The following is a 72,089-nucleotide window of genomic DNA, read 5'->3' on the forward strand; positions in this document are numbered from 1 at the left end:
CTGCTCTATCACTCCCTTCTTCAGATGGACAGAAGAGAGAAAAATACAACGAAAGGCTCATAGGTCAAGATAAGGACAGGGAGAGATCACTCACCAGTTACTGTCACAGGCAAACCAAACTCAACTTGGGGAAATCAGTTTCATTTATTACCAATCAAATCAGAGTAAGGTAATGAGAAATAAAACCAAATCTTAAAAATGCCTTTCCCCCACCCCTCCCTTCCTCTCAGGTTTAACTTTACTTCCAATTTTCTCTACCTTCTCCCCCCCAACAGCAAGGGGGACAGGGAATGGGGGTTACGGTCGGTTCATCACACATTGTTATCTCTGCCGCTCCTTCCTCCCCAGGGGCTGGACTCCTCACGCTTCCCCTGCTCCACCACGGGGTCCCTCCCATGGCAGACAGTCCTCCACAAACTGCTCCGATGTGAGTCCTTCCCACGGGCTGCAGTTCTTCATTAACTTCTACAACCTGAGTCTTTCCTATGGGCTGCAGTCCTTCAGGCACAGCCTGCTCCAGCGTGGGTCCCCTGTGGGGTCACAAGTCCTGCCAGAAAACCTGCTCCAGCGTGGGCTCCTCTCTCCATGGGACCACAGCTCCTTCCAGGAGCCTGCTCCAGCACGGGATTCCCATGGGGTCACAACTTCCTTCGGGCATCCCCCTGCTCTGGTGTGGGGTCCTCTCTCCCCAGGCTGCAGGTGGAGATCTGCTCCCCCGTGGACCTCCCTGGGCTGCAGGGACACAGTCTGCCTCACCGTGGTCTTCATCACCACGGGCTGAGGGGAATCTCTGCTCCGGCGCCTGGAGCACCTCCTGCCCTCCTGCTGCACTGACCTGGGGGTCTGCTGGGCTGTTCTTCTCACATATTCTCACTCTTCTCTCCATCTGCAATTGTGCAGTTGGGTTTTTTTGCCCCCTTCTTAAATCTGTTCTCCCAGAGGCACTACCACTGTCGCTGATGGGCTCGGCCTTGGCCAGTAGCCGGTCCATCTTGGAACCAGCTGGCATTGGCTCCATCAGACACAGGGGAAGCTTCCAGCAGCTTCTCACAGAAGCCATTCCCATAATCTGTCTGCTACCAAAACCTTGCCATGCAAACCCAATACACATTGTCACTATGAACTCCTGTGAAAGTTCTGAAACCAGCAGCCATGGAGAAAGGCACTTACAATTTGTTCACTTCCATAAAAAGATTGATTACCCAGTGGTCTTTCTGCTTTCTACAGTCATCTCAGGACTAGTTTACTAACATATCCATAGGTATGCTGCAAGTTCTCCATAAGGACAGTTATAGCTTCAGATTTTACATGCAAGATTACACATTGAATCTTTATCCTTTTGCAAAGTATTTTTATACTGGATTCCAGAAGAAGCTTGTGAAAACATCATCTAATAACTTTGACACTATTGGCAAATTTCAAGAAGACTAGGCAAAAGTTCAGACATTTCAAAAAAGAACTGGCTTCTCATAAGCTTTGTGGAAACAGAAGATGGAATACGGGACAAAATCTACATTTATGCCCTAAAGGAAAGCCTGCACTCTGATTTCAGTCACATTTCGGCATATTGGAGAATCTTCACAACAGAGATGTGTAAAAAGTCTGTTTTTCAGTGTTGCTGTATTGGGTGTAGGTGTCCAGATTTTGGCAGCAGCAGGGCTGAAGGGGTTGCCTCTGTGAGGAGAGGTCAGGGGCTGCCCTATGCTGGACACAGCTGAGCCCCTTAGCCAGGGTGGTGGCACCTCTGGGAAAACATATTTAAGAAAGAGCAAAAAAACCAGTGCTGAACAGAGAGAGGCGGGAGAAACAGAAAGAGAGTAAGAAACAGCAGTGTGAACATCAAGGTGAGAAGAAGGATGAGGGAGGAGGTGCTCTAGAAGCTGGAGAAGAGATTCCCCTGCAGCCTGTGGAGAGACCATGGTGGAGCAGGTGGATATTCCCTGAGGTAACTTTACCCCATGGAGGACCATACACTGGAGAAAATGCTGTGACAGGAACTGCGGCCCATGGAGAGGACGCACAGTGGAGCAGGGGAAAAGCGTGAGGATGAAAAAGCAGCAGAGAGGAGTCTTTATGAACTGACCCCAACTCCCCATTCCCTAATCACCCTGAGACACTTGGGGGAGGAGTAAGTAGAGGAGTGGAGAACAAAGGAGTGAAGTTGAGCCTGGGAAAAAAGAGGTGGGGTGGGGAGAAGGTGATTTAGGGTTTGCCTTTGATTCTTACCATCTTACTCTATTTTTAATTGGCACTAAGTTAAATTAATTTTCTTCAAGTCAAGTCTCTTTTGCCCGTGATGGCAGCTGGTAAGCAATCTCCCTGTCTTTATCTTGACTCACAAGCTGTTCCTGTGGAGGAAGAGTGAGAGAGCAGCTGGGTGGGTGTGTAGCAGCAGGCCAAGGTCAACCTGTGACGGTAGTTGGTAACCGATCTTACTGTTCTTACCTTGACTGACAACTTTTCTTGTTCTCGTTCATCTTATTCCCCCTGTCTCCATTTTCCCCTCATGAGGGGAAGAGAAAGCGAGCAGAGCAATTGGGTAGGCATTTGCCTGTCAGCAAAGGTGAATCCCCTATGATTGCACTGCTGTTGGAGGAGTTCGCTGCTTACCTCATTTTGAGGCACCTTATAGTAGAATGAACTTTGGCCACAAGTACATTTTGTTCTTCCTTCAAGGAAGGGTAATGTTTAGAAATTAGATCATGCTCCTAAGGAGCAGGCAATATTACCTCAATTACAACTCTTTCCTTAACCATAATTTGACTCAAGCTGTTAGTGAATTAGTTTTCACAGATCTTATATGTAATGCATACTTTACTATACATATGTATATACACTAGATACATGTATATATATACATGGTCTTGCTTGAGTCAAGATCACTCCTGACTCTTTTTGCAGTTGATGAGGAATAATCTTGTCTGCAGGCTGTACAACACTACTGGTGCATATATATGTCCGTGTGTGCCAGTAACATTATATTTGACTAACAGACACACACGCGTGTGTGCACATATAACTAAGTGTATGTGCATATATACTTATGCATTAAAGTGTATGTTTGTGTATAGTTAAATATTCTCATAACTTAATTCTCTAATCCCCTCTGAGCTATATAATCACCTGTGTTAGTCCTTTTTTCTTTCCTTGTTTTCTATTTAGTTTGTACTACCACTGTTTTTAGTACTTTTTTTTTTTTAGAAAAAATGATAGGGAAAATATATCATGCACAGCACCTGTACTGAGCTGAACTGTCTTATTCAGTGTAAAGGCACAGCAGTTCAGCGTTTGTAAATATGTCTCACTAAACTGTTACTCCTAAAATAAAATGAACCTGCAATTCCCACAATGCTTTACAGCAGGCAGGGAAATCCTGTTTTAATGATAACTTTCTACAAGGTTCAGCTGAAAATAATGATGAGTTTCAGTAAGTCCACAGATGTTAATAATTGTTTTGTACAAAGAATTTTGCTTATGAGAATCACCTGCCCCAGTATTACAAGGTTCTAACTGGATGCAATTAAGAGCTAAGAAATGTTAGTGTTGTGGATATACTTCTCTATTTCAAAACTTATGTATTGAATTAGAATTAAAATATGTACATGTTTCTGTTCTCTTGTTAAATGGAAATTCAGTGAAGCTTTGAAACTATGACTGAAGTCAGCCTAAACCAAAAAATTTGGCAATGTATTTACAGATCCTGCACAGTTTCCATTCAAAAATTCCCCAAAACAAAGAGTAAGATATGCTTCAGGCTATACAGTCTGAACTAAAATCAGAGGTAGACAAAGATTTGCAAGACTATCATCAAAAGAGGTAAGATTGGATACACTGCTACATAATGTTGATTATTTTTTTTGGTAGTGAAAGATTAACTAACCTTATCATTTGCCAATCCTAGATTCTTTACTAAAGTCCAAGGTAAAATAATAGTAATATTAAAATAATAAAATAGCTAATAACATCATAAAAAAATAATAGTGCGATGTGTAACAAAAAAGAGAGGTGACCGGTTAAACCCAGCTGAGATCCAAAATACCAGAATTTTTCTCCTTAGGAATAGAAGAGGCAAAATGGAGATATATCATGTTTCCCTGGCAATGCTTCATGCAAGAATGACACTAAGTAAACTGTAAAACTGATGGCTCTTCTGGAACTCCATCCATTGCACTATTATCCATTTAGATCAAGGAAGGAGAAAGTCCACATGTATTCCCACTCTTTTTTAGGCTTAGAAAGCAACCATCATTCAAAGGACTTTCCAGAAGGGTATCTGATTCCATATCATTCAGAGATACAACCTGTAAACATATCTATTCAAGAAAACTTCATTCTTACTACAACAGTATAATATTCTTAGTAGGTTCCCAGCTCACCTGAGTTTCCATCCAGTCAACTGTATGCCAGTGAATTTTTTGCCAAACTCATCTTGAAAGTACACCTAATCAGAGAGCAGTAACATCGGAAAACAGTGATGAAATCTGGTTGTACTTCTCAATTATATTGACTAGATTAATTCCTCGTTATCATGCCAGATTACTCTTTCTCATCTAAATGATAGTAATTTTCCTACTAACAGGTGAGGAGGTGCTAATTTGTGCATAGAGATTAACAGAGAAAGCCACAAGTTCTTAGTTATTCACAGAACAATAAATGGCTATACAAGCATTCCAACATTGGTTTCCACAAGAATGAATTTTGGCCATATGGGAGTCATGCCAGGAGCAAGACAGATACCCAATCTGGAGAACAGAAAAGCAAAATCCTTAGCACACATTGGTTCACCCCAGAGGAAAAGTCTAGACATAGACTTACTGATTTTATTTCTATGTTTCAGTTATAAAATAGCCAACAAAAATGACTGCTGGCTATTCATTCTTTTGGGGTTTCCCCTCCCCCCCCTTTTTTTTAAAAACTTATTCTTGTGCCACACATATCATTTCATTGTCATCTTTTTTTTGACAAAATTATTCTCTTAGTCCAGAGGAAGAAAGATTTTCAATGTATATTTCCAATATGCTGAACCTATATCAGTCTGTGATATATTCTTTGGTTATGCCATGCATTAAGTCTCAAAATGTAAAATTTATTTACAGAGTAAAAATAATTTCTTTCCTCATTTGAAGAACAACTTGTTTTCTGACTATGATCAGAGTAACATCTCAGGAAGAAAATTTGCATTTAGTATTTCCTCTTGTCTGCTTTTCAAGGCTGAGGAGAATGCATCCACATTGGCATGTTTTATAGATGGTCTGTAATAAATGTCACAACAGTTATGCCCTAAAACCAAAGCCAGTCTCTGAAGTTTTTCTGCTGGATGAAGAAGAATGCTTATCTTTGGCCCCAGTATTTTTACCAGCTAATTCAGATCTTGGATGTGGATGAATTATATTTCCCTTAAAATTTTTCAATCATACTCAAGTAATAACTTTTTCTATTAAGGACTGTTTCTCCTGAGCCTCTCACAAATCTCTGGAATAAAATATGTGGAGCTTTTCATTCCCATACAATAACCACAACTTCTTCAGAAATGCTCTTGATTATGGATAACTTCAAATTAAAATGTAGCAGTAGACTGGAACTCCTCAATTACCTTTTCTACTGCAGACTTCTTTTTTCTTGTCTGTCCTATTTCTTTTCATGGTTTAGGGTTTTTTTCATCACAGCAAAAGATTAGCATAACTTCCCTTGGTTTTGTAGTTATTCCTTCAACTTTTCCCTCCCTGATTTCGTTAACCCAACATCAGACAAGACCATTTAACTCTCAGGTCCTTGATCCATTGCTCTTTGATATGAGGCAGTTCACTGAGCAAGGTAATTTTTCATACACACATAGATCCTTCCACTCATTTAGTGTCAGAATGATTTTTGACAGGGGTTCTCAGGCCGCTTGATATTAAGGGAGAAATCCAGCTGGTAATCTTTAGTATTCCTGCCAGGATCACAAATAAATTCTGTGGTTTAAAAGCTACGTATCGATTCACTTCCATAAGAGGCTACAACTTCATAGAATTTGCAGACATTTCTATCAGGTGTAGAAATATGTCCTGTGGATTAAATGGGGTCCTTGCATTTATGATTAGACCGCTTGTTTTTACTGTTATGTTAATGTGGTAAGACACGTCCTATGCATTTTTTGTCACACAGTTCTGTGAAGAGTTACAAACACCTTTAAGAGGGACTCCTGCTTGTGAGTATAAGTCCCGCTTTTTCCCCTCCTCCCCCCATGGTTCAGTAGTTCTCGGTTATAAGTGCCAAAGACTTCTTGAATAGCCCGAAAGGTGCTAGGGAATATTTGAGTGACATGTTATCTCTATCATGTGTCATGCATTCCTGCCATATCAGAAATCTACCCCTTGTCTACATGGTATTGATTTATTTCTTTTTTCTCCTTCAAGACATTGTAATCCAGGGTAGGATTTAACCTCTTAGTATTCATGGTTGTATTCCCTATACTGCACAGTTAAATTGTGCAGTTCCCCAATTTAAAAAGCACTGCATTACTCCTACCCTGATATGCTGTGTCACTTTTTACAGTTAATCTCTTGCCAATCCACTTCTCAAATTTGGCATAATTAAGCTGGCATGTATTTTCACTAAGGATGCAAAGAAAAAAAAGAGTTTCCATAGAACTTTCTGTTGAAATTTTCTGTCCTTGCAGCCTTTGTTTCACTTATTTTCCATTTTATTTGCATAAAAATACTATATACATCTTTGTATATGTTGCAAAAACCCCTCTTTGTTTTCTTCTTCTTTTTTTTTTTTTTTGAATTAACATGGAAAATGTCCACATTTCTATGTAAAGATAATTATATTTATTCACTCTATTCATTTCAAAACCGATCTTTGTTTAATTTCTCCCCCAAGGCTTTTCCCATATACAACATGAAAAAAAAAAAAAAAAAAAAGTAGAGAGCTTTGCCACAAAAAATTCAACTGCAGAAAAATCTATTATTTACTTAAAATTCATCATAATAAAAATCACACAACAAAAATCAACTTAAACTGTCCTGTTGTCAGAAGTCTAAATCATATCTTGATAGTACATTCTGTCAGAATCCTTTCATACTCAAGTAGGAAAAAAGGATCTCTTGAAATGTAAACTGTTCTCACTGACAGGAAGGAGGAAAATTTTTGGAGTGGTTTGTTTTTTTTCCCCTCTCTCTTCTCTTTCTTTTGTTGTCTCAGTAATCACAGATGCTAAGGTGAAGGAAAACAAGGAACAGTTTGCATTGTCCTTCATTTCTATAGATAAATACTTTACTGTGAATTCACACCTCTGATGTCTAGAGCTAAGACTAGAAAGCAAAACCACACATTTTGAAATTTTTCTTTTAGAATAAAATTGCACAGCTGATTAGTTTAACCAATGGTTAAATTTAACTCCACACTTGATATTAACTTGCAGATTGAAAAATGATTCGAAAATTCATGACTGCATCCTTGCAAAGCAATTACACAGTATCACAATCACTGTATTGTGATACAGTTTCAGGTGTCTTTTTGTGAAGAAGCTGGACCTCGAGTATTTAACATCAAGAAGATGTGTAAAGAGTGACTATGAACCTCATAAATTTAAAAATAAGAATAACCTTTTTTTTTTTTTAAATCATTCCCTCCATAACTACTTCAAAGGTAGATAGGTGGCACTGATCACCTAAATGCACACATACCTACACTCATACAATAAATCAACTAATTGTATACAAATTAGATCGTAGTTACAACTCATTACCAACAGCACCAAGGCTCTAGAACTTAGCATTCCTCCAGCCACACAGACTGGTACAGCTGAAACTCTGTGGCACTGCAGAGCTGAAGCCTCTGAGCAATATCGTCTGTGGGGTCAAAAGAACTGTTCAGCTGAGACTTTCAAATCCTGCTTTTAGAGAACATGAATAGCTTGCGTGTCTCCATCAAAAGTATTGACTAAATTTCCATTTACTACTGAGGGAGTCTGGGTGCTGCTCACAGAGAGGCACTTGTCTTGTAGGTGCCTGGACAGTGTTATCTGAATTGATAACATGATCCACTTAGAGAGAAGGAACTATCTTTTCCCTCAGTAGATATCTGGTGCTGCTTAAGAAGTCCTATAGTGGTCTGAGAAAACCATTTGGGTCTGGGAGATATGCTAGAGAGTCTATAGAGACTTGTGCCCTTGCGGAACATCCTCTGTCAAAACAGAGTACTGTAAGAAATCACAACTAGCTCCCAAGTCCCATGTTTAAGCAACTGAACCCCACCTGAAGTGTTCCATTTCTGGACAAAGTGCTTGGACTACTAGATTGTTGCACATGTGCTCATTTTAATTGAATTCAATGCTTCCAAAGCAATCTGTGATTTAAGTCATGCCAGCAGTTCAGGATGTCAGACAACTGTGGAACAAGCCTTGGAACTTTCTTCCCGAATCTCAAAGAGCCCCAGGACGTCAGCAGTACCTAGTCAAGTAGTCCAGTTGACTAGTCAGAGATAACAATGGGTGAAGGAATCCAAAGGGGAAAACAGTTCTACAAAGACAAAACAAAAAAGAACAGAAAGAATCAGTAGTTTTTGCATATCCTAGACACACTGAACAAAAGCTTTACTTTTACACAGAAAATAAAAGGAAGAGACTAGACCAATATGAAAAATCCTCTGTACAGAATGGATATGTTGAGCAAGGTGGAATGGACAAGGTTGCAGTAACAGGGGCAAGAGATGACAGAAAAAATACAAAAAAGATATAAAAGAGAGAAGGCAGAAAAGTAAAAGCTAAGGACAAAGTAAATAAGTAAAACCAGGTAGAAAACAGAGAAAGGTCAAAAGAAAATATAAGAATGAGGAATGAAGTGTAAGGAAAACGACAACAACAACAACAAAAACAACACGAAAATACACGAACTAACCTGAAATGGGTTTAGACACCAAATATTATGAAGTTTAGAGATGTTGCTGAAGTTATGAATAGTGTAATCATGGCAATTCTTTTTTTGTTTGTTTTCTTTTGTATCTAGAGTGCTTTTACAGATAACAAGCAAAAAGAGAATGCAAAGCTTCCTGATTGTGATGCAGTGAAAGCTGAAATCAAGACAGAAGAGATGGATATACACAATAGATTTTTTTTTTTCTATTGTCAATGATGTCTTAGGAATATACAGGACACCTATAACTTTGCAAAAGGAATGGTGAGGATTCCATCTGTGTGCTTATTGGTTTCTAAAAAGGAAACCTCATCAGATTTAGTAATTCAAGAGCCAAATGCTTGCACTGTTTACATGAAGTAAAAAAAAGATATATTGAAATACAGTATGGGAAAAATCTGTATTAAGTATTTCTGTAAAATACACAGGACATTATATTAGCTTAAATAGTGTGGCAAGAACATATAATGTCAGTCAGTTGTCACAAACACTTAGTTGATACAAAGAGAAAACCTATAGGACTTTTTACACTGCTGGCAATCACTGCACAATTTGATTTGAAGGACTGGAACAGTAACAACGTCTAAAGGAAGATAAAGGCATCATGTTATCTTCTACTGTTTGGTTTTTTTTTCATCATTACTGTGACCATGAAATTCACACTGAAAGCATAGTAGACTATTCTATGAATCACATTTAAAGTTTGCAAGTACAGGAGACTAAAAAGTGTAATATTCAAGAGTTCATGTCCATGTAAGCAAAGAAAAATAATTTTTTAAATGTTTTTTATACTGTGATCCTTGATATAAAACTGGGGACTTGGTTTCCTATCAGAGTGTGGAGACACTGATTATAAGAATTTAGAATTCTTATGATTTTGTAAAAGATTTTAGAAATTATAGATTACCATAATATTTTCAATGCACGTGTTTCAGGAAATGCATAAATACTCACTAGTTACCAGAATACCATGAAATATTTGACTTTATAATGGAAAAAACATACTACTTTGAAAAAGAACAAATATGGTTGCCTGATATATGTATGTTCATATATGTTTTTGTGTATACCTGTCTGAGAGCAGGAGAATGAGAAAGATCAGAAAGACCAGACAGGCTTTTTAACCTGTGTTCCTGTTGGGACTGAGGACATTTTTCCCAGCATATCTCAACACTCCAGCAGACATGGAGTAGGTTTACTTAAGTGAACAGTCAGTGAAGTGACTTCTGCTAAATAGTTAAACCACTGAATACTTTCTTATCTTACTTGATATTCTCTGTAAGTTGTAATACACTTCAGTATTTGTATGCTTATTCCAAAGACAAAAACCCCTTGAAAAGTTCTGTTCTTTTCCAATACTAAATGCACACACATATCATTAGAGTTTTTGGAGCTGTAAAGGTAAGCTGTGTGTTCAGGGCCTGAGTGTTTCTTTAAAATATACAATGTTGGCAAGAAGGATAAATGTATGATTGCACTGTATCAGTAAGAACCCAGTCTTCTTCATCAGTGTCTCCATTACTCAGTCGTGCTACTAAATTTTAGAAAAATGTAAGATCACTCAAGCTATTAGGACATCTGAGATATATATGATCAATCTTTGTAACAGGTGAAAAGCCATTCCAGTTGCGGTTAGCATAACTAAGCCCAGAAACAAGGCTATGTCAATGAGAGAAAGAAAGCGTACTAAAGAATTAGCAGGAAACGAACATGAGAGATGAAGAAGGAGTTATAGAAGCCAACTCTTGAATTTGGAAAATATAAACCCTCTTCCCAGAGAAAATACGGAGCAAAAAGTCAAACACAGAGAGAAAGTATGTTGAAATAGACATCTAGCAGGGTGCCACATTGTGGAGTAGTCACAGGAAACACACTATATGTCACTTTTGACATCAGAGGGACTTGATAGCTGTCCTTCCTTAGGTCTCTTTGTGCCCAGAAGATGACTAGGTGTTGAGCCTAGCATGCTCAGCAAGTAAAATGACTTCCACGTTTCTTCTAGCTTCAAGAATGCAATCAGACTAATTCAATAAAATTTAATTCTAAAAACTCTGTTGTTCATTTACCTTCAAGTTTTCAGAAGCTGAAAACAGCTTCTTAATGTAAAAAGCAAATCAAGACCAATACTGCTAACATGGAAAAAAGGAATATTAGAGTAAGAAAGTAGACTAAGTAGTCTTTTTTTTCCCACCCTTTTCTCTTTCAGAAATACCATAGAGTATTATCTTACTTCTAAAGTATACTTATGGTTTATCTTTCAACTTATTACTCAAATGTTCATATTGGACCTGATGTTGTTTCTATTGAATTTAATGGCAAAATGCCCATAGATTTCAAAGTAGGCAGAACTGGGCCTGGTATACATTATTTATATGTAAAACCAGGATAGAATGATTAGTGAAGCATTTTTCAATGTGGTTTTGCATATTTTCAAATAAGTATATTAATTATCTTGATTATTTCCACAGAGAATAATTATACATATCTCTGAAGCTCTTATCAGTGTATGTATTAGAAAGAGGGAATACATAAACAGATTACACTAACAAAATATCTTTGGGCAATTTGAGCAATTATCGTACATACTGCTGCTGGAGAACTGCCTACTTCTAGAGTTCTACACCTGCTACTTTAAACTCACTTTTGGGTCTGAACTTCCTAGAAAACATTACTTTGTCACATCCAAGCAGGATCAAGAGTTTAATCTGCACTGCAGGATTTAAAGTATTTTCCCAGGAAAATCATTAACTTTAAAAATGTATCACACAAATACTAGTTACTAGGATGTCTCTATAAATTAACAGAATGGAATATCAATCAAATGTCCAAATTGAAGAGAATAACCTGTTTCAGCTTCATAGAAAGCATTTAATCCTAATTCTGATTTCAGCCTGACTCTATCGTGCCAGAGAAGACAAATCTATAGCTATCTATTAAAGATGTCCATACTGTTTTTGCACCTCATGAAAATTCCATGAGAGTTGAATTTCAGTTTGCGATTGAAGGTGCAATTCAGTTCAGTTAAAAGCACTCAGGACTTCATAGGTCATAAGATACGTCTGTCAACCCATGTGGATTTTGTGGATACCTTATCTCATTTCAGGTGATACTCAACACCTATTTTAGGCATTTATTTGATTCAGTCCCCAGACACTTAAATGGAGCTATCTAGGTGCAGATATCCATATTTAAGTCTTATTTACATTCAGTGATCTCTAAACAATGCAGTCAGCGAAGCAAGGGCAGTCATTCAGCTGATAAGCCACAAGTTTTAAACTGATTTGCTTAAACTTAGGTATCTGGTATCATTTAGGTGCCTTATGGTGTCCTAAATTCCTGAATGAGACTGGCAGATATGATACAAGTTGCACAGGAGACATGTGCCCTTTTGATTTGGCTGACGGGAGAATCATTGGTCAACCCAAAAGGTACAAACAGGCTGTCTATGTTCAAGCAGCTGAGTGGAGCTATAGCATTGCCTGACCTGAACTGATCCTTCAGGGTAAACTGAATTTTCCCTTCACTGTGTTGACCTGACTTTATCTTCATATGTGTCTGTCCAGGTGAGCTAATCTGGAGCTGGGTCCCACCTGAGGACTTTTTCCAAGCAAGAGGAATGAATGCTTAGTGATTTTGCAACATAATATAAATTGATACACGCAGGTACCAGTCTCAGGTTAGACATCTACTACTGAGCTAGTCAACTGAGAATCCTAGAAAGAGAAATAGTAATTTCAAGAGGGTGATTCACATAATTTTAAGATAAACCTCTAAAATAGATAAAAAGAATCACCTAGTGCTAAGAATCATCTTATTTCTTGGCACTAGTTGCAAGTGTAGTCTAAGGAGATCTGTTAAGATTTATCTCGTATAACTTTTGATTTTCTATTTCACATCTTATTCTTTATTGCAGAGGTATTCCCAGACTTCTTTGCCCATCCTTGAATCTATTACATATCACATGGTAAATCTGACTTAGCAGCAAACTGCACTACTGTATTCAGCAGATATGTCTTATTTTATGAGGTGTTAATCTGTTTGTGTCACAGTAACAATAAAAAACAGTATTTAGTTTCCAAAGAGAAATATTTTTTATATATATACATGTTTATGTATTTGTGTATTTATATATGTATAAAATAAGCTATATACATATACATGCATACATGTATATATTAAAAAATACACATATGAGAAACATTTCTCTAAAAACACTTTACATGTTTAGTAAATAAAGGAGTATTAGTTCTGGATGAGTGGATGTAGTGTGCATGTGGGACTGTTCAATTTAATTCATAGCCTCAGGCATGCATATGAATACCTAGCAAAAAAGGGACATTGAATTTAGGGAACAATTTGTTTATTTTGTTTTTTTTATGGTTCTGTCATAATTTTTAAAAGCAATAGTTATATAAATTAATTCCTTCGTTCTCCCCATTTTTGCATGATACTGTAAATAAGGTCTCTCAGTATCTGAAATTATTTTATTTGATATTATTATTCAACTTCTCCTCTTCATTGGATCCATTTCAAGGGCCCATGAACCTCACTGGAAATTGAGCTGGTCCCTCAGGTTCAGCTCCACAGATAGCTTGACTTAGGGCTTAGACAGAAGTTTTTGCAGCTCATCAAGTTACTGTGTGTATCATAGCCAAAATAACAGACAAACATTCATACTCCTAGACCATATAAATTGGAGGTAAAATGTGCTAGTTTAAACCTCTGTCACTGAGATATAAATTAATTTGTTTCACTTTGTGTTTGCTGTGGACTAAGGTCTCTTGCGTAATCAGTTTCTGTAGCTCGGATAAGGTACAGTAGCTGGTTAAACTAGTAATTTATGAAAGTTCCTGAGTTAAGTGTTCTGAATCCTTAAATGGTCATAGGCCTTGCATGATAATAAATACTATTTACCACCTTTAACTTATTCCTTTACAGACTTGGAATTCAACATTGCTTGTGATGACACTGCTGGAGAGCCATGCTGCTTATACAGCTCAGAGTATTAGTTTTCACTTGGAGGAAGAAATTAGATACATAATTATTTTACAGTTCATAAGAGAACATTTGAAACTAAGATAATATTTCAATAGATTATTTTATTTAGAAAGCATTATTTAGCACCTAGATAATTTTTAGAAACAGGATGCTGCTGCAAAAGACAGAAGTCTAAAGCATCCAGTCTCTTGTTGGCTACATGCTCGGGTAATGCCCAGTGACCTCAGTGGTCCACTCTACAGTTGTAAAAAGTTTCTCTTTGGAAAGCTGGAAAGTTGGTTAGAGGATTAGTACCTAATTTTGATAAATGTTTGATTTAGGACAAAAAAAAGATATTAAAAAAAAAATAAAAATTAAGCAGTGAAAAGACCAGGACAAAGGCAAGGACATGAAAGGGTTGTTCTATTGCAGGGACAGTGCTTTGAGGAAAGCTTATCAAAGTCTTTAGTTCAGTGGGTTTATTATCGAAGATATTTTTGTATCACTCAGAAATGTTGCACAGACATCCCTTGATGATATTTCTACCGTTACATTTCTCAGATTAGAGCCTGCTGTTTGGGAATAGACAAAAACTCAAGGAAGCCATGTGAAAAGGGCGGGGGGGGGGGGGGGGGGGGGGGCGGAGAGAGAATGGTTTCTCTCATACTTCTCCTTAAGCCCCCAAATATCTTTTATTCTGAAACATAGCATGGGTATGGAAATGCCAAATCATATAGTGAAGCAGACTATTCTTGAAAGGGATAAAGATGCACAAAAGATGGTTCTAGTAAGGACAGGTTAAATTGCACCTTTTGGGAAACTACAGGCCTTTAGGTTGCATGAGCAAATTTTGTGATCTAAAAGTGTTTTCAGTTACTCTCTTGTACTTCCCAAATTTTGGTATGCATGAAAAATATCAGTTAAAAATTTCAGTTGTAGCAATATTAGTGAGTTACATTCTCCTATTTTGTTAAGTACCAGCATTAAATATTAAAAGTAACTGCTTATGAGCCCATTCTCCATATTTCAGTAATTTTAGTCTCTTTTCATTCCCACATCAGTAGTGCCAGTGAATGACAAAGGAATGAAGATGAGACGCTTCTGGAACTGAGTTGCCACATTAATTGTCCCTGTCAGAAAATACTATCAGTTTCCATTGGGTTGGTTTGATCTCAGATCACCAACTTAGAAGTGAAAGGTTCGTATCCCTCTATTCATACTTCCAAATTAGTTTGCATTTACTATCCACTTTAAGGCAAGAATGCCTGTAATAGACTAATGGAGGGCTATGTCATGTCCACTGTATGAAATATGAAATAAATTAGATTGTGTCATCTTCTAAAACTAAAGTGGAAAGAGACAATGGTTAGAAAATGACACTGTTTAGTCCATGGGAAAGAAGTGAATACTTCTGTGTTCAGTGTCACCTTGTGATAGCTATTGTAGTACCTGCTAGATCACTGCCTTCCAAAGCTGGAAACTTGGTTTACTCAGCATCCCCTGTGAGAGAAAACTCCTCCCATTACTGACTCTAAAAGCAACAGGAGATGGAAGCAGCACTCAGTCACAAGCCACATGCAAGCATGAGGCCCATGGACAAAGCATCATGGACCTAGTATGCAAATTTAAAGTTAAATTCTGTCACTTAAATTTCACTTCCAGTTCTTTCTGGGTGACCCACAAGAAGATTTCTAATCCTTCTGTGTATCAACTGATGTAGACTGTGACATGACTATGAGATCTTTGTAAATGATCTTTTTATTGCTCCCTTCTGCTATCCCATCTACTCTGTCTGTCCAGTGTATTTAAACTGCTGGGACTTAAGCTATATTTACCTTTATGGTAGTGTAGTAGGTGATTTAGGATAATCTTGATGAAAGCTCTAGAAAGAGCTATAAAACAAATACAAGGCAATAAATTAGTCCTCATGAGTGTGTAATGAAGAGGAAACAATATATAGTAGCTAGCTTAAATGACTAAACCATTACAAATCCTTTTGCTCATTTTTTGCCAGGTCCTTCTGTCCTTTAGCCATTCTATACATGCATCTGAGGTTTGTATTAATTTTTACATGCTTCAGTACAAATGATAGGAAGTATTATTCCCAAAAGCATAAACCATTGTTTCTACCAGAGTATGTCACACTCTCTTCACTTTTCTTCATAATAGGAGTATTACTCCTAAATAATTCGTATATCACATTAGGATCCAAGTTAAAAAGGATGTCTGTAAGCTCACACTCAAAGGCATACAAAGGATATGTTAAGCAAAGAAAGACAAAAAAAGAACAACACAATTCCTACATAGCCTGAAGGAATTAAGCTCTTACTTTCCCTTGCTGCCCCCCATGGAAATCTTTAACGTTAATTCTTTCAAGATGGAGCTTAAAAACAGAAATCAGTACATGAAACTACCAGAACACTGAATTAAACTAAAGTGCATGGATCTATAGGCATTAATCCAATAGAACAAGGTTAAAAAACCAAAACAAGAACAACAAGTGGTTCCAGTTCATCTCACACTATTAAATAGGCCAGTGATTTCTGTCCAAAGAGTCACAGCTAACTTATCTCTTCCAACTCAAAGGAAGATGTGTTAATTGTAAAGTGAATGGTACATGAGGTTTTACTGTTCACTCAGAATTCTCTGACCTGAATTTCACCTCTGTCTTAGATTACTGCAGCTTGAGCTGAAATGACTGAAATTAACTGAGCCACAGAGAATTACAATAACAGACTTTTAGCACCTAACCTTCTAATAAATGTATTTCAGTATCAGCACACACGTAGTATGTACATTTAAATGTAAAAAATGTGTATGGGTTATGGCTTAGAAATCATATCAATATTTATACAACCTCTTTCCTAGGACAAGCTGTTGCATTAAGGTTACTTACAACTGCCATTAAATCAGCAGGTGACCACGTAGCTGTGATGTAGAAACAGTAATTGCTACACACTTGTACCATCTCCCTTGCCCATCCTCCCATTGATTAAATGGAACCTGGGGTGACTACACTCAATTTGCATTTCTGAAATGGAATACACAGAACTGTAGCAGTCAGTAGGTGAATACAAACTCTTTTATTTTTGCAGGCAGTGTGAATAACAAAACATGCAAACCTGGGTCTCCTGCATCTGCCTGGCTGTCAGTGCATGAATGGAGAGAGGAACACTGTGTGATGTAAATTGTTTTGGGGCTAAGAATAACCAATACCTGAACAAAATATAAAATTCTAAGTTAATGATAGGCCTACATTGATTGAATATCACCCCATCCTCCACATCTAAGAATTTTTCCTACTTAGAGAGTGAAATAATGAATTGTATGCTTAGAAATGAACTTTTCAGATAGTCAAAGTGAAGATGCTAATCTTGGCAGTCTCCATCTTCTGAGAAAGGCCTAGAGACACTGACAATTGTTGAAGGATCTCACTTTGGTCCTATTTCATAGTTTCTGGCAAATGCATGTTCATGTGATACAAAGGAGCACAAGAAAGGTGATGAAAAAGTAAATGTAAAGACTGTTCCTTATATCACAGTATCAGAGTAGAGGTGATCAAGGTATGTTCTCAGACCTTAGGTCATAAGCAGTTTGTTGAACACAAATCCAGTAATTAGGCAGGGAGTGACATGCTGAGAGATGAGGAACATGAAAATGTTTATTATTTAGTTACCATTCCTACCAAAACTGTTGACCTATACTTTCATGCTGGATGTGCTTCACCTAGTGAAGTAAAGATGTGACTTCTTGCAGTAGTCACAGTGTGATTTCCCCATAACAGACACCAGGCATGAGAAGACAAATCATGATCACACGACCACATGTTGAAAAATATGCAGATGTTAAACTCTGGCAGTAATTCATTTAGTAAGATCAGCCTGAAGAAGTGAGTCAAAGAAGGATGTTAACATCAAGAATTCAGCCAGCAGTGGAACTGAATGGTCTGTAACGTGGAAAATCAGGTGTGAGTCAGTGTATTGTCACTGAGAATGTATTTCACTGATTTCTAAACAAGTACATAATCATAAGGACTTAGCATAACCTTCCATCTCTGTATGTATTTGGATACAAATAAATGATTGGATTGTTTTCAGGCATTTTGAAAAAAATAGATAAAAATATAAATATAGAATACACTGATTGAAGTAACATTAGAAAGCACTGGTATTTTATGCATATCTTCATTCAAATATTGTTAAAATTTAAGACTAGAAAATGACAGATGATGCATTCTCATGTTAAGTCTTACCATGCGTGGGTGAGAATGGCATCAATATTTATATTAATACAACACAGTCATCAGCAATGACTTCCATAGATTATAACTGATTATCATGGGAACTTGCATCAGTAATACTTTGACATTCTTGAAGGTCCCTACACATTAGCAACTCCATTCCTGTGGATCGTGTCAAAAGGAAGCGAGAGGAGTTTGTGTGACAGAAAGCTGTAGTAGAAATTAATAAATTGTAAAATAAAAAAATTCATTCATAACGAGGATATCATTAAAGTACAGTACAACATCCAGAATTGTCTGCTGTGATACCTGGTTTTCCAAATTGCCTCAAAGTTACTTAAATGAAATTTTAAATAAATAAATAAATAATTCCACAACCAGGATATCATCAAAGTACGGTACAACAGATGGAATTTTGGAAATGCAGTATTCTTGAAGCACTGGGTATTTCCAATTGTAACAGAAAATCCAAATTGGAGGTACTTCACTCAATTTCTTTCTCTATGAACATGGAGGCCTTCATAATTGTAGACTCTTCCTTAATAATTAACTTCTAATGCAAATAGACAAAACTGAATTGTGCAAAGTCTCTTCCCCAGCAAGTGTGGGAAGCTCGGGTTGATTTCAGGCACTGTGTAACCCTGCTACCCAAGTGCTCATAATGCACTTGTAAGCTCTACAAATTCTCATACTGCTATTCAAGCAATTAGCAGGCTATGAGTAGTAAAATTATTATAAATCACTTTGTATAAGAGCTTTCCTTGAGACCACTTCTGCAATGAGATAGAATCGTAGTATCATAGAATCATTTAGGATGGAAAAGGCCTTTAAGATCATCAAATCCAACCACTAATCGAACACTGCCATGTCCACCACTAAACCATGTCCCTAAGTGCCACATCTACACATATTTTCAATACCTCCAGGGATGGTGACTCAACCACTTCCCTGGGCAGCCTGTGCCAACGCTTGACAACCCTTTCAGTAAAGAAATTTTTCCTAATATCCTATCTAAACCTCCCCTGGTGCAACTTGAGGTCATTTCCTCTCATCGTATGGCTTGTTACTTGGGAAAGAGACCAACACCCACCTGGCTGCAACCTCCTTTCAGGTAGGTGTAGAGAGCGATGAGGTCTCCCCTCAGCCTCCTTTTCTCCAGGCTAAACAACCCCAGTTCCCTCAGCCACTCCTCACAGGACTTGTGCTCTAGACCCTTCACCAGCTTCGTTGCCCTTCTCTGGACGCGCTTCAGCACCTCAATGTCTTTCCTGTAGTGAGGGGCCCAAAACTGAACACAGGATTCGAGGTGCGGCCTCACCAGTGCCCAGTACAGCAGGATGATCACTTCCCTAGTCCTGCTGGCTACAGTGTTTCTGATGCAAAATAATCAAGGTCTGCCTTAATCATCAACTACAGTGAAGAAGGTTTGTTGCTGGCTTTCATGGGGATGTGTATAACTCTCAGATCCAGATGTAGTGACATCTGCAGGCCATTATCTGTCCTCACTTCTTCATAAGACAGTTCAAGGAACTCATAAACAATCTTTCTCAGTTGTTTTTCAGTGATTTCACATGGTGTGAATGCATCTTCCTATCTCAGAGAGTCTTGCATTTTGTAGGAAAATTTTAGAAAAAAAATGGGAACTACTTCCTTGAGAAAAGCTGCATCAGATGGTGATCCTGAGACTTCCAACACTAAGTACTAGGAATTCTTGGAGACTTCACAATGGATTGGCAATGAGAGGACAAGGGAGAAAGAAATGATGGAATGTATTTTTATGGTGGTCATTTCAGACTAAGCTTTTTAATTGTCCTTTTTATTAACACTTTTGGCTTTTAAAGAACAGACTACTACAAAAATACTGGTCAGCACTTCTGAATATTTATAAAGACTATTGATGCTACCTTTTAGGGTCTAAACAGTAATTTGTGTATTTAGTCTTGCCTGATGATGCTTGTGGGGTGAACTCCCATTTTTCTTATGAATTTGTGAACTGTGATAGTTGTTCTAAATGTGACCCAGAGTTCACATGAATGATCACAATATAGTTCCCATTGTATATAGCTATACTAATTCAACAGCTAAACCAAAAATCAATATGATGCTGACTGGTTATTTTTTGTCTTGACGTCCAAAGGAGACTGTCTTGTAATTTTGTCTGTCAGGATGTCACAGAAGTTGCAAAGCTGAATGATACACCTCAGCAGTAAAGTATCAATGTCATCATCAGTTTACCATCCTTACCTGTGAAATTGAAATATCTAAATGATAAACAGCATTGTTGAAAAAATATTACTTTAACAGGGCCATGGTTTTAACATACGCCTTGGTTTAACAAAAAACTGTTATGAATAACCATGGAATGATGAAGATATTGCTTTCACAGTAACATCTGCTTTTGTCTGTCCTATTTGCTTCATAGTCGTGTGAATGTTTTTCTGAATAAGGAACCTATGTTATAGTTCTACTTTTGTTCAGCTCCTTTTTCATATCGGCATTGTTGTCTGAAGTTACAGATGATCACATTAATTCAGGTTTTGCTGCGTGCTTCCTGTCTGTGCTCACGTTCACAGTCTTCTTCCCCAGCAAGTAGATGCACAATTCCCCTCTCTGTTTTCAGTCTTCAGAAAGATAAACTCTCTTCATTTCAGTGGGAATACAACATAGTATTTGTGGAATAAATGCACAAAATGAAAGCATGTAACAGCAAATGAATAAAATACCTTTACTGCTGGCAAGTTACAGAGTAGTGTAAATGAAGCAGGCTCTCCTAAATCTCTCCATGGTTTCTAACTAGACATGATGGGAATTCTTTCTGCACCAACAAAGAAAAACATCCTGAACATAGCAGCATCTTAGATCAGCATTCTTAGAATATCTTAGATCGGCATCTTAGAACAAAGCCATGGTACATCCTTGTTCAGAACAGATCCAAAAATAGGTATTTCATTACATATCTAATGGTAGATCATATTAAACCACCTCTTTATTCTACTTATGAAACCCAATAAGTCAGTGTTGTTAAATCTATCTCTAATTCATTTATTCTGTTTATAAATATGTAATAATTTGTATACTGTCTCCTGACAATATAAAAATATTTAGTAGCTAATATTGTATCCCTCTGTTCAACTTCACTAATGATAAAACCCACATTTTTTACATTGCATCAGAAAGCAGTCTAATTAACCCTGATTTATTTATCCTTATATGTCTTTGATACAGTTACAAAATTAATACATGAAATTGGTTATTATTTTCTGCTATCACAGAAAGAGACTAAATCTAAATAGAACATTACTACTATATGCTAGGTAAGAATGTAAAGATAGATGGACATTTGACATGACAAAGTAATTTATTAGACTCCTGTCATATCTTCAAAGGCTGTCCATGGGGATATGATACATTATCAGCTGTTCTCCATTTAATTTTTTTGTGTCACCATAAATTAAGTATGCTAATTGCTGCTGCATAATGAAAGATTAAATCAAAAGCTGCAGTCCTGACTTAATATACCATTCTTATTTGCATGAATTTAATATTTAATTCCCTACTCTTGTAAAGTAGGGACTCATGGACATGTTTAACTTTCTGCACTGCAGTAATCTTTAATACAACATAAAGGTAAACAAATAAATAAATCTCATTTAAGAATGCGATCCTGAGAAAATACTAAACAGACACCTCCTATACACAATAAGTGCTCTTCTGTATTTCCTTGGTTATCAAATAAACTCTATTGAGCATAATTGGATTTACAAACCAGCAAACTTACTAACATATCTGGATAAGTTTTAACTTACCTCCGTGAGTTTTAAATCAGACTGTTTGCACATTCATAACTGATCTTCCCTGTCATTCAATAACATATTGCACAATTCTAACATTTATCTCAGTAGGAGGAGGAATATCCCTTCAGATTTCAAATCTTTCAAATTCAGTTGAAAAAGTCCCTAAATTAAGGACAAGTAGGTCACTGGTGTCTCTTAAGTACTAAAAAGAACTGTTTTAAGCCCTTAGCATAAAAATAAATAATACATTGGCAAAAGTATGGGGGGTTTGTCTTTTTGAGGTTGACAGAATCAAAACCAATACAAGTTACACTTTCTTTTGGCTTTCTGTAACGGAAAGTCATCTGTATGATGTCCAGAGAGGCTGGACCTTGGCAGTACTTCGTGCCAGACTTCAAAAATATTAATTTTTTTCTCCATGCCAAAACTGGTATTTGTGCCAGTAGTTTAGTATCTCTGATGTAGCCTCACGTAAGATTTCTCAGACTCTGATTCACCCCAGTGTTTGGACTCCAGCATTTACTACACCCCAAACAACTTCTGTATTAGGTTTCAGCAGGAATCCCATTGCAGCACTGTTACATTTTTTTTTGTACTGTGATCTCCGAGTGTTATATTATGCACCACTTGGGTTAGTGATTTGACTGAGATTTTAAAATCTTTGTGCGGTCCCTCATCTGTGAATCTCATTTCTCAATTTGAGAATCAAAATTGCCAAGAGTTTCTTCAGCTGAAAGCCAGACCCTTATCTCACTTCTGCTTTAAATCTGCTGTAACACATGGCTTGCTTGATTTTCTTTGTATGTTTGGGGCTGCACAGAGCTCCTGCTGAGATTCTGATATGAGTGCAAAGCAAAGTCGGCTCCTAAAAGAAATTAACAGCCCTCTTATTGCTAATTAAAAGCTCTTTGCTTTCTCTCCACATGGCCAGTGCAGCTGCTTCACATCCTCTCAATGTTTCGAAAACACATAAATTCAAAGACAATATTGTGAACAGCACCTGGCACTTGCTGCACCTGCCGTGATGAGACTATATTTCATTCTGTCAGTAAATTAAAATTCTCCAGGGCTGAAAAGGATGCTTTTTTTCTCATTGAACCTCTTCCATTGTCCCCAGTGGTAAAGAGACAGTAGTTTTGCTTCCATTTTCGATACTAAATATATCATATTGTTGTTTGCTTCAGTGGTGCAGACACCTGCCTCCTGCTGTAAATGTTGTGTTCCACTTTTGAAAGATTTCCCCAGGGCTCCACATTCAAGTATTGGCTTGTAACTATGGCTTAATATCGTGTCAAAATCTCTTAAGGAAGATACAGCTTGTCAAGTCATCTCAGGATTGAACCTTCATCTAGTGAAATTCTGAAACTGTCCTTTGAGTGTCTGAAGCATAAGAAGACAAATAAAAGGCTAGCAAGTCATTTGTAAAGATAATAGCTAACAGCATGCATTTTCCCTTTCCCTGCCCCCCTTTCCATTAAATGTTGATAAAGAGAGAAGAGTAGACTGTAGGTCAGTGATCTTTGTTATTTATATTCAGGTCAAAGAAAGTTCCAAACTTTTGTGGTTTGGGCATGGCAGCAAAAAGGAAGCAAAGAGAAAGAAAACCTCAATCAAACTGTGAGAGATTCAAACACTGACAGATTGATCTCGGAGCTTATTTTCAGGAAAAAAGGGCAAATCACAGGCAGGAAGAGTTTCAGTATAAAAACTTAACAGACAACAAAAGAATTTGGCTGGATCCTTGCGATATTTGACGCTGCTGTGTTTGCTGCAGTACAGGAGTATTTTTTTAGGAATAAATCCATAATGATTGTATTAGAAGAGGAACTACAATAGAAATTATTATACTAGTTTTTGTATGCAATAGGAGGGATTTTCCCAGCAACTTTTGTTAGAGGAGTACATGAGAAAGGTGAAAGTATTCACAAATAGTATGTGTCCTTTTTTTTTTTTTTTTTTTTTCGGTTGAGGAAATGGTTCTCTAAAGAAATATTACTCCTATTCACAGATTTCTAAACTGGATTGAAACCTAATAGGGACAAATTAAAAAAGACAAGGCTCTATATTTTAGCATTCTTTTTCACCCTAATAGTACCTCTTGGATAAAATAAGGAAAAAAAAATGTACTACTCAATAGTAGGAAAAGCACTTCAAGACGTTACTATTCCTTTCCTTTCCCCAGCTCCTCGTTTTCAGTCCTCACCTAAAGCCCACACAGCAGAACCAAATATGTAAGTATGCAGGCTTAAAGGAATGTGGGCATGCTTGGCATGAATGCAAAATCTGACGGTCTAACACGTCATGGCCAACTCATTATGGAGGTGACCAAGGAGAACTCACAGTTCCCACTCAGCCAAGAGCACCGCAGGGAGAAAAGGAAACAGTAACATCTGACTGAAGAGCTGTTGCAGATAGGAGAAGGGTAATAACATTTGGCCTGTTGCAATTCTAAAAAAAAAACCAACCAAAAAACCAAAACCAAACAACTTTGAAATAATACCTATTGTTCACACATAACTTAAGTGCGTCACTAATTCCAAACTGACCGTACTTAGGAAATCCTGCCAACAGTTTTCAACAGGTCTAAGTGAATTTTAGCTGGGGGTTGATCAAATCTATCTGATTTTATAGTACCAGCATTCAGAAGAAAGCCATGCAATCTGAACATTTGATTGAGGTTACTTTGTGCACTTCAGTACCCTAAGACATACAACTTGGAAAAGAAGGTGAAAGGTGTATACGTTACCTCTACCAAGCAAAACTTTTACAATTTTATAGCTGTGGGTAAAGTAGAAAAAAAATTGAATTTCTATTGTGAGAATGTTGAGTTTGTTTTAAAACTTAAAGCAACTGAGAAAACACATTAAAGATCCAGTCAGAGGAACTTTTAAAACAACATAAAATAGCATTAATACTTTGTTACACTATTATATATATCATAATGCCATTATACTGACTTAGAAGATGACATTTCAAAAGTCTATTTAAATCATTAGATAATTAAATTTTTTCAATGAAATAATGTTCAGGCATTTCTAATGTTTATATTTTATTAAAAAAAAAAATCTTTTTCCAAAAAAGTGACAAATACTTCAAGTACTTGCATTTCTGATCATTTCTAGTTAAATAATTTTAGGCAGTATTAGTGCATCTGAATCACCATGACAAATTTCAATATTTAAAAGAAATCACATTTCCTTCTTTTTCCCTATTTTTTCCCTAATTTCATTTGAAAAGTTTAAGGCTTTTTGTAGGATAATTCAATTACTTATTCTGTTACTGTTTCATCACTTAAATTTATTGCTAAAAGTGTATAGTTTTAAAAACAATACCTATTGAACCTGGTTTTGTTTTTCTCTACATATGTCTCAGAATAATCTTTATCCTTGGTATTGATTTACTTCTCTCCATCAGTCTGTTTTTCTGTCTCTCTCTTGATGATACTAATAATACATTTTTCTGTAGATCACACACCACTTTTTTTTTTTTTTTTTTAACTGACCATTTGGGCAGTGTGTTTGCTTTATTTCCACTTCATGGAAGACCCTTACCAACATCATGAAAATTTACTTTGAAATAATTAGGGGTTTATCAAAGATTTTCTAAGATTCATCTTCCTTCTTGGTGTGTCATGACACTTTTTACATGAAAAATGCAGATCTAGCATATCTGTATTTATTTACTTTGGTTTGATTTTTTTATTGTTTTTAAAAATGCTGGAATGTTTTTGATGTAGGGAAAAAATCTTAATTTTCCTCTTAATTCCAACTATTTCATGTTGTCACTTAGAAATTATTTACTCACTAATGATTTCTTTAAATATTTACTTTGGTTTTATATTTAATAACAACTGAAAGTGTTCAAAATTTAGACAAACACATTCACTTAACTGTAAAATGTCTTAATTGTAAAAATGCTTTCTTTAGTCAAGTCTTTGATAGTTTTTGATTATCAAACTTTGAGTAAACTAATAGGCTTTCTTCACAAAAGAAGTCAACTTGTAGTGAATACTATTCATAGAAAACAACATATTAACTAACAGTTTCTATTTCCCTCCCCGTTCTCTCCTCCATCCTGTGATAGTCAATTGTTTGCCGTGTGCCAGTATTTTTTATTTTCCTACACTCCTTTCTCAGTTTATTGTCGATGTGGCATGTTATAAAACTAATTAACAGTGAACACGAGTCCTTCGGAAAATACTCTTCTAAACACTACTAGCCTTTATACCATAACAGCTTCAACTTACTGCTCTAGTGTACAATGTGAATACAGTTTGTATATCAATGAACCATGTCATAAAACAGAAAAAATTGCTTGTATATTAAAAAAAAAAAATAAAATCACTGCACAAAATTAAATTTTCAAGCTCAGAAGACCTATTCTTATCAATATGTGTGATGTCTTATTTACAAATAAGAAGGAGTGTTTGAATGATCTCTCTCAGCCACATAAAGAATCACCAGCCATAGAAGGAATAGCACCTGGGATTCCTAAGTCCCATTGTTATACTCCAAGTTTCCCTTGGAGTTTCTTTTTTTTTTCTTTTGCTACATCATTAAAATTCATATACAAGTGATATGAGAGGTGCTGAGTTGAAAGGTGCTGACTAGAAATTCTTTATATGAAATAATGGAATGACTGAAATTGGACTCAGTAAAGAATTAAATGAGGTAAATATCACTTGGCAATGAGAGTTTATTAAACAAGTTCTGTTTACTTTGATGTTTAGAGTTAATATAGATAATATCATTCATGTAGTACACCTACTTTTTTTGTAAGACATTTAAGCTGATAACAAACATCAATTTAATGAATAAATTTGAATGATAAAAATTCATGTAATATAAATTAAATAGATTAAAGAACAGGCATCACACAAGCCTCAGAAGGTCATGCCAAATAGGACATAATTATTAAAAATGTTTAAAACATCTACTGGTGTCATGTCATAATCAATTTTTGCCTTACTCTGTGTCATCATTTATTTGTAAGAAAATAAGGAATCACCAATGACAGAGTCAGCAGTAAGTAAAAAGCCACTTGTAGGGAAATATCTGGATTGAAGCAACAATAACCATTTTACAATGATGAAACGTAAGTAAGTGACAAGGAATTAAGCCGCACTTTCTGGGCGAGATCTCTATCTAAGTGGAATCAGAGATTTTGAGAAGGCCAGGTTGATCACAGCAATAACTATTCAAACATGAACTTTCACTGTGGTCCAATGGCCAAAAGCAGAAACACAAACCTTGAGGTATCGAGAGAGGAACGTAGTACAATACATTCATGGATACTGAGTTTAGATCAACAGAGTCAGTGTCCACCATTCAAGATGAGGGATCTGAAGAGAACTTGAAGTTTGCAGAAAGAAGTTGCAAATAAGGTGATTACAATGTTTAAAACACTGTCAGAAAGAGAAACAGAGATGGGCTGTGGGTTCATTTGTCTGACAGATGAAGATTTTATATACTCCAAGTTCTGGAAGATAAAGACAAATAAATTAAAGTTAGATATAAACCACTTGTTTTTAAGAATGAAGATATTTGGTCACTGGAAAAATTAAAAAGTTTTGTGGTGGATCGAACAACAAACACATATAAAAGACAACAAAACCATACAAAGTCCTGATGTAAAAAGAGGTTGTATTTCAGACCAGAAGCAAGTCAAAGGAGTACTGTGGTTTCCATTATGGAAGCGTAAATAAAATATCATAATAATCTATCCAGGGAATTAATATTTTGAATTCTGTATACATCAGAGAGAAATACAATCTCAGAAGTCACTAGTGATGCTGAGTTTTTGAGTATTTGACAATCAGGCTACAACTTTTTGACATGAAATAAAATCTAGCAAATGCACTGCAGAATGAACTGAGCTTCTTTGAGATGTTTCATTTTATAGGTACATAAACACAAGTTACTTTTGAAAATCCTGTTCTAATAAAAAGGCATGAGGAGGAAAACACTAGCTTCTGTGCTTCATGAAAGTTGCAACAAACAGGCTGATTAGCACATTTGCACTGAAAATGGTGAAACTGCAGAGTAAAAAAAATTGCATTTTACATCGCTTACTCTTGTAGGGTTTTGTTGGCACAAAATTAAATCAAATTTTTTTGTTCAGTAAGAAACATAACTTAAATATTGTTAACTTAATTGACTTCTCTTCCCTCTAGGTGTTGGGCCACAATTTAGAAATATTCTTTCAGGCATTGGGAACATTATCTTCTCTCCTTTTCCCCTTTTAGGGATCTAATTTTCTTTAAAACTCAATGCTATGCAGAAGCTTTCTGTCTCAGCCCTGTCACTGACAATGACCCAATACTACTTCATGCTTGAATTGTTGTTGCATTATTGTTATTGCACAAATGCCTTTTTGAAAAATTAATTTCCTTCATTGCCACAGTAACACAAAGAAACCCAATTGCATATAGTAGCTGAGGCGTTGATGGGATTTTTCTAATTATGGTTTTCCAGGGCCCTATCTAAGGCCTACCAAAGACAACAGAAGGTTTAAAACAGATTTTAATGTGTACTGGAATAGACCATGAGGAAACATTCAGGATACTCTGTCATAAATTGTGCAAGAAATTACATGTTTAAAATCTTAACACAACAAAACAAAGTTGAGCCATACAGATACCATGAACCAAAATGAACCATGGTCATCAGAGGTCAGTTGCAGGCACTAAATTACACTTTATTCATTTAGACATAGAAGACAACGTGTATTCAGATTCTCTCCTTTGGCAACATAGTTTAGATATTGCATTCACTGAAAAGCAAGCACTCAGTTCATTAAATACTAAGCACTCTGACTCACAGGGCATAAACAAGATAAGTAACCTTTTCTCTGATTATATCAAAATAGGCAACTCTTTAGGGAAGATAAGTACTTCAGTGAGTCAAGCAGGGACCTTCCAGTAGGTTAGCAACAGCTGTATACTTCAAGCCTCCTCAAGGCTGAATTTGCTCATTTGGGATTCCAAATACCACATCGTCTTTGATAGGCGTGTACGATTGCTGCTATGATGTTTGAAAACGGGGACCAAAAAGATGATTTAAAGTGCTTGTTACGGATGCACGACTAACCGAATCCAATAGGTGTTAAGACTCAGATTTATTCTTCAGCAGAAGTTAGTTAGAAGTCCAGTAACATCTTATAAAACCACAGGCTCAATGATGTAAAGAGAATTAATTCTACACAGACGACTTAAGAATCCCCAAGATTTAAAGTGATGGCTCGAAACGTGCATATCACTCCCCTACAAGCTGAGGGCTCTCTCCCTCGAGGAGTTACCTCGGGTGGTGCCCGACTCGAGGGGGAGTCCCCAATTGCAGACCCGCTGCTCCGAGGAGGGCTGATTCCAACGTGTCCTCTGGTGGGACTGTTTATAGCCCTGTCGAATCTGACCTGCGGTCATTTCATTCTATTGGCCAGGAGGGTCACCTCGGTCTACCTGGCGTGTCTCGATTGGCCAGTTCAAATTTCAACCTGCAGCCTCCAGGATTTCCTTCCCCTTCTCCCTGCCTGGAGAAGTTTCATTTCCTGCTGGCGGGACGGGGGGAGGATGTACTGCCACAGGGCTGGAGAACTTGCCCTGTGAGGAAAGCCTGAAGGAGCTAGGTCTCTTCTCCCTGGAGAACAGACGGCTCAGGGGGACCTCATCACAGTATTCCAGTACTTAAGGAGCAGCTACAAAGAGGATGGAGGCTCTGTCTTTTCATAAAGAGCCACACGAAGAAGACAAGGGAGAGCAGGTACAAGTTACACTGGGAGAGGTTTCATTTTGATATAAGAAAGAAATTTTTTACAGTGAGAACAATCAATCACTGGAAGAACATCCCCAGGGACATGGTGGAGTTCTCATCACTGGAGGGTTTCAGAATTCAATTGGACAGGGTACTAGATAATCTCATCTAGGCTCCATTTCCCATGAAATATAGAGCTAGATGATTTTTCAAGGTCCTTTCTGACCTGGGCTGTTCTATGACTCTATGTTTCTATGAAAAGTGGCTGCCATACCTCACTATCAACTCAACAACCAAATCACAGAAACATACATGTTGAAAGGCATCTCCAGAGGACACTCAGACCAACCTCCTTCTCAAAGGAAGGTCTAAGGTCTAATTAGATCAAGTTGCTCAGGAACTCTTTCAATCAAGTTTTGAATGTCTCCAAGAATGGACACTTCACAACTTCTTTGGGTAACCTTTTCCAGTGTTTGACTAACTTTTTTTTCTTCCTTCTAGTGACTCAGAATTTCTGATGTTCCAGCTTGTGTCCATCACCTTCATTATGCATCTCCAGTGAGTCTGGCTCCATTTTTGTATCTTCAAATCAGATGTAGTCAAAAGGATAGCTGCTTTTGAGCCTTTTCCTTTCAAAGATGAACAAACTGATTTTCTCATCCTCTTCTCACACCTTATGTGTTGCAGCCACGTCCCAATGTGTTTCTTGCACTGGCAAGCCCAAAATAGGACACAGCACTCTAGATGTGGCTTCACAAGTGCCCAAATAAAGTAGAAGGATCATTTCCTTGGACCTGATCGCTGCACTCTTGCTAATACAGGCCAGTGTGTGGTTGGCCTTCTTTGCTGCAAGGCTACTTTACTGACACAGGTTCAGCATGCTGTCTACCAGGACCCCCAGACCTTTTTCTGCAAAGCTGCATTTTGCCCAGTAAGCCCCCAGCATGGTCAGGTGGATTCTGTCCTCAGTGTGTAGAGTAGTACAAAGGACTCTGTCCTCTGCTACAGCTTGGGGAATGCTTAATGCAAACAAAATTTTGGAGAGTTTACAAAGGCAAACAGATTTCTATTGATTTTGTCCACAATGAAGTTTGGGGGGTTTGGTTTTTTGTGTTTTTTGGGGGTTTGTTTTTTGTTTTTTTTTTTTTTCAGAAATAAATCTCCTGTCCATGTTTAAGCAGTTTTACAGAGGGTTAACAAGTTGTCTCCTGACACAAGACCCGTGATTCTTAAAGCAATTTTTTGTGTTGCATAAAACAAAGCCAGTTTTTCAACTTGTCTCTCAGACAGGCCTCAGTTGCTCAAAATGAAGCTGGAAACACTCAGTTCAATATGAAAATTCAGATTTGTGTTCTGCTTTATACTGTTAAGTGTCTACACGTGACCTTGTCAGATCAGTTCGCTCACATAGAGGTCTAAGATCATTTGAAACAGCTTAGCTAGCCAAAAGGACTGCATGTACTACAAGACACCCAGGTGCTTTGGGTGTCTTGGGATACCCTAAAGCATCTAAAGGTGGCATTATACATTTATGGTTAGGTAACCAAGCCAAAACCTTTATTGACATTGTTGACCAGAAGAGCTGAGGTACTCAGCTTACCTGTAGACAGCAACACTTAGGTATCTTAAAGTTTTATTATTTTGACCTGAGTCCCAGTACTGGGAAAAAACCTGTGAAAACCATTATTCAGCAAAACTATAAGCAACTGAAGAATAACACCTTGAAGAGAACAGTGTTAAGCATACCTTACAAAATATTACTAACTCTATACCACTTGGTTTTAAAGGGAAGGTCTGGATTCTTCTGTTGGTGGCGCAAATACGGCTTTAGTTCAAACAATTTTTACATGTTTCTTCTAATCAGAACTGTATTACTCCTTTTATAAAACTCTCCTTTCTTTGCCAGAAAAAAAAAAGAAAAAAAAAGGACAAAAAGTGGACTATCAAAAGTTTAGCTTTTTCCCTTTCGGTTATTCTAGTAGTAATGAAAATAAAGTATGAGTGCTGTATCTGTGACTGGTTAGTACTTAACACTAAAGCTCAAGTCATGGATTTCTGCCTGAAGAATTTAGAATGGGACCCAAAAGGAACTGACAACTGTACTGGAATTAAAAATTTAGCGGTCTCTTTCTCAATCTGGATTGTCATAAGTATGGAGTCCAAACTATTAATGTTAAAAGAAGGGTCACTGACATTTGAAAATGAGATGTGTCAAAAAATATTAGCAAAACAGCCTAGAAGAAAGAGCTATATCTGACTGGTATGACTATTTTTAATGTTGTTTAATTGCTGCACCAAAAAAAGCTGAATTCTAAGAAACGTCATGACCTACATTTTTATCTATTTGACAAGCAGGTTGTGTTTTTGCATCTTTCAGAAATGTATTGCAACACACCATAAAGATCACTTCCCAAAATAAAAAGTACTGCACGAATAGGAATCTTTAAATGCATTGCATGTTGAGAGAACTTCTTAAAGAACAGATGACCTGAAGAGATATGAACTACATCAAGCTCTGCAGCTGTTTGCTTTCTGAGGCATGCAGGTAAATTAAGTATCATTGCTATTGTACCCATCGACTCTAAAAAATAGTTATGCAAGCTGTTACTGTAAAAATCCTACAACTTCATAAGAACATAAAACCACACTTTTCAAACAGAATGAAAACCATAATACCAGCTCACATTTATTGATGGTAAGCTAGCTGAAACATGGTTTCCAGTTGTGTTTCAAGCCCTTTGGGGAGATTATCACAGCTAAAGAAGCAAGGAAGATGTTCTTTCCTGTTCTGTAGCTATTCAGGCATAGTTTTACATACTGATCCCTATCGTTCTTGTCTCCTAGGAAGGACAAGTCAGGTTCCTATGCTGCAGAGAGGAGCAAGATGTTAAAAAGGGATAAAGAGAAAATGGAATTGTACCTGAATGTCTGTGCTGCACCTGAACTGAGTACACGCTGCCAGGGTTCCCCTCAATGTCAATATTAAGGCCTGTGCAAAAGTCAAATGCAATCTGTGATTCTTCAGATGGAATGCTACTTATTTCTTGTCGACCTTTGATTCCCACCTTATTATCGTAATTGTACTTTCAAATTTGTTCCTCAGGTTGTTTTGAGGAGGGGGTACTGGAGGCAGCTGGTTATGGAGACTGACATTTTCTGTCATGCCAGGTGAATGTTAACACTGTGTCACCAGTCAACACCAGTCAACATGGTGACAATGTCAACACTGTTTATACCAGTATAAAATTATTGATTTAAATTTCCTGGGGTTTTTGTGATGACCATCTTGTACAGCCTAACAATTCTACCTATGTCAGAAGTACAGTCTGCAATCTTATCTACTAGGAAATTTCTTTTCACATTTTAAACCATCTGATCTAACAGAGAATTCAGCTTTATCCCAGTCACAGGGAAAATTATGAGGTAAGTCCTTATGGAAGATATGAAGCACAAGGTAACTGGGAATAGCCAGCAATGGCAAATCTTGCTAGATAATCCTGATTTCTTTTTATGATAAAATGACTGACTAAATGGAGCAGTGTATATCATTCATCTTGAATTTAGTAAGGCTTTTGACACAGTAACCTGGCAAAATTGAAGAAATATGAATTGGATGGATGGACTACAAGGGGAATGAAAAACTCGCAGGACTACTTTTTGACCACTGAATTCAAAGGACAAAGATCAAGGCTTTGAATTCTAACTGGTAGTGAGCTATGAGTGTCATGCTGGGGTCAGTACTGGAACTGACACTGTTTAATGTCTTTATCAAGAGTTTGGAATATGGGGCAAAATGCATCATCATTACATCTGTGAACAAAGCCAAACTAGGGGGAATGGCTAGTGTGCTGGATAGCAGGGCCGCCATTCAGAGGTACCTCAAAAAGCTGGAGGAATGGCTCAACAGAAACCTTGTGAAGTTCAGCAAAGTCAAATGTCAAACCTTCCTTCTCAGACAGAGCATTGCCTGGCATCAGTGCAAGTTGGTAACAGACTGGCTACAGACAGTTTTGCAGAAAAGGAACTGAAGGTCCTGGTGAATGACAATTTAGAGTTTAGTCTGCAGAGTAGCCTTGCAGCAATAAAGGCTAACTGCATGCTGGGCTGAACTAGCAAGAATGTGCAAACAGGTTGAGACCTTACAAGTCACTTCTACTCAGCACTGGTGAAGTTGCTTCTGCAATGCTGCCTCCAGACTTCAGCTTCCCCGTGCAGTTGGGGGAAGAGATTGACAAACCTGAAAAAGAAAATGGTTAGAGCAATTAGGGGTCTGGACCAAATGATATACAAGGAAACACTGAAGAAATTTGGGTTGTTTAACTCGGAGAAGGGAAAGGTCAGAAAAAAAATGTAATTGCAGTCTGCCACTACCTAACAGAATGATTATAGAGGATAGAAGACAACTCTGTTCAGGGTTGCATAGTGGAAGGACAAGAGGCAAGGGTAACAGGCTGCAACAAAGGAAATTCCTGTTGGACATTGGGGAAAAATTCACAGTGTGAAGAAGAATAACATCATTTCCAGGTAAGTTGGTCATTCTTGGAGATCTTAAAAGTTCATTTGGACAAGTTCACAGGTACCTTGATCTAACTTGGATTCTATTTTTGCTTTGAAAAGGAGGCCGAACTAAATCAGCTCCTGCCTTCTAATCTGCATTTTTCTGTAAGTCTGTCATTCCAGCACCACAGGATTGAATTATAAGAGTAGCATGCAGAATGCAAAAACAGTCGGCAAAACAGGCAATTTATGCCAGAATGAAACTAGCATGGGTTCGTTTTTTTCGTTCAAAACTCCCTACGATATGACTATTTTTATTTTATTATTGCTATAGAATCTCTGAAATGCAGGAAGATAAGATAGTGGCACTGCCTTTAAATTCCCAGCCTAGGTTGGCTCTACCATCAACAGAAACACTATATCTTGTCTAAGACTTACACTTTCCTTACTTATTTCTCCATCACCTAGGACCAGTCAAGTTAAAATCTGCTAGCTTTCACACTACTTAGCTTCCTTCCTAGAGTTAAATAGGGTTCATATTACCCACTGATTTACTTTTCCTGTTTTCTTATCAGTTGTGTATGTCTTAGTTTTCTGCACTTGTTGAGGAGTTTCCCTGTAAGGCCTTTAAAGTTTTCAAGTCTCTTAAAAGGTTTTTAAGGACAGGTATAACTCAGCCTTTAAGCTCGAGTTTGACTTCTCAAATCCTCCCATCTTTCACAAGTTCTATATATCATTTATTGAAATAAAAGTATTTGTACAATTCTATAAAATCATAACTTTTCCCTTATGGCACCTCAGATTTTTCCAGCCATGCCATGGCTTTTTCCTTTGAAGTGGAACCGCCAATGTCTTATGAGCCACTGTACAACATACTGTCAGTAAGATGCTGTTTCTCAGCCTTGAATTTGTCACTGCCTCATCCTTTCTGTTCATCTCAATGTAAAGAGATACATGCTGGTATCGTTGAACTTTTTCAATGCTAAGTTTTAGCAACTGTGGCATACAAAGAAAGCACTAAATTTAGTAGCAAGTTAAATTATTGTGAATACTATGCACAATTACATGATATGACTTTTGAGGGGGGGTTTTCCTATCTTTGTGTTGCTTCAAAAGTAACCTGGTGCATAAATTTACCTGTATGATTATTATGCCAATTATCTCAACCAACCAGCTATTGAATCCATTATCAGAGAAAATAATGTTCAACATTCCTCAAAAAAAAAAAAAAAAAAAAGCAGATCAACCTAGAAGTATTTGATGTGATACTGTTGTGGTTTAACACTAGCCAGCAACTAAACACCACCCAGCTGCTCACTCCCTCCTTCCTCATGGTGGGATGGGGGAGAGAAACAGAAGAACAAAAATGAGAAAACTCGTGGGTTGAGATAAAGACAGTTTAAGAGGGAAAGCAAAAGCCCTGCACACAAACAAAGCAAAACCAGGAATCCATTCCCCACTTCCCACGGGCAGGCAGACGTTCAGCGTCTCCAGGACAGCAGGGCTCCAGCACGCCTGACGGGGACTTGGGAAGACAAACGCCATCACTGTGAACGTCCCCCCCTTCCTGCTTCTTCCCCAGCTTTACATGCTGAGCATGACGTCGTATGGTGTGGGATATCCCTTGGGTCGGTTGGGGTCAGCTGTCCCGGCTGTGTCCCCTCCTAACTCCTCGTGCCCCCCCAGCCTGCTCGCTGGTGGGGTGGGGGGAGAAGCAGCAAAGCCCTTGACACTAAGCACTGCTTAGCACTAAGGAAAACATCTCTGCATTATCAACACTTTTCCAGCACAAATCCAAACACAGCCCTGTACTAGCTACTATGAAGAATATTAACTCTATCCCACTCAAAACCAGCACAGATATTTTCAGTCAACTGCATTTTCAGTCAGCACAGAATCAACTTAGCTCTAAATTGCATCATGTCAAATTACTGTCAGGCCAATGGATTTTCTGAATGAAGTTCAGTAAAATTCTGAATAATGTATGGTAAAGCTAGTAAAGATTATAAGAGTAGTTATAACAATAGTTACTCAGGAAAGCTATGTGTCACAAAGAAATAAGCAATAAATTGGTGAATTATTAGAGGCATTAAGGCTAAATAGTTAAAGATAGTGATAATTTATACTCCAGCACAATGTATTATCTAATAAGGGCCAAGTCCTATAAACTTTCCCAAGCATAAGAAATCATTGCTCATGTAGAGAGAAATTAACCCCTCTTGAGGTACTTGTATCTGTATTTGATGGTATTGCATTTACATAAAGACCTTAAGGAGGAAATTAATTGTACAAAAGCTTCTTTTTATGTACCTTAGCTGGAGGAGAATTTTACCCAAAAAAAAGATAAAACTTACTTGAATGAGACAATGCATAATATTAAGGACTTCTGCAAGAGTTTTTGGCCCTGGGCATTGATGGTCTACATTACTATTTCATATAACTTCTACCTATTACTGCAAAAAAAATTATTGAAAGTGTGGAAATATAAAAAACCCCTACATTGTTGTAAGCTAATGAGACAGTCCTTGAAGTGCCAAGAAACTGTGCTAAACCATAGCATGGGCCATAAATTTCTTTAAGTAGAAGATTGCTACAAATCACCCAAGAAATAAGACAACTTCAGGGTTTCTTTGTTTGTTTGTTTGCTTGCATGCTTTCATTTTTATTTTGGTTTTGGTTGGAGAGAGAGAGGTTGTAAGCAGAAATAATAAGAGAAAGAATACTTTCTTTTCCTAGTGTCTTAACAGCTGACATGAAGTACTTGCCCATAAAAACCCTCAGCAAATGGAGATGCTCTGAAAACACTTAAGGAGACAATAAGTTCCTTGTTATAGAAATTTCTTCAGAGAAAAAGAAATATAAATTATTCAGAAAGCTCCTAAGGTTTGGAACAAGTTGTTTATGAACCATTCATGACCATGAGATAACAAATGTGAATCTAACAGTTCCCAAACACTATTTATGCTACAGTAAGTTAAAGGTCTAACTTGGATGATAGTTGACTGAATAGACAAACAGTTAAGACCAATTGTCAAGGTAAAAAATGTAGAAAGCCATGGCTTTTTCATAGTTGAGGAGAAATATCTTCAGTTGAAGGAGGAAGTATTGTGCTATACATTTTTAAAATTAATTTTATTTGCCATTATAAAACTTTAATGTCAGTTGTAACACTATTGTCTATAATAATTAACTTAAAGTTGCCTCTGAAAAAGCATAAGAAATAAAATAGTTCAGTAAATTTATCATATTGATTTATGTTTATGAATGTATTTTTTAGCCGTGACAAATATGAACTTTTATGTAAGATCCCTAAATATTGTACTTATTGTGAAAGATGCTAAATCTGTGATGTAATTTTTAATAGCTATTCTATCATCCTTCATACTGTATCCTAAAATCTTATTTGTTTTATCACATTGCACATGGAACTCTTCTGGGTACAGAAGCAGTAAGCAGAGCTCTGCTAACTGTCTGCATGAGACCTGTCTTGATTCTGAGAATTGTTTTGCCTCATAAATATTTTAAGCATTCTCTAATTTTTATTCATATAATATGATAGTTTAAGGGTCTTACTTGTCTGGGGAAAGAAAATGTGTAAAGAATGGGGTCCTTTGTATTTTTCTTGGGTGCAGACTATGAGTTTAGTCATTTCTATATAGCATATACTATATACTATTTATATATACTGAAGTAAAATGAATGGGCAACATACCACTGTTTAGTGGAAAACCAGTGGTACAGTTATAATAAATGTTGGTTGAAAAATAACAATCAATAGTATAAAGCAACTATTTATTAAAAAAAGCTAATGTTTGCTTTGAACAGTATTAGGTTTAGAAAGCCAAAAAACAATAACTTGTCATTTCCAGAGAGGGTTGTAATATGATAAATTGTCAAGAAAAAAAGCACCTTGGTCATCACCGTTGTCTGCTGAGGACATAGTTTATCAATGTCATTACTATAATCACAGAGTGACTAAAGAAATTATATTCACACTTGTTCCTAGGAAGCTTGTATATGATGGCAAATAAATGAGGCTCCTTTTGAGGGTCGTCTAACACATTATCCTGAAAATATTCTAAAAGGTTTTAAATTAAAGGTCTCATATTAGAATCATGCCTCCCATTTGTCCTTGTTTACCTTTCTCTCTTTGATAGCATTCTTCTAAAACCCAAATATTTGGTTTTGGCTTAGAATATAAATCTAAGCGCATATATGTTCTACCCCTCCTGTCTTCTCCAGCCTCCTGCCTGTTTTGTGATATGTGCCTCCAAGGAAACTTTAGGTAACTAAGAAGAGATAACTATAGACCAAGTTAAACTTAAGAAAGTATCAAAAAAATTAGGAAAAAGTCTACTTTTTCTACTTTGGACTACACATAAAATTTAAGACAATTTTCTGATTTGTTCAGGTTTTAAGTATTATCTTTTAAAATATTGTATTGTGTTCCATTGACAATAAGATAAAGCTGTAGAACATTTTATTTTATGTAATATGGTACTATACAAATTAAGCTTAAAAAGTATGGAAAGTAAGTTTATGCTTTTATGACGACCATTTGTTCTATAAAACATTACACACTAGACTCAAAGTCAGGAGTCTATCACTCACACTGCATTGAAAAAGCAGTTAAGAATGGACTCACTTCAGGATAGTTAAAGAAAAAGAAAAAAAAAGAGTTGGATGTTCATAAAAATCTAAAATTTGCTATGGATCATAGCCAAACAATAAGCAACACAACAGGAAGCATCTCACACCAGTAGAATACATGTCACTGCATTTTAGATTTCCATCCTAAAGCAAATGTTTAAAATGAGTCAGAAGGTGTTCATATTTCTCTTCAGTGACTATAAAGGGAATTTAAATTACTTGGCAATGTCCACCTCAAAAACACCTTAGGTTACATGACTAGAATTTCACCTTTAAGTGTGTAAAATATAACCTGATTACAAGAAAAAAAGAAAGAATGAAGGAGGGAAGGAAGGAAGGAAGGAAGAAAGGAAGGAAGGAAGGAAGGGAGGAAGGAAGGAAGGGAGGGAAGGAGGAAGAAAGAGAGAGAGGGAGGAAGGAAGGAAGAGAGAGAAAGGAGGGAAGGAAGGGAGGGAAGGAGGAAGGAAAGGAGGGAGGGAAGGAGGAAAACAGACTGTATTCTGTTCTGTGCTTGGATGAAAAGGTGTGTCACAGATGTACATCCTGAGTGAATGGTGTTCTCTGTGACTCTGACTAAGAGTTAAGAAATGCAAAATAATACTCACAGTCCTTTGAATGAAATAATTTAAACATTTTCTTTCAGCTGTTGTTAGGCAGCTGCAGACTCAGTCACAAGCGTGTTATACTTACTTCAACACGTTCCAGTCCTAAACTTATCTCAGAATGGTGCTTGATGACATATTGCACTGGGAGTCAAAGTGCTCAACTGAAGTTTTTGATTCAAGATTCTTTCAAAATATAAATTATTTTTAATTTTGTAATATGTATGTAAATCATAATAACATAATAAATTGCATAAATCTTGCATCTAAAAATAAAGTTTAGATACTTCATTAGACTGTAAAATGGTTGTAGTGAGAAGGGATGGTGGGAAAAGAGAATTGATAGTTCACAGGCAAAGAAAAAGCACCATCCCCAAAATAGGCTATAGCACTCAATATAAGTGGTAAACCAGCTAGTCCATCTGTGGGACCATATATCAATTTTATAAAGTCTCCTTTTCTTTAGATTCTGTCATATTTGTTGATTGTTTGTAGATTTCTTGGATATTCTAGGACATTTCAAGTGGTAGTAAATACCTGTTTCATGCCACCAAACCTTGCTCTTGGGTGCTGAACTGACTTGCTTTCTTGATTTCATTAGCTGTCTTGGCCAACTACTCCAGTGACTACAGCAGGTACTGAAATACCTAGCTCACATGGAAACACTCAAATTTAGGCCTGAAGATAGGCAGTTAGTGCCGTTTGATAAAGCACTGCATATATCTTCAAAGGGCTAGAAGATAATGACACAGGATTTAAGGGACAGTTGTGCTTTGTCAGAATGACAGCTGGAGACCAGGCAAGATACCTAACAGTGCTTAAAATTATGTTGGACATCCACTTTTAAGAAAATCTTAAGTTTTACCAGGAGAATTAGAAGCGCAATTCGATTGCCCACGCATTGGTGCCTTGTGGTTTTTGAGGTGACAAGTATTATACCTCACCTCCAGCTGCATCCCAGAAAGCATTGGGTCTCCAGTATGTCTTTTGTCATATCTACTAATTAGTGGATGTCTTTACTATCCTATAGACTCTTGTGTGATACTAGACATCTAGGTATTGACCTAAACACTCCTAGCATTAATATGCTGATAAGGTGTGGCATGTATTGCTCAAGCAAAATACACATTTAATGTTCTAAAGAAGATTGTATCTGTGTTTCTTTTTTTTTAGGTTTTCTGCATGAGAAATAGTTCTCCTGTCATCAGTTCATATGATATAACGTATATGAAAGAAGAGAATAGATGACAGGAAAAATACTGCTCACCCAAATTATTTTTCCCCATCTATTTTATTTCTTTTGTCTCTGAATATAATCTGCTGTGACACCACACAACACTAGACCTTCTAGTCCACTTAGACTATTGCTCACATTTCTCTAAGTAATATCACCATGAAATTTTAAATTCCATTGTAATTGTTTTGTATCCACAGTGATTTTGACAACTTAGTGTTTTGAGTAAACTTTATATAAATTATTTATTTAAAGATCAAAAATTACTGTTAGGTTGCCTAGAGGCCAAAATTAACATTAAATAAATAATGCCTTTATTTCTTTCCTCTCAGTAAACTGTCTGGCACGAGGGCTGTGGTGCTTGGCACTTTGATGCTTGGGTCAGCATAACAGTTTTTAGTTTAGAAGTGTCACTACTGCAACAACTTCTACTGTGGAAAATTATGTCAATGGAAAACAAGATATGGGGGATTTAATGCAGTTGTCTGTGGGACGGCATCTAGTGTTATTTGTGACTCCTTAGAATGTCCCTCCAATCTTCTTTTTATGTCTTTAGAAGGACATGCTTCTCCACTAGATTCTTTTGTCACATGCCTGTTTGAATGTCTCAGTCTATAATGCCACTCTTGGTCAGATAAGAGAAGAAAACAGCTTACTCAGCTGAATCTGGTCTTAAAAGGTTAATAAAACATCACTGCTCTCACTAGGTATTTCCTTTTGTTACTTGCCATAAGCTTCACTTACCAAAATTGATGGGTTACTTATTAATAGTATGGTAGTTGTAAGGTCATCTTGAAATGAATTTGTATTTTAACATGCATCATGGAAATGACAGTAACTTTCTGAGTATGAAGAACATAATGTAATACAATAGGTAATCTAGTTAGTTGGGTTTTAATAGCTGCTGATCACTATGACCAATAACTAAAAGATGGCAAGAAAGAACACCCAGAAAAAATATTCACAAGTCAAATCAGAGTGGAAACAGCATGGCACTGATTTTCAGCGAGTGACCTAATGATTGTGGCTGTCAGTCTAGCTAAATTACAAAGGTGGATGCAACACACTTTAATTACATGATTGATATGGTCTTCAAAAGAAGTCTTAGAATTTAGAGTGACTCCAGGGTCATAACCATTATACAAGAGATAAAGAGAACAAAATAAAACCTCTGCAGATTCCACCTGAAGCCTTTTGCATTAGTAAGCTAATCAATAGCAGCTTGCAAAATCAGCACAGGAGCAAAACCACAGAAAAACTTCACTTGCTCTAGATAGGAGGATCCTGCAAGAGTCAGAGCTTGGGAAATAAAATGATAACATTGTAAGCGGGAAAAAAAAAAAAAAAAAACCACATCAAAATACTCTTTTCTAAAATCTGATTTCATTTTGTTCTGTCCATTACTCCTTGTATTGCTTTCCAATTCTACCTTGCCCCAGCACTAAAGAGGAAATTTCCCCTCTGGAAGGTTTTTGTCTGTTATGAACAGCATCAGAACTCCTTTTGGTATTTTTCCTCTGAGGGTAAGAAGTATATAAAATAAAGATCGTTTTGTTTTCCACTCTGACTGTATTACTGCACTTGAGGGGAAATTTGTCTTTATAAAAGGTTTTATGACATTTCAGTGCAATGCAGTGTGGTAACACTCGATACCTTTCATTTGGTTTTATTGCTCTTCCTTTTGCATTGGATTTATGTGTTCTTCATGAAGTTATGAAAGGACAGGAAAACATGATTGCTGTCCCTGTATTTTCTTTTCTAGAAGGTAATTGAAAAATGTGAAATTTCAAAAATTTGTGATTTTTTTTCTATCTGCCTGTTTTTCCTCTCAGCTGAGGTTTTCTCCTCTAAATGCCATTCTCTTCTGAGACCCGTAATTGCAATAAGAGCTTTTTAAATTAAAAGTTAAGGTGTATGCAATTAGTAAAGAAACTATTCTAGGCATTAAATATATTCTTCAAAGATAATAGTGAACTACAGTTTTATTTTAGAAGACTAAAGAAGTTTTATAATATTCTGCCCACAAAGATACTAACTATAGCTTTTGTAGATGGAAAATAATTTGAGAGAATTGAGAGAAAGACCTTTAAAGTAAGAAAACAAAAGTCTGATATTCAATTCTTTTTTTTTTTACAGAACTACTAAAATATTTTTTTTTTCTTTTTATTACCGAATCGTTAATGGGATATCTGTCATTATTATATGTCAGTAAACTGCTAGAAGCTTTTAGAAATTAAAACTTTCCTTAATTATTTTGTGGAATACTATATTTTTATTACTGGAATATTATACACATATTTGCACTCAAGAGGCCTACTATAGTACTTAACAAAAATCCTCAAAATGCAGATTAAAATTCTTAGCATGATTCCCTAAAATCTTAGGAACTGTTTGAATACAAATCACTGATTTTTTAATTCAAAATTATATTGTAACATATTTGAATGAGTGACTGTGTCAAACATTGCTCTTCCCTAATTGCAGTGAATACCTGTCTAGCTCTTCTCCACTCAATTTAGAAATCTTTTTGTTGCATCCTTAGTTTTACATGCAGATTTTTTTTAGATTTTTATTCCAAAAGACAGGTCTCTCCATCTTTCAGGTTTATTATCCTATACCACTGCTGTCATTGCTTCCCTGTCAGAAGTGAGAAAAACATTCAAAAGATATTTTTCAGTAAATTTTGTTATGATAGCCACAACTGTCTGTGTGACTAGAAAATCCTAGAGTGCACAATATCGAACAATCTCTCAAGGTGCAATTCACCAATCTGGAAGCACCATAGATTGAGTTACACTCGTAACTGAGCTTGAAGACCTGCGGGCAATTTTGGCTACTATCTCTGGACAGTAATTGACATACAACAGTGAAGGTGCTCATACTAGAACAGAAAGTGAAGTTTGGGGTTGTTCCTTTCGTTTCTGATTGTTGTTTCAATTAAATACTTTACTCTGGGTAAAGTATCCTCTTTTCTTGCAAAACAAAGCAAAATAAATCAACCAACCAGGAAGGAATAATACACTGACCTAGAAGTTTTGTTAGCAAACAGAAGCACCAGGCTGAATCAGGAATGGCCACTCTTTTCAGTTACCCAATTCTGAAATTAAGAGTTACTGATGTAAATAGTACAAGTGCTCCTTTGAGGTCTTCTACACATTTTTTTTTTGCTGTAAAGTTTTGGTTTTGTTTTTTTTTCTGCAGCATCTTCTTTGCACTCTGACATTTACACCACACAGGGACAACAGATTGCTATGCAGTATAGATTGTGTAATTGCTAAACACAAATTTCCCATAGCTTAAAAAGAACAAAGCCATTTTTAGTGACTAGACTTTGTTCAGTTTTCTATTGTTTAGCTAGAGCACAGCTAATATTGATCTTCTATTGTTTAAATATCTTTTTGGATAGAGTTTCCTGTTTCTTAGCTTTAGAGTATGGGAACTTTATTTAAGGGAAGTTGAGCAGGCTCAGGCTTTGGTACTCAACCTGATTGCCTTAAAAACTGAGTTTCAGACCTATCTACCAGGTACTAGTTAAAAACTCTGTTCTATAAAGAGATAACCAAGTATGATTTTTAAGGGAGGAGCTTTATTAGTCTGATGAAACGTTCCTATCACAGGAAGTCAGCCAAAAAAAGTTACATGGTGCCTTGAGTAATTCCAAAGATAGTTGAGAAAATTAAACATATTTTTCCCTCCCAATGCAATCTGTAATAACTGAAGGAATTAGTCAGTGAATAAGGCATTTCAGAAATGGAAATCCTAGTGATTTAAAGGACAGAAAACTTGAAGAATAGTTAGTCTTATTGCCAACAAATCTATTTTTAGGTCCAAGTTCTGCTTGCTCATGTCTTCCATTGAAGTCAATGTCTTGGCTGATTTTAATGTAGATGCAAAACTGCCAGAATTTTTCTTTTCCTAGACTTTTCCCTTTGGAATTCTTTCCTGAATTTTTCAGCTATCAAAAAAAAAAAAAAAAGGGAAGAAAAAAAAATGTGCATGGTGGATACCATCTGCCATTCAGGATACTCCGAGTCTTCAACTGTGCCAGGAGTTTATGGTGGACTATTATGGAAGTCTTTGAGAAGTGTAATTAGAAGGATGTACATGAGTTTCTTTAGCAGTGGAGACCCCATCCCTGGAAATGCTGGTGTTGACATCATTTGGAATAAAATGAAAATGCATGGAAATAAACATTTCAACCACTCTAGTTACAGATATTCCTTGTTTAGGTCTTTTAACTTTTCTTAATAAACAGCACTGTTAGAAAAATGACAAGAGCGAGAGCCCTTATCCTTACATTCTGCTCCTTTCTCTAATACTGGTGGTCCAAAATACAGGCATTTTTAACTTTGTGAACCAGCATGAAGCATGCTTTCAGTTCAGAAGAAATCTTTCACTGTACCTGTGGAAACAGCCATGAAGATTTTCTTCTGTAAGGATGAAATATGAGGGTATTATTCTACTCCTTCAAATATGCATGTGATTCTTTATGGACAATAAATAAATAAATAAGTAAACATAAAAAAAAAGGTAAAACGAATCATTTATTCCGAATGATAACATTATTAGAGTTGTTTTATCTTTTTTAGTTTATCTGAATAACCTTTAATTTAAACACTTTTAGAATGGCTTTATATACATAATTTTTAATAGTCTAATTGAAAGAAAAGCTGCAAAATATACAGATAAGGCATCATTCAACTCAAATAAGAATGCAATCTAGAAATGTTAAAGTAACTGCTCATAAATAATCAGACTTTTATTTAGATTAGACCAAAGAAAGAAATGACAGGATTTTATATTCACAACATTGACAAATATACACTCATAGTATATTTTCCCTGGCAAAGGATTAACTGTGTGTCATAGTTTAACCCCAGCTGGCAACTAAGCACCATGCAACTCCTTGCTCACTCCTCCCCGCTCCCAGTGTGATGGAGGAGAGAATTGGAAAAAAGAAGTAAAACTCAGCGGTTGAGATAAAGGCAGTTTAATAGGACAGAAAGCAAGAAAATAATAATAATTATAACGATAATAACATAATAATAATAATATTAATAATAATAGAATGGGAATATACAACAGAAGTGATGCACAGTGCAATTGCTCACACTTGCAGACTGATGCCCAGTTAGTTCCTGAGCAGTGATCTGCCCCTCCCAGCCAGCTCCCCCCAGTTTCTATACTGGGCATGATGTCATATGGTCTGGAATACCCCGTTGGCCAGTTTGGGTCAGGTGCCCTGGCTGTGTCCCCTCCCAACTTCTTGTGCCCCTCCAGCCTTCTTGCTGGCTGGGCGTGAGAAGCTGAAAAATCCTTGACTTAGTCTACACACTACTAAGAAACAACTCAAAACATCGGTGTGTTATCAACGTTCTTCTCATATTGAACCCAAAACATAGCACTGTCCCAGCTGCTAGAAAGAAAATTAACTCTGTCCCAGCTGAAACCAGAACACTGTGGGTTTCTGAGGAAAAACAAACATCCAAAATCAAATGACATGCTAATGCCTGAATGATAAATGCTTGTATAAAGCACTGTATGGTCCAATCCTGTTGCCACTGATGCAAACAGCAGGTAAGCCATTGACCGAAAGAAGTTAGGATTTGTACCCTTATGTTAGTTAGAGACTTAGTTAGAGACATGTTCATATCAATGAATACATGCTAAATAATGAAAGAGTTAAAAAAAATAAAAAGCAGTATGGTATGCTGCATATTCTCTTTGGAAGGTATAAACCATATGCCAAGCTGTGGAAAATGTTCTTTGAGCAGTAACATGTAGCTATTTTGCATGTTTCGGAGGGAGCAATGCTGACAGACTCCAAATTGCCCCTAGGGCTGTCATATGTTAAACAAGATTACAGGCTAGCTTATGCTTTTAGATGCTATAAGCATGATTCTGATCCTATTTGGTTTTTTTTTTTTCCTGATACCGCTCCACTACCTACAATGGAATTACTACTCAGTTTCTACTGTGTATAAGGAAGGAGATTCAGGCCTTACGTTTAATTTGTCTTTTTTTACCTGGAGACGTATGCATGTTTGCATGTATTCGATATCTAACTTCACAATTTATTTGAATGTTTTACACATCTTATGTTAACCCTTTAACATTTTCTCCCATTCATATCAGTTAATACAGAGTCCTGAAACACGTTCTTTTTCTTATTCACATTCACTTTTCAACCATTTATTTTGGAAAAGATTTTAAGTAAAACTACACACTTCTTGTTTTAACGGAAGTTTGTATTTTTCACAGGAGGTGATTGCACATTACTCCGTTTTCTGAGATGGTGGATTATGTCTATTCATCAGTGTCAGGACATACAATTCTTCTGATTCTTCCCGTAATTTGAAATAAAATTGCCATCTAGTTAGATTCATGGTTCCTTTATATTGAGATGCAGGGTATTTATGTAGGCAGATACATTTTTAAAGACTGCATCCTGATGAAGAACTCAGTAATTTCAGTATTATGAATTTGCATTTTTTCTTCATCATCAGACTAACATTTTGGTTAAGAACAAATGCGTACACTCACACCCATACCCACAGTAAAGCCACGTTCTCATCTGGTTCAGAGCCAGTGAACTGTTAAGCAATCCCACTGCAGTCCCAGCCTACCATGCATCACATTTAGCCAGTAGGCACTTTCATGCAACTCAAATTAATAGTATTTGCATACAAAGGCAAGGTCTCCGTGATTAACTGCCAACCTATCTGATGTGTCATCATGGTTTTAGTTTGATATTCATATCAGTGGTGTACAGCTAAGCAGATATTTCCACCAAAGGTCGTTGGTAATAGAGGATTTTTTTGTCTAATTCTAACTGTAACTTTTCTATTTTTGTGATAGCCCATTTGCGGTATGATTATTGTTCTCCATACAAGGGATTATGCGTAATAACTAGGGTGTGTAGGCCATCTGCTTGCGTTAACACATCCTTTCCCTTCACTTCAGGGTTACAGAAGGAAAAAATATTATCTTGTCCTTTTCAGGTCTCTGACTACAAGACCAGAATATGTTTGAAAAGTCACAAAATATCAATGTGTGCCTTTATTATTGTCTACCACCTTCTGGTTTTCTTTTTAGCCATTATTATAATGTCAGTGAACTATATTTTTGGCACTTTCCCCTGTTAACAATTACATGATAAGTTCTTTCTTTGTATCTGCAAATCAGGTTATGGTCTGCTTTGATTGATTATGCCAAGGCTATTATGTCCATGTCAACACTTCCTGTGAAAATTAAAGAGGAGACCAATCAGATCATCCTTCTGTTTTGTTTCAGTGTAAGAACACTTTGCACTCAAATGTCTGTTTTCAAGTCCTCATGACCTTTGTGATGCCCATATGGCCCATAATCTTCCATACACATTTTTAAAAGGTACTAACAACATAAACATTATTTATCTTACTGGACTAATTTTATGTACTGGGAAAACTCAGCTAGTCACTATGTTATTCTTGCAGAGGTGAGCACCTGAAGCTCCAGAGACCTTTAATTATGTCTTTTTTTCTTTGTTTTATGATGCCTTATGTCCTCCCGTCTGTTTCTCTGTAAAAACAGGTTTACCACTTAGTGCTTGCATGCTTCACCAATACTAATTCCTCCGCTAACCAGCTTCCTATTTCTTAAGACTCTAATACTGAGATTTTGTAGAAATTAACACCCTTTGAATCATAAATAGAAATCAGTGTAGTTTTATAATACATGTTTTTACATGTAAATTAACCCGTTGCTTTGTTATTTTCTCTTGGGGAATTAATCAGCTGTGTATTTTTTTCCTGTGAAACAAGTACAGATGCTGAACTAGTCCTGTTGTTGTCTTGAGTTCAGTTTTAACCAGAGGAATTTCTTCTGCTGTTTGTACTTCCCATCCAGGAGAATTCAATTAGGCTCAGGTAGTACATCTGGGTTCTGAAGCCCAAACTCCAATTTAAGAAGTGCTGCCAAATAACCATAATAATCAAAGCCACTTAAAATAGCAATCTGCAAGCCAGCATGGTGGCTCTGAAGATTATTACTCCAGTCTGTTAGACAATCTGTTCATGAAGACTTTGGTTTAAGCCCTGGCATCACTCATTTGTCTGCACTTTGCTCTTGATTCTGAGCCATGAGTTCTTGACTGCTACTCCAGAGGGGAATGGGAAGGAGATGAAAAGGGAGTTTTATAAATGTTTTAATTGAACTATAGGAAAAAAAAAAGAAACAGAGACTTTTCCTGGATATAATATACTTAGGAAAAAAACCCATCGTTTAAGAGATGATAGAAAAGCTTACTTTTCTGAAAAACATTGCTGTTCTTTAATTTTCTTTTTTTTTCCCAAGTGGGTAACTTACACTTGGGATACTCATATCAGTCGTAGGAGCTTTTTTTCAAATAATATTTGGTCAAAAGTTGTAGACAGAAAAAAAATCCGCAGAACGGAAACCAAACATTTTTTATTCAAATCTCTAGGTCACAATCCCCCTTTGATATTATTACCAAGTAAGATTAATTTCTCTATCAAAAGTGATGCCTTAGATAGATACACCATTTTTTTGCAGTAGCCCATAGAACAGAAGCTGTTTAGCAAGCTGTAAGGATTTGCTGAGAAAGTTATTTACTCTGTATGTGGCCAGTGTATATTTACCAGTCTATCTACAGCATACGCACTATACATATACAGATATACATAGATACATACATTTGTATATGTACAAATATAGATACGTATACATACAAATATATACACATATACACACATAGAAATATTCAGCCTTAACACAGAACTAGCTGTGTAGTCTATGTGGCCGTGAATGCTGAGATCTGGCACAGCCTCTGAACTCTTGGACTTAGTGTTTGGACAGTAAATTGAAGTTTTCTCTTGCTGTTTTCTCTTCCAGCATTTAGCACTCTTCACCAGCAGAACTAGAAGAAATGTCATCCTTGTGCCTGTCTGCCATTATCTGTTTCTTTTGTTTTTTAAACACCCAGCATCAGATGAAGCACAGAAAAAAAGTTTGGCGCAGCTTGTAGAAAACAGGTATAGATGAGGTAAACCAAGTCAAGCTCTGCCAAGAGTAAATTAGTACAGAATAATCTCTGTTCAGTTATGGAAGACTGGTTTTGCTAGTTTATCTACCCATTTGAATATTTCAGTCACTTTCATGATTACAACATTAAGAGTTAAGTTGGTCTGTTCTTCAGAAAGAGTTTTCTTATGAGATAGTCAAAGAGTCAGAAATTAAATATCGTGAATTTCAAGTATTACCACAAATTCTTGTATAAGTGCAGGGTACTGATAGTAGGCAAAATCATGGTGACCCTAGAAAGGATCCCAGGTCATTTTGTCTGGCTGGTGGATTAGATAGATGGAAGTTTCTTAGACTGCCAGGACCCATTAAATCATTAAATACAGGGTACACAAGGGATTTCTATTTAATCTTCACCTCTGTAGTATTGACACTCACAGCTTTCTGGAAGACAGGCAATGTAAAGAAGTGATGAATTTGACTTCAAGTATTGTGCTGCATCTGCACAGCACTGAAGATGCAGCAGCTGGGTCTTCAAAAACTTAATAGCATATTCCGGGTCAAAGTGGGGCTCCGACATCCCATCATATAGGCTTTCTCTCTCAGAAAAACACAAACTACTAGCTTCACCTCCCAGTTTAGCCATCCCATCACTACGGTACCACAAACCTAACTTTTAATTTGCTGCCATCTTACCTTTTTCCTTCCTTATGAATACTTTGTGACCTGACAGCTACCAGAATGATTTTCACAGCATCAGTGGCTATGTTGATACCAGAAAATTCCAGTATATCTCTCCGGAAGTAAGACCAACTGGTACAGAATAGCCCCCGTTAGTATCTTTAAGTTTCCTTAATTTCCAAAACAGGATGGACAATTCCAAACTACCTTTTGCGAGTACTCCCTGGTCTCTGGCAACTCCCAAACCTTGCTCAAGAACCGCGTGGGAAACTGAATGTTGGCTTGGGCCACAAGCATTTCAAAGGACCACTGTTACAGTTAAGCAGGATAGCAAACATATTCTATACCCAGGAGCATTCTCTGGCACTATTAAATTTAATAATACTTTTTAATAATTTATCAAGAAGGTTTTAAAAATAAAATTTCACAAAACAAATTAGTTAAATTGTTTGGCTCAAAAATTACTAAAGTTAGCTTTGTTTCATTAGGAGACAGTTTCTAAGATTGTGGCCTTTCCAGCATTTTATCTTTTTAAGAGATTTGCAAACCATCCTCAAGATTTCATCCTGGATTTCCCATGTTCTCCGACAGCATTTAGAAGTTGACAGACTGCCTGCAGTTTCTAGCTGTAGTATTGTTTCTCTTGGGTTATGTCTAAAATGAAGATGTGAAAGCAGTTCCTTACTGTCAGGTCTCAGTGTCTACCCCAGGTATAGCTTACTTCCATTATAAGAACCAGACCTGAGAATGTTCCTTCACTTTTCTTCTCCATCTACAAAATGAAAGGACATACCAAGTAAGGGTAGTGATGCGCTCAGCCTAGATCCCAGTTTTAATCTGTAAGCATGGACAATTTGGATGTAGCTTTAAGAACATGGCAAATCAAAGTAATTTTCCTTGTTGGTCAGTTGTAAGCTAGTACTTCTTCTTAATATCCTTTTCTTACCAGACATCTTCTGCAAACAATTTTATAAAGACCTGAAAGACTTAAAAGTCTCCTTAGCCAGTGTGGGGTTTGCTTTAAAAAAAAATACTTTTAAAAAAAGAAATATAGATATTGTAGATATTTAATAATCAGATACTGTTAAGAAAGCAGGAGAAGATGGAACATTGAGAAGGTAAATATATGGAGAAACAAAACCAAAATGCAAACTAAACAAAAACGTAGCTGCTGTCACTGCAAAGGTTATATGCCATACAATTTAAAATACAAGTCATTTGGAATTTGGACTAAACAACTGAAAACTGAAGAAGTCCAAGTTCAAGAACAGTTCTGAAAAAACTAAGATGTTAGGAAGCAGACGTTAAGCTAAAAATAAAAGCAGCTAGAGAGAAGACAGATCCATGTTTGTGGCACTGCAGAAAATGGGCAGTTTGTGCATTTGCCCTACAGCAACCTCCTTGTAATGACACTGGATACCTGCCAGTCTCTAATTATCCTTACACCGATAACTTTAAATTGCTGCTTCCTTCAACATAATGTCTTATTTTTAGCTCAAAGGCTACTTCAAGTGGACCATCTTATCAGAATGACATAAATCTGATAATATAGTGTGCAGGAACATTGCAATGGCCTAAAGGGGTCCTGAGGCATTAGGAAGTGTCTTTTCTTTGTAAGGTGTATGTAATCCATTTCATTATGACTTTACATGCTTCATTACATGGAAATAGGTGTTCTGGCATAGTTTGGTTTTTATGTTTCTGTTACATTCTTAAGCAAAGGAAATAAGAAGGTTGCTAAAGTCAACTAAACACAAAGGAAGATAAGATAATTTGCATGTGTGTATGTTTATGTGTGTATGTGCCAAGACAGCAAAAAGGGGTGTAGTAGTTTAATGGTACATGTATACAGTCATTATATATTATTTATGTTTCACATGTATGTACTTGTTTCAGATGTTAAAACCAAAAGACACTCTGTGTTGGTTATCTTCTGTTCAGATAATAATAGATTAATACATTATATGTGCATATAGTAAGGAATATTCTCAGCCTTGAAGACTTTATAACTGAAACAGTGATAGCAAGAGAAACATGTTATTCTAAAAACATATGTAATCCACAATACTCAATTGTGAATTGAAAGTTGTGCAAATATTTTTCAAAGTGAAAGGCTGAGAAAACATGATCGCTTCCTTCAGCAAAATCAACTTTATGCTTCTGAAAAACCACTGAAATCACACAACCTCTTTCAGAACTAAACTAATATATAGTTTAGCAGAACAGTTGTTTTGCTGGTTTCACTAACTGTAGTGTATTAGTAATATTGCTTCCACTACCATTTTTTAAGCTGTACAACATCTGAGGTGGGATCCAGTAACTTGATTTCAAAGATAAGATGAATCTACCCAGAATACCGTCAAAACCCAAGAAGGTTTAACCCTAATTTAATGTTGTTCTGTTAAATTAGTACTTGTAGTAAGGGGTTTTTTTTCTACATTTATATAAACTATGAAGCACATACATACACAACTTGCTTTTTGAGTGAATACTATCTATGTTTTCTGTCTTTCCATAAGATAGTGGATATTAGCTACAAGTGTGAAGACACATCTTATTGCGAAGAACATTTTGTTCAACATTTTATTTGGTAAATATATTGCTTTGAGAGGTACAGATGTAACAGGGTAAGATTACTTAGCAGCTAATACTTAGCTGACTGATACAAGTATGTACACAGGCTGAAGAATTTAGTCTGATTTGTCCTTTGTTGAAGATATTATGTAAGAAACATTTCAGAACTATTTTTGGGTTAGCACAGCATAGTTTTGAAGATGTTTTCTTCCTAAAAGTATCACACTTGAAAATACTTCTGTGTGAGAGTATCTGCTATGATAAGTGGAGTGATGGCTTCTAGCATACAAAACCTTAAAATAATACTGTTTGTTAAAAATGTCTATAATTCAATACAAACTGGACAGAATTTTTGAGACATAAACTCTTCCTTTAGTGGGATCACTGGCTGCATTGTAAACATATTGTCTCATTGTTAAATTCAAAATAGTTACTTGCTTATCACAAAGCTGACATCATGTAATAATAAAAAATATATTAAAAAGAACAATTGTATTATAGTGTAGCATATGCATTTTTTCCTTGAGTGTTCTTTTGTAAGAAGCTATTTCCTTCTTGATAATAATAACAAAATAGTCCCAGAAAACAACCCCTCCATGCTAATACTCAGTTTCCATTGTGAAAGGGTATCACACACAGTAGGAGCTTGCATTGATGCATTTGACAACAAAAAGCCAAGATATTATTGACAGTTCCCACAATTCAATAATTTTTCACCAATAAGAACATCCCTGAAAGTCACAGAAATGGAAACAAGAATTTTTACATTGATACTTCTTGAACTAATTAAGAAATTTCTTCTTTACCTTAGTTATTTTCTTTAAATAGAACAGCTACTAGTATTTCCAGTCCATCACAAAAGATCCTACAAAATCTCAATATCAAGTTGCAAAATGCATTTGCAGGATGCTGTCCTTGCAACAATCCATAAAGGACAATATAACTGCACTGAAGTAATTTATGCTTCTCCTTAGTATCCTTTGATACAGAAGCAACTATTTTATACAGAGGTAACGACTATAGAGCTACTTGGGCCTTACTTCCTCATCTCCAAACAGTTGAGTTAAATCTCTTCCTTCAGGAGTTTCTGTGCACAAAGGAAGAGAATTATGTCTGGTGTTGCTTCCTTTTGAAGACCTATAAATGCAGTGAAAGAAAAGCCAAAGGAGTGAGGCATGGTTTTGTATCCTCCTTTTTTTCTCCCAGTTCTTTGAATTGCGAGCCTTGTCATAGCTCAAATGCATGACTTTTATAGAGGAACGATGTCCTGTATACGGTATACAGATTCCCTTTCTTAATTTCTGCACTGTTTTTTGCATGTCAGTCTTGATATTGCTTTATGCTCACTTACATACTAGGCTTACAAAAAAAATAAACAACAGCAAAAAAACTTTGTCTCATGAGAATAATTTGCAATAAATGTAATAGTATATGCTGACTGCATCTCTTGAAACATAGGAGGCACTGAGTTTAGATGTCAAAGGCTAAATGCTCTAAGTGACTGGTGTTATATGGCATTGTTGACTACAATGTAAACCATCGTGTGTACATGATGTTCAAATGTCCTGATGAAGATTTTCACTAGAACTTTCAGTCTCTTTCTAAGGTCACTTACTTGGTCTTAACAGCTTTCGTAAAGAAACAACCTCTCTATTATTATTAAAACAAACAAACAGACCAACAAAACCTGGTATTGTTCCAAGCTAAAAGTGAATGAACAGTGACACCCAGTGGCCAGGTAAACATGCTCTAAATGGCACTAATATTCCCTGTGGAAGGCGCTGAGACTTGCTACTTAAAGCATGAGGTTCTCAATGTATTTAGTCACCATCATCTCAAGGCCGGTCTGTTCCTAATTTTGGCAACATGGCATTTAGACCTAAGATCATTGTGTGCTATGTTCAGTGCTTGTTTCTTGCTATTGTTTACTTTGCTGACATCCCAGATAGTAGTCATATAAACAGATTATAACAGTCTACATTAGAAATTACAAAACAGAGTCCAAAATACAATAAAGACCATTTTGTACATCAGTTCTTAGAGCATAAACCAAATCCAGTAGAATAAAAGGAGTTGGGGAAAAAATGAATTGCAATCTTCTTTTCTTTAACACTCATTTCAGTAGACCGGTCCAAAGCAAGGGGTTTCCAACACATGGAGAATTAGTCTTGAATCAGTTAAAAACCAATAACTTGTTAACCTTTTCAATACAATGAAATTCAGAAGAAGTCTCTAAAAATGGTGTTTCTGAACTGATTTATGTTCTGAGATGTGCACTGATTTCACTACGCAGCTGAAGATCCCGGAGTCTCCACCTACAGTTAGAGCTAAAGCTTCCAGACACTGCTGTCACAGCTCCAACTGTAGCAAGTGACTCTTCCCCACCCTGACATACTGTATAAACTGGGACCCTGGAAGGTTAAATGCTAACTTTGGCAAAAGCTGTACTATGAATCTATTTTAATGTCAATCTGCCAGAGGTACTGAGTCTTTAAGCAGCTCAACCAGACTCCAGAGAAGATATTACAAGACTTTTTCCCTAAAGTCAGGAAAATTAATCAAATGTAACATGTTTTGGACAAAAGCATTTGAGATACAATTTGTTATCACTTGTGTGAGCATGTGCATTTGAAATAAAAGTATGTCTTTTTAGAAGCTTAATCTGTGTTAGGAAGGGCTGTACATACAAACGAAGGCCAGTGTATCCTTTGCCTTATCATGATGTATTGTATTTAGTTTATGTGGCAAGGTTTTGGTAGCAGGGGTGCTGCAGGGGTGCATTCTGTGAGAAAACACCAGAAGTCATCACCATGTCAGGCAGAGCCAGCTTCAACCAGCTCCAATACACACCGGCTGTTGGCCAAAACTGAGCCCACCGGTGACATTGGTAGCACCTCTGTGAGGGTAAAAAAATATTTAAGGGGAAAAAAAATGTTGCACAGCAGCTGTGAGAGAGGAGTGAGAACATGTAAGAGAACCAACCCCGCAGCCCCCCAGGTCAGTGCAGCAGGAGGGCAGGAGGTGCTCCAGGCACGGGAGCAGAGATTCCCCTCAGCCCGTGGTGATGAAGACCACGGTGAGGCAGGCTGTGTCCCTGCAGCCCAGGGAGGTCCACGGGGGAGCAGATCTCCACCTGCAGCCCGGGGAGAGAGGAGCCCGCACTGGAGCAGGTGGATATGCCCCACAGCCCAAGGAGAGGCCACGAAGGAGAAGGCTTCTGGCAGGAGCTGCAGCCCATGAAGAGGAGTCCATGCGGGAGCTGGTTTTCTGGCAGGACTTGTGGCCCATGGGGAACCCACGCTGGAGCAGTCCATTCCTGAAGAACTGCTCTCCATGGCAAGGACCCATGCTGGAGCGGGGCTTGAAGAACTGCAGCCTGTGGGAAAAACCCCCAGTGAAGGAGTCAGCGAAGGACTGTCTCACGTGAGTGGGACCCCACACTGGAGCAGGGGAAGACCATGAAGAGGAAGGAGCAGCAGAGATAAAGCGTTATGAACTGATCACGCCCCCCATTTCCCATTCGCCTGCACCACTCAGGTGGAGGAGGTAGAGGAATCAGGAGTGAAGTTCAGCCTGGGAAGAAGGGAGGGTGGGGGAAAGGTGTCTTTAGTTTTGTTTTTATTTCTCACTATCCTACTCTGTCATTAATTGGCAATAAATTACATTCATTTTCCCCAAGTTGAGTCTGTTTTTCCTGTGATGGTAACTGGTGAGTGTTCTCCCTATCTTGACCTGTGAGCTCATCATTATTTTCTTCCCCTCTCTTGATAAGAAGGAGTGAGAGAGCAACTTGGTGGGCACCTGGCAGTCAACCAAGGTCAACCCACCATAAGTATTCACACAAATCTACCTTTTAACCATTTCTAAGTATCACAGAAGAGGACCTGTTAATACAGAACCCTTGCTCCCTGTGGGTTTAACACACAGCATTTAACTTGCTTGACAGGTCAAGAACAGAGCAGCAGTCACTCACGTATAGTAGTCCTAAGAGCACTGGAAGTGGTTTTTGAGAGGCTGCCATTGCAATTTGCAGTGATTATGCAGGTGAAGTGAATCTCACTCTCAGAAATTAATGGGCGTTTCATTCAGAGGCGTTATCCTGACTGTGTGTGTGGTAAAAGAATGATTAAAGGAGATTTTGTATCCTCTTATTAGTATTAGAGCTAAGTGGTATATTACCATACAAAAAGTAGCTTTCACAGCAACTCTCCTCCTCTGCAATTTCACAGAACTGAAACTACAATTTTGCTGAAGATCTGTTGTTTATCCTGCAGTGCTATGAGGCTGAGCCACTAGTAGATCAGAGTTTTCCATGAGGTCATTGATTTTTAAAGTAGAATAACAGAATGAATATTCAAAAGGCAGCTTAAATGAAAAGGGTGAAAGAGATACAAATAATATAACTTAATTTATTAAATGAAAGTATCTTTGTCTAGGAGCCAAAGAGCATGGTATAAGACAGAAAAGATTCAAAAAAAACCCCTGTGTGAGAGATTACAGCAGCTATTCCTCGGCAATTTAATTATCTTTCAGTTTTTCCTCACTTTCATACCCTTCCCACTTGGTTCGAGAGCTTACAATTAAAAAAAAAAAAAAAAAAGAAAAAGAAAAAAAAACCCTCTGCTTACAGTTAGAAATACCTCTATTACATACAGTTCATATGATTTTCTTTCTGAAAGGTTTGAATGGGTTGATGCTTTCCACTGGTCTTCTCCAACATTTAATGTCAAACAAAACAGTTGTGCTTCATTTATTAGGAAATGTAGCTTCTGAATCTATATTTTTAATCAAATTTTTAGACTCACTAAGTCTTCAAAGAGAATGTTCCTAACTTTTATGAATATCAGGTCCCTTTGAAAGGTCTTGTGTTGGAAATCCAAAGATACTTGAGACCTGACATCATTCAGGAAACTCCTGATTTCTCTGCCTGATGTGAAACCCTGAAGGCCCTCATGTGGATGGTTTACCGAAAAAAGAAGACAAATAGCATGAGTAGAGTAGAATCTCTTACAGAATGCTGCAGATAGCAGTCAACCAAAGGAGTTCAGAAACATTTTTCCAGTTTGGTGCCAACAAAGATCGAGGTAATGAATTTGCCTTTGGGGAAACGGCACTGGCCTACTTCTTTGCCTGCCAATGAACCTGTGAAATTCAAAGATGAAGGAATCAAAGAACATTTATTGAAAGAGTAGTGAAAGTGCCTTTTCAGTGCGAGCTTTCCCAGGAGCCACAAAAAGAGCTGTGAGGGCACCAGTCATACTAGTACTGGGGTTTTTTCAGTAGCATGGGCAGCTTCTTGAGGCTACAATTAGACCTTCCTACAGAGAATCTGCAAAGCAGAACTTCCAGCATTGATTTGTGTGTGTGTGAATGTGTGTGTGTGTGTGTGTGTGTGTGATATTCCAACACCTGTGGCAACATACTAACATGACCTAACACAGGGATGATAGCTAGTGAAACAGCTTGTGTGTTTCTTGATAATTAAGACTTTAGCAATTCTTTACATACAAGTCAGTTCTTGGTAAGAACTGAGTGAGAATTGTTTAACTTAAACCACTTATTTCTCAAAGCAACATAGAAATAAGAACCACTAACTGATAGAGAGATGGATAGATTGCTAAAACTGGTAGGAAACAAATCTTGTGACTGTAATATGTTTTCCTCCAACTTTTATAACAATAATGTTAGTTCTGCTTGCATTTAATTCACAGTATCTGTGCAATATTGTAGATTGAAAACAAGTGATTAGAGCCTAGAGATTAGATTGACCAAGCCTTTGAAAAGTGAATGATTCTAATGCAAGAGTAGTAATTTAAGATAACGAAGGAAAATGAAACAATCATCTTTGATAATCCAAGTATATAGCAGTTTAACTAAGCTTCTGAACTCTTTAAAACACAGAGGTACATAATTCAATACAATTTGTTTGATAAATGACAAATTATACCCTTGACAAACAGTAAAAGATTGCAGGGCAAATTATTCACTTAATGACACAAGAGTATAGGACATAAGGTAGAAAGGGCAAAGTGCATTCTCCCTTTCCTAGCAATCTGAATTTCTACTGTTTGAACTGGAAAAGTATAGGGGTTTGTTTGGGTTTTTTTAATCTTTTCTTCCAAGTAGTACACATTTTGCCATTTTGTAACAGGCTATTTGTGATCTGCTGTTGCAGCTGTGCACAATGTAATAGCTGGTGGATTCTCAGCTGCAGTTAATACAGTTACCTGGATATTTATCACTAGCATTTTGTCTCTACTTTTCCCGCTGTCCACATGAGTCCAGCTCTGTGTAGTTCTTCATAATGCAAAACTCTTCACCTCCACTTGGTGAAAATATGTCCTGGAAAGCAAACCTGAAAGAGAAAAAAGGGACTAAAGGAACGCATAAGAAAGATATTAAAATAGAATTAAGGTTGGGTTGGGGTTTTTTTCCTAGTATTTTATAAAGCCTGAATTGTGGTACAAACTGCTGAAACAAGTAGCTTATATGAATCCAAATAGTAGCTAAGAACAGCTCTTCTGAGTAAGAGGTGATGGTTTGGGCTCTTAATCTATCTGGCACTACCACGCCTCTATGCGTATTAAATGACCAAATTCTATTTTACTCAAAAAGCACTTATAGAATGCACTATTTAACCTCCAGCAGCAGAATAAACTGAAAGTATTAGAGACGGTAAGGTGATTCATTTGCAAGGTCAACAATTATGTAGCCACTTAATTTTGCACTTACCTATTACCACAGAAGTCACTGAAAAACATGTTCATTTTCATTTGAATAAAGCATGCAAAAGCCATTGTAAAACACATTTATTCACTGTAAACCACCTTCAGCTTTCAGACAGCCTGGCACTGAGGTAGTGGACCAAAACACACCCTTACAATTGTTGTACAGTTTGTAAAGTATGATACTAGGTACATTATTGATTCACATCCTTTCTAATTGCTTTTAAGTTTGAACAGCTTCTCACTTTTATCTCATGCTTATTGTCCAGAAGATGGAAATGTAAAATAATAAAAAACACATTTAAGAAAAAAAAAAAAAAAGTCTGTGTTTCAAAAGCAGACCTTAGTGTAATGTGCTCTTTTTTGCAAGGGAAATAATTTAAAAGTAAATGTTTCATAAGTAGTGGAAAACTGTAGACAAGGATGTGAAGACGATGCATTGAGAACTTAGACCAAGAACATCAGTCCAGTTAACTTACCTTTTTCCTACAGCGTCCTGATTGAACTACATATCTGAGTTGAATGGAAGCAGCTGATTGGAAACACAATCCCAAGAACTAAACATTGTCCTTAAACCTCAGTTCAGGACACCTAGCTAGCACTAGACAGCTGCTAACCTATATTGAAGTTTTTACTTAAGAGCTTTCCTGGATCTTCTCCAATACCAAAGAAATTAACTTCCTAAAGACAAAAGGCAGTATGTATTTGAAATAGTAGAGCAACAACAGCACCTCGAAAAGTGAGGGAGCAATGCAGATATAACAGTAAGGTGTCATTACATTGGCTGATGGAACATACAAATTACAGGTTACAGACCTTTGCAAAATAGACATACTAACAAGAGATATATATTTATTAGCATTATATGCTGAAGGACCATTTGATTGGCTAAAAGGAAGCTATTTGATGAAAGTTTGGGAAGTCTCACATAATGGTCTAAAACTTTCTTAAATAAAGACATTGTATTGGAGCCTGCAGTAAGGAATAATGGATATTGCTCAGAAGTCTTTACTTTGTCTAGCAGCAAAAAGCAATGGTGCCCCTTTTTGCCCTCCCTTTTTACCATAACTCTGGAACAAATCAGTCAAAGAATCTAACACAATAACAGAGTTGAAGGCATAAAAATATTGGACATCCTGGATAGAGTTTCATTATACGCTGTTGATGTCATTCTTTTCTTATCCAATCCGTATGAATCCCTTGGGGACAGCAGCCAATGAATTAAAAAGTTTGAGGAAGTCTTACTGCGGAATCATAATCAAAGGAAGTTCAAGATTCAGTGCATCAAACTTTCGACAACAATGTATGAAGCCATACTAAATATGGGTTCATTTGGACTAAACATTCAATTGGGTACTTTTGAGTGCAATTACCGCATAGTACTGATAGTCATATGATCTCATTTTTGCTCAGCTATATAGGTCTATTGACCTTGAATAGCGTTACTATATAATGGATATAATAATAAAACTACTAAGCTTTTAGGGAGAACTTTTCACCCAAGGATCGCAAAGCATTTTAGAAAGGAGGTCAGGATCATTATCTGCATTGGCTGGGGGAACAGGAGCCAAAGAAGAAAACTGACTTGACCAAAGTTGTCTAGCAGACCTGTGGCATAGCCAAAAAGAAAAAGACTCTTTTGTGTTACAGTGCCAGCATGAGACAAATGAAAGCATAGTAAGATTAACATTTTCTCCAGTCTTGCTTTATGGCTCCATTTAGTGTGATATTTGAAAGTGCTTCAGATGTGTATATGTGTATTTGGCAAGACAATTAAATCATCTTAATTTCTTAGCTTTCAAAGCTTTCCACATCAACAGCAGCTTCATTTCAATAAGCTAATAATACCACATTCAAAATCCTTTATATCAGCAGAAAAAGTTCCCCGCAGTTGCAACTATCAGCAAAAACCAAGAGCTTAAGATTTTACACTACGGATGAATGGGTTATGAGAAAGAACGTGTCAGTCAGTGCTAAGGTGTAGGTGCGGGCTAGCCTAAGTAGGCCTATGACAGGGCCTTGGCAGTGGGACAGAGGGGTTCATCAGTGTTTGCACGTGAGGTGTCAGACTTGAAGAGAAAACTCAGATGCTCTGTCTGACTCCGAAATCGTTTTATTGAAATGTCTTACAGGCACATGGTTATGCAGTTAGAAACTTCACTGTGTTAACTCCCAACCATTAGAAAATAGTACCTGGTTAAAAAAAAAAATAATATATTTTTTATTAATTTAAAATTATTAGATATTAATACTTACAACATACTGAGAAAATGAGCCTACTTGCCTTGCAAGGTCTCCCCATGCAAAGTCAACAAGAAAATGTGTATTTTAGTAGAGACAACTCATCAAACCAATTGCTCATATGTTTAGTGTTTACATCTAAGTTGCTTCTGAAAGTTACTTTTTTGTGTGTTAGATTATGTTAGTTATCCCAAACATCAGTATTATGCAGTTGATTTTACTTATAGTTTTATTAGTATTGTAGACTTGCTAAACTAACAAAAATTATGCTCTGAAGAATGAAATGTATCATCATTCTGCTGTGATTTTAGCTCTCAGTGAAAGTCTCATCATAGGGTGCTTTCTGTAAATATTATGACGACCTTTACTGTTGCAATAGTTTTCTTATTTCAGCACAGAAATTTGATTAGTTAAAGCCTACTGGTCTGAAAAACTGCTGAAGACCTAGGTTTGATTTACTGGGTATCCATAGATTCAAAGCTCCACGTATTATTGAACACCAAGAACTGTTGTCAATCATTAGTGGACTATGTTTATACCTCCTGAAAAGTTACACTGTAAACCAGCACTTTTTCTCCCCTAACAGTTCTATAAACTACTCTGCAGAAGAAATTGTGGAAGAATTGGGAGAAATTGCTGTTAGACCCTGAGGACATCCTGGCCAATCACAAGTTCTGGTCTCAGACAGAGACATCAAGAAAAGTATCTACTGCAGGAAACCCAAGCAGGCAAAGCTTTGAAGTGGTTCTGCCTTGTGTATTTTCCACAGTGAAAGTCAAGAGGGCTAAAAGTCAAGAAGTCAAGTTTTATTAGATTATAAACTAGGCTATTTAACTTTTCAGATAAAGAAAACTTGAAGAGTTTAGGGAAGATAGGTAGAAACAATAGCTCATATAACTCTAGCCATGGCCACTGTGTCCTTGCAAAGTGGTTTCTCTTTTCCAGACTGAGTTACAAACAGCTCAGAGGAATTCTGATTAGTTGCAAGCTCTGCACACCTTTCTGTTCCTTAGAAAGCTTCTGTTTATGAAACTTGACTTTCTGCTCTTTGTTACTCATTGAAGATGCTTACCCTCTACATAGCCAGTAGGCTCCCAGGCTCAGTCCTGTGACTCACTTTTTCCCATCTTTTGTTTATGTCTCTTAAAATTTTTCTCCTTGAAGAGTTACAGTTGCTTACCAAGTTAAGGTGAGGTATCCACCCTCCTTTCAGAGAGTTTTGGTCTGGCCATTCCCCTTCAAGGATCTTTCTACGCAAAAGAAAAACAATCAAATCAAAAGCTACGGTCTGGTGCAATCTGCCTCCCCAGAGCTCACCTAGAATCTCCCAGATAAGGATGATCAGTCTCCCAGTATTTAAAATAACTATAACTGCAATCAACTCTATTGCTACCAGTAAAGGAAACATTCAGTCAGAGTATGTTGTATAATTGCTGGTACAGCTTTATGCACTTATGCGTAATATGTAGCCCTTGATGTTTCTATCTTAATATTTTATCTTTTAATTAAAAAGCTTATGATTCGTTTGCCTCATCACTTTCATTTAAGGAACTGTCAATTTTAATACAGTGAAGATGTGGAACAGTTAAGTTGACTGACATCCAGTCATTGACCCACAAACATAAATAACTTCCATAATGAAGAATACATATCGACTAAGGATTTGTTCAGTATTGTCCCCATAGAAGAAATAAATGTCAAGACACTAAAGTATTTTTCAGTAAAAAATATGTATATATGTGTTTTTTCCAGCCTCCTTGTCATACAGTATCTGGTATAATATTTTCAGAACAATTTAGATAGCTCAATACGTTAAACCCAACTGTGGGAAATGTGTTACAGACACAATTCCCAAAGGCAACACAAGAAAGTTAGATATTTCATCTACAGCTGCTTTAATAACAAAATGAAAAACTGCAATCCACTTTTATTAAAAAGTCTTAAAATGCCTCAGGGAAAAGCGAGATCATGGTTTTAAATTTCTTTAGGCGACATAAAAAGTCGGTATATTTTACCCAAGACTGCATCAGGTTAGGTTCTATAAAATACAATGAAGGCACATCCACAGCAACTTACTTGCAAAAACAATAATATACAAGAAGGCAGATATGATGATTTTTTTCACTCACAATATTTCAAAGTTGAGGTAATTAGAAATTTTGGTATGAAATCTTGAAAAAATTGCAGATTTACCAGTTTGGGGAAAAAAAAAATAAAAAAAAAAAAGGAAACACAAAACCAACTACTACCTTTTCACATCTTTAGTGAGCATTGTGACATCCAGGCTATGCTATACAGTCTGGCTTTCATTTCATTCCAGAGAATATTCAAAGGCTGTAACTTCTATGTTTGTGTCTGTGTGTGTTTCCATATGTGTCTGTTTTTCTGTGTCTTCATATGTGAAATGGAAATCGTGATTTCCAGTCGGTCCTTATCTGAGATTAAATTCAGAGGCAAAATTTACATCACACCAAAAACTAAAATAAAAACACCTAATTTTTATTAGGTATCTAAGCCATGTTTATAGCTGATTTACATTGTAAAACACATTTGTACTGTTTAAAATGCAATCTTTGTGTGTTTTTAAGAATATGTCAATAGCAACAGACTTCTCAAACTTCACGCAAAATAAAAAGGCTATTATTGAATGTATTTTAAGTACCCATTTATGCAAGCAAGAATAATGATCATGACCTCTATCATTGCTGCTGCTCATAGGTTGCTTTAAACATACCTCAGTATTGTCCACCTAATACATTAATAACTTGTTTGGATGATTTTGTCATTATCATAACATAACTAAACTAGTCTGGGCCACACAGTGCAGCAGTAGAGGTATCCCCACAACAGCAAGAATAAGCAGTTAACTCAAAGTATACTTAACAAGTTGTGTGTAGGAGAAAGATGTCATCCACTATTCTGACACATGGGAAGCCAGATACTTAGCTAATGTCTTCTACTAAAAAGAAAGTCAGAGTATACAAGAACCCGTTGACTTCCATTCTTGGCTCAGTACATCATTTTACCATAGAATTTTATGCTTGTTACAAATTTTCAAAATCTTTCATTTAGGTGGGACCTGATTGGATTTTTTTGTTTTGGTTTGGCCCCTAGAGATGCCTACATTCTTAGCAAATTTCAAACTATGATTTCATTTATTACTTTGACAAATTATTCTTGAAAAAATAACTATACCACTTTCTGTTATGTTAACAAATGTTATATTTAACACCAGTTTTTGCTATCTGATCATAGAATCATAGAATGATTTGGGCTGGAAGGGACCTTAAAGCTCATCTAGTTCCAACCCCCCTGCCATAGGCAGGGACACCTTCCACTAGACGAGGTTGCTCAAAGCCCCATCCAACCTGGCCTTGAACACTGCCAGGGATGGGGCAGCCACAGCCTCTCTGGGCAACCTGTGCCAGTGCCTCACCACCCTCACAGTGAAGAATTTCTTCCTAATATCTAATCTAAATCTACCCTCTTTCAGTTTAAAACCATTACCCCTTGTCCTGTCACTATGCTCACTGATGAAGGGTCCCTCCCCATCTTTCTTGTAGGCCCCCTCTAAGTACTGGGAGGCCGCTATAAGGTGTCCCTGGAGCCTTCTCTTCTCCAGGCTGAACAACCCCAATTCTCTCAGCCTGTCCTCACAGGGCAGGTGCTCCATCCCATTGACCATCTTCGTGGCCCTCCTCTGGACCCGCTCCAGCAGGTCCCTGCCTTTCTCATGTTGGGGTCCCCAGAGCTGGACGCAGTACTGCAGGTGGGGTCTCACGAGAGTGAGGTAGAGGGGGAGAACCACCTCCCTCAACTTGCTGGTCAGGCTTCTCTTGATGCAGCCCGGAATATGGTTGGCTTTCTAGGCTGCAAACACATTGACAGCTCGTATTTGGTTTTTCATCCACCAACACCCCCAAAGCCTTCTCTGCTGGGCTGTTCTCAATTCACTCATAGCCCAGACTGTATCCATGGTTGGGATAGCCCCGAGCCAGGTGCAGGACCTTGCACTTTCCTTTTTGCAGTGGTGCATTCCCGCTCTGTCTCAGGAACTCCCATTAGGCCTTAGCATTTGTGTGATGAGTTGGGAGGTTAAGTGTCCCCTGACTGTACCAGGAACTCTTGCATGGTTAAGGTGTTGAGCAGCACTGACCATACCAAGGACTCCTGTTCCCTAACAGAGGTGGGGAAAGGAAGCAGGAATATTAGACATCCCCTGACAGCCTTGGAGCCTTCCTTATCTGAGTCATAGCTCATGTGAAAATAGTACCAGTGTTACTGGAATTCCAGTAATTTGCTGATGACTAAAGCCAATCATCTCGCAAACCTATGAACAGCGGTCCTAAGTGAGGCCCTTTGAGCTCTCCTGGACCACAGTGGGCTGCGACCAGCATCTCCCTCTGAGGGGGACACCTCTCAGAGATCACAAACTCTCCAGTTTGCGAAAGTCAGAGGACTGTCACCGAAAGCTGACAATAGGACCTGGGCTGATACCCTTCACTCCTTGAGGTTCAGCCCTTTGCCTGTTGAGAAAAATGCTGGGACATTTGATGTGAATATTTTCACTGAACTCAAGGGGAATTTTTAACAGGTCTACCTTTGCTTATTTATATATATATATCTTAGTGTCCGTGTGTGTGAATTAACCTGGGTATCTTATAGCAAGTACAGTGTAAGTATTGTCTTTTCTAAATTCTATGATTCATCTCAAACTGTGAATGAACTTCAGACTGCTATTACATACATAATTCCTTTAGACATAAACTGTTGAGCAAGTCTGGGACTAGGAGTTGATCCAGCCGCACCTAAGCTCCCTCAGGAGTTTAGAAAGCAACAGGGTCTTCTCTGAACCTTGTGACTCTATGAGAGGGTCTTCTCTACCTTTTTACATCCCCCATTTCTGTGCAAATCATGAAAAATCAATTCTAACTAGATTTTCCTTTGTATGTTTCTCTCTTATCCTTTTGTATTTTCAGTCTCTGTATAAATAATTCTAGTTTGAATCTAACTTGATTTCCTTTGCACTTTTCATCCATGTATTAAGTAATAGAGTTAACCTTGCCATTGAACTCTGTGAAGTTGCACTTTTAAAAATTCCTATTAAATCATTTTTTGCTAATACCCTTGATGGTGATTCTTTAAGAAGTCCAAACCACTCATTTTTACAACACTTGTTGAACATCATGAGGTTCAAATGGGCCACCTCTCTAGCCTGTCAAAGTCCCTCTGGATGACATCCCTTCCTTCTAGAATATCAACTGCACCATTCAGCTTGGTGTTGTCAGCAAACTTGCTGTGGGTGTACTCAGTCCCACTGTCCACATCCTCGACAAAGGTGTTAAATAATACTGGTCCCAATACAGACCCCTGAGGGACACCATTCATTACTGGCCTCCACCCAGACATCAAGCCATTGACCACAACTCTGAATGCAACCATCCAGCAATTCCTTATCCATCAAGTGGTCCACCCATCAAATCCATGTCTCTCCATTTTAGAGACAAGGATGTTGTGTGGGACAGTATCAAATGCTTTGCACAAGTCCAGGTAGATGATGTTAGTCCATCTTCCCTTATCCACCAACACTGTAACCCCATCATAGAAGGCCATCAAGTTTGTCTGGCATGATTTGCCCTTAGTGAAGCCATGTTGGCTGTCACCAATCACCTCCCTATTTTTCAAGTGCCTTAGCATAGTTTCAAGGAGGATCTGCTCTGTGATCTTGCTAGACACAGAGGTGAGACTGACCAACCTGTAGTTCCCTGGGTCTTCGGTTTTTCCCTTTTTAAAAATGAGGGTTATGTTTCCCTTTTCCAGTCACTGGGAACTTCAGCAGTCTGCCACTACTTTTCAATTATGATGGATAGTGGTTAATGATAGATATCAAAGCAAATAAAAAAAAAAACAATCATAAGCAACCACTTTTATTCATAAAGACTGTATTATACATCTTTAATACATTTTAAATATTCTTAAATCTACTTTATTTGTTTTATGACATTTTGGAGAACTTACTTTTACTGGGAGTTGTACCTTGTGTGAAACATTTAATAGGCATTTGAAATTACAAGTTGTGACTGTTGCTAAAAATGAGAGATTGTAATGAAAGGAAGAACTTAGTCATAATCAAACAATCACTGAGACTGTCTCCTCAAAGGGCAAGACCTTTTAAGTAATATATTATTATGATAAAGACATGATCTATAGATCAGAATCCTTTTTTGAACGACTCTCTTTCAGATGTGAAAAACTGGAAAGAGTCATGACTTTAAATGGATATAAGGATGTCCTGTCTAGAAAAAATGAGGAATGTTGGAATGAACTGTCAGACTCATAAATTATGTCACAGTGCAAGTATCTGTTTCAGCCTACTCAAAGGATTTTTTCATTGAAAAGATTTTCTTCTAGAAGTACTTTTAGACAAAATTACTGATGATCGGGGACTGTTCTGCCCAAGAAATGCTAATTTCATTACTAAATTACTTATTTTTTTCCCCAAAGAAGGTAGAATATGGTTGTGTCTTAAATGCTTGTGTAGCTCTTTAAAGTTGAATTGATTGTGCCATTATACCACCCTCTTATATGATTAATTAAAAGGTCTATGCACACTATGACCCTGACATACATATTTGATATGCACTTTTTGAGATGTAGAAGGAAAATTGTTGTAATTGACTCAAAAATCTGTTATCTGGCAATTCCCAAAACAATCTTTTTCAATCAAACTCAGAAGGATTCTAAGAAAAATATTTTCAGTAAAAGGACTGTGTTCTCTTTCTTTTTTATAAAGTTTAACAATTCTGTTTAAGAATTAATTATGTTAAAAGATTATTTGGAAAGGTGGAAGACATTTAAACAGTAAATCTGATTACATGTATTGAAGCAAAATTTGTCATTGCTTTTTAATTGTATAAAGGATATTTCTGAAAAGGGAATGAAATTAAAAAGTTATATTCAAATTTGTAAGACATAAATATTTCTTGCTGCAAGGAAAAAGGGATATAAACCACATAAAAATATTCAAAAAGTTTACATGATTAGAAAGGTAACATGTTGTTAAGATCACCTTACAAGCTACCAAGCCATTAAATAATGGAGAAAGCTAATTTTGACTCTACTAGAATGATGGAAGAGATTAATGTACTTCCTTCAGAGGTATAACGTAAACACTAAGTTATGAAGTTCAGGTTAAGCAAGCAATTCTCCTTCTCTGTGTTCCAGTCCTCATTTTTTCTATACTTGTGAAGTTTACCTTGTTTATTTCTACAACAGGTCCACAGCTGGATTACAAAGTAGGAAAAGGCATCATTGGAGAAATTATTCAGGTGCCTAGACACTGGTATCTAGTGCTATTTTTTATGTCAGTTTTCTGAGGTATTTTCTTGAGCCTGAATAGTATAATTTAAGACTATAGGAAACATGTTCCTTTTTATAATGACAGTTGGAGGCAAAGTTGTCTACTCAAGGATATCTAAAATGACACTACATGTGTATAAGAAACTGAATCTTTCCCTATATAACAGGACCGAAAGGGAATGAACAACCAATTCGAGACTTATCACCAGCATTTTCTCCTGTTAAACTGCAAATCATTTAGAGCTCTTTTTTCCTCGAAGAGTCATGAGTTCATCTTTGAAAAATAGGCAGATTAAAAGGGTACATAATTCATGTGAAAGACTGTTGATATTAATTCATTTTCTAACCTCAGTAATTTAGAAGTAGCTTACTTAAAAGAGACTTCCTTTGGCTTCATAGGACATAGCTGAGATTATCTACATTTTTTCCATTTATCAATAGTGTATATTATCCCTGATTAAATGAACGGCATACACCAAACCTTCAGTGAGCTTTATATTAACGTAAAAAGGATTCATTATTCATTCAGAGGATAAGTTATTTCAATTTACTTAAGCTAGAGTTCAATTTATTGTATCTATACTACTAAGTAAAATTCAGCCTTGAGACAAGCTTGGACATCGATCTCAGACTATCCACACTGCTGATCTATTAGCAGTGTAAGAATTCTGTAGTAGTTTGGGGATGTTCCAAATTAAACTCTCTGAGATGGTGCTTGGACTCTGGTCAAAAGATAACATACAGCAGAGTATGTCCAAAAGTGTGGATAGGATTTCTCAAGTATGGGTTTCATTGGACCTGAGTCCTTTAATACTACCCCAGAAGGCTTGAGCCCTCAAACAGCACTGCATACCTTCATGCCATGTAATTTGGCATACACCAGACTCTTCATTTCAGACTATGAAACCACCTCTTTGGGAGGCTCTAGCATTACTGTTGTGTTATGTCAACCATTTTGAACTGAAAAAACCAAGAATCACTAAAAAATTATATTGGTGCTTTACCACCACAGGGATTGTCTATGTTAGTAGTAAATTATACTGAGCCAGGGCACAGGCTTAGGTACTGATGTGTCTTTCATATTTATTCGGTTGGTTACCACCATGGTTTTGACTAGTAATGATTATGCTGTCCTACTCAATGTATGGCCATGATTTGGTGATGGTATGGGCCCGAGGCTAGACTATTCCCAAGAGAGAGGTGAAAAGGGCCACTGTTTTATTTTGGTTTATTTTGTTTTATTTTGTTTTGTCTTGTTTTTGTTAAAAGAGTAGAAGAAAAGTTAAACTATATATACATGAGCTGTTCTGTGAAGCTTTCCCTCAGGACCAAAGAATAGCCTCCCTAGTCCATTTTATTTACTGGTATATACATAGAAGTAAAAGACTTCACCCGCAGTGCAGATGTGAGTGAGCGTCAAAGATTATGTGGATCTGTCTGGTCTTGCCACTTGACCTCAGAGGTGGGCTCTTATTTATTTTAGGAGTACAGATACTGCTGCAAGCATTATCTCTAGGAAAGATATCCAAACACAGACATACATTCAAGGAGTTGTTTGCCCACTGATCCTGCCCAACTGAGATCCGTGAATCTGACACAATTTATTTTTAATCAAAATCACTTCTCTATACTTGGTTCTGGAATACCTGCTTGTGAGCAAAATGTGCAGAAAGCAATAAATTAAGGGGAAAAAAGAAGCGACATAACAATTAAATGGTCAGCTATACAGCTTTTATATGCAAGGGCTTTCAAGTAAATAATTATGTTTGATGTTCATTGCAATAATTTTGTCAAAAGATTCTACTTTAGAAAACATTTTTTTTTTCTTGATTGTCATATTTGTATGCATTTCACAGCTTCCACTTTTGTTACTCTTGAAAGGTAGAATAAGGAATCACTGAGACAAAGGGAGTTTGGAAAAAGAGAAAAAACATTTTCATTCTGAGGTCAGTACTTCAGATATATCTGGGATCTTCCAAGCAAATTCTTCAAGGTCCAATCAACACTGATTTAAGCCTAGACAATCACATTTAATTGATCCCCAAAAATTAATTCAGGAGCATTGTTCTAGACTAATCTTGAAAGGTTAATACACAATTAATTGGTCAGTGCCCTCTGTAACATGCATCAATATGTCTCAGTGGAGGCATATGTGGTTTCCCATGGAAACACATTGTGGCTAAACTGAGAAAACCCCCAAAAAAAGAATTTGAGAGTTCATGGCTGATGCCCACCATTAGCAAGATGATCTCTGTATATCAGATAAGAAATGGGCTGTTTGAAAGGAAGTGAATAGCATCCTACCTTCCCTGGGACAGGCCTGTCAGGCAGACAGGTCGCATGACACGGAGGATCCCCCGTCCTCTCTCCGCCTGGCAGAAAGCAGTGACTTAAGGGCCAGGGGACAATGGCGACAAGCTCCTGCCCGGCGCAGCAGGCACGGCTCCTCCGTGACTACCCCACCTGCCCAGGTGCCCTCGTACGGTAGGTACGAGGCTCTGAAAGCGCAACTGAACAACGACGAGGACGACGGTTCATCCAGCTCGGAGGTGTTGCCGAGGTTAGGTCGGCCTACGCCTTGCATCAAACCCACTTCAATAAAGAAAAAAAGTCAGGTCATTGTTATAGGAGGCTCCCTTCTGAAGGGAACAGAAGGCTCAATGTGCAGGCCGGACCCACTTCTTAGGGAAGTCTGCTGCCTCCCCGGAGCCCCGGTTAAAGATGTCAAGAGAAAAATTCCTGCCCCGTACAGCCCTCAGATTATTATCCGTTATTGTTTTTTTCAAATAGACAGCGATGGAGTTGCAACAAGAAGACCAAGAGCAATCAAGAGAGTCTTCGGGGTC

The sequence above is a fragment of the Accipiter gentilis genome, chromosome 13 (assembly GCF_929443795.1).
Source record: "Accipiter gentilis chromosome 13, bAccGen1.1, whole genome shotgun sequence".
In the NCBI taxonomy this organism is placed as follows: domain Eukaryota; kingdom Metazoa; phylum Chordata; class Aves; order Accipitriformes; family Accipitridae; genus Astur; species Astur gentilis.